Source organism: Lissotriton vulgaris, chromosome 3_1 (genome assembly GCF_964263255.1).
Source record: "Lissotriton vulgaris chromosome 3_1, aLisVul1.2, whole genome shotgun sequence".
Taxonomy (NCBI): Eukaryota; Metazoa; Chordata; class Amphibia; order Caudata; family Salamandridae; genus Lissotriton; species Lissotriton vulgaris.
Window position 1 is genome coordinate 126,675,283 of NC_141689.1, and position 72,089 is coordinate 126,747,371.

Consider the following 72,089-nt stretch of genomic DNA (forward strand, 5'->3'; position numbering starts at 1 on the left):
TAAAATGCAACAGGACTTGGTCTTACAACATGGTCAGTCACAATTGCGTTCAATAATGCAATTGGGCTGGAAGATGCACAACCTTTGTTCAGGCTATGTGCCTTGGCGTCTAATTCAATCAATCAATCAATCACAGCACTTATATAGCGCGCTACTCACCCGGGAGGGTCTCAAGGCGCTGGGGGAGAGGGGTATGTTATTGCTCGAACAGCCACGTCTTGCGTTGCTTCCTGAAGGAGAGTTGGTCTTGGGTTCGCCGAAGGTGAATGAGGAGGGAGTTCCAAGTCTTGGCTGCCAGGTAGGAGAAGGATCTTTCTCCGGCGGTGGCTCTGCGGATGCGTTGTACGGTGGCGAGTGCGTGGCTGGTCGATCGTAGCTGGCTGGTGGGCGTGTAGAAGGTCATGCGGTCATTGAGGTACTTGGGGCCCGTGGAGAGCCTTGTGTGCGTGGGTGAGGAGTCTGAACGTGATTCTCTTGCTGACGGGGAGCCAGTGCAGTACTCTCAGGTGTCCGGTGATGTGGCTGTGTCGGGGGATGTCCAGGATGAGTCGTGCGGAGGCGTTCTGGATGCGTTGGAGTCTTCTCTGGAGTTTGGCTGTGGTTCCGGCGTAGAGGGCGTTCCCGTAGTCCAGTCGGCTGGTAACGAGTGCCTGGGTGACGGTCTTCCTGGTTTCAGTGGGGATCCATCTGAAGATCTTGCGGAGCATGCGCAGGGTGTTGAAGCACGAGGAAGAAACGGCGTTGACTTGTTTGGTCATTGACAGGGAGGAGTCCAGGATGAAGCCCAGGTTGCGTGCGTGGTCCGTTGGTTTGGGTGCGGTGCCCAGGGCCGGGGGCCACCAGGAGTCGTTCCAGGCGGAGGGTGATGATCTCAGGATGAGGACTTCCGTCTTGTCTGAGTTCAGTTTAAGGCGGCTGTTCCTCATCCAGTCGGCGACGTCTTTCATCCCTTCGTGTAGGTTGGCTCTGGCGGTGGTGGGATCGTTGGTGAGGGAGAGGATCAGCTGGGTGTCGTCGGCGTAGGAGATGATGTTGAGGTTGTGTTGGCGTGCGATGGCTGCGAGGGGGCTCATGTAGACGTTGAAGAGGGTCGGGCTGAGAGAAGATCCTTGTGGTACGCCGAAGATGACTTTGGTGGCCTCGGATCTGAACGGAGGGAGGCGGACTCTTTGGGTTCTTCCGGTGAGGAACGAGATGATCCATTCCAGCGCTTTCTCTCGGATTCCGATGTCGCTGAGGCGCTTCACTAGGGTTCGGTGGCAGACCGTATCGAACGCTGCGGAGAGGTCCAGGAGGATGAGGGCCGCTGTTTCCCCGTTGTCGATCAGGGTTCTGATGTCGTCGGTGGCTGTGATCAGGGCGGTCTCGGTGCTGTGGTTGGCCCGAAATCCGGACTGCGAGTGGTCGAGGGATCCGTTTGTCTCGAGGAAGGCGGCAAGCTGTTTGTTGACTGTCTTCTCGATGACTTTGGCCGGAAAAGGAAGGAGCGAGATGGGACGGTAGTTCTTGAGGTCGGTGGGGTCCGCCGTTGGTTTCTTCAGGAGGGTGGCAAGCTTCCAGCTCTCCGGGAAGGTGGCGGTGTGGAAGGAGGAGTTGATGGTGTCTCGGAGATGGGGTGCGATGGCTTTGTTGAAGACATGGTGTGGGCACGGGTCAGTTTGTGATCCGGAGTGGATGGAGTTCATCGTGCGGGTGGTGTCTTCGGTGCTGATCGGGGTCCAGTTGCAGAGGGTGGTGGTGGTGGGCGTTAGTTCAGTGGTAGGGTACGTGGTCTGTGATTTGAAGCTGTTGTGTATGTCGGCGATCTTGCGGTGGAAGAACGAGGCGAGTGAGTCGCAGAGGTCTTGCGAGGGAGTGATGTTGTTGGTTCCGGCGCTGGGGTTGGAGAACTCTTTGACGATGCTGAAGAGTTCCTTGCTGTCGTGGGCGTTGTTGTCCAGTCGTTCTTTGAGTGCCGTCTTCTTGGTGGCACGGATCAGCTGATGGTGTTTGCGGGTGGCGTGCTTGAGGGCGGTCCAGTTGTCTGTGGTGTGGTCGAGCCGCCAGGCTTTCTCGAGGGTGTGGCAGTTCTTCTTGGATTCCTTGAGTTCGTCGGTGAACCAGGGGGTTTTCTTGCTGCCGGGTCTGCTGGGAGGGTTCTTTAGTGGTGCAAGGTCATTGGCGCAGGTGGTCAGTCACTTGGTGAGGTTGCTGGCTGCTTTTTTGGGCCCGTTGTGCTGGTGGGAGTGTTCTGACTGAGGGAGGCGGTGAGCTGCTCGGCGGTGATCTTGCTCCAGCTGCGGCGGGGGACCCGTTGCGGTTGGTGGTGGGTCGTAGTTCTACTGAAGCTGAAGTGGACGCAGCTGTGATCTGTCCAGTGGAGTCCGGTGGCGTGGCTGAAGGAGACATGCTTGCTGGATGAGAAGACGGGTTCAAGTGTGTGTCTGGCGTAGTGGGTGGGGGTGTTCACCAGTAGCTTGAGTCCGAGGTTGGCGAGGTTGTCCAGCAGGGTGGTGGTGTTTCTGTCATTGTTGTTCTCCAGGTGGAAGTTGAGGTCCCCTAGGAGGATGTATCCAGCGGAGGGAAGGGCGTGCAGGCTGATGAAGTCTGCAATGTCTTCGCTGAACTGTGTGCGTGGTCCTGGTGGTCTGTAGATGAGGTTGCCTCGGAGGGTGGTCTTGGGGTCGGTGTGTATCTGGAAGTGCAGGTGCTCGGCGGCGGAGAAGGTTCTGTTGGAGTTAGTCGAGATGCGGATGGTGTTCTTGTGTACGATGGCAATGCCTCCTCCCATCTGGTTGACGCGGTCCTTCCGCGTGATCTTGTATCCGTCCGGGATGGCTGTGGCGATGTTGGGTGCTGAGGAGGCGTTCATTCAGGTTTCAGTAAGGAAGGCGACGTCCGGTGCTGACGCGTCGAGCAGGTCCCAGAGTTCCACGGCGTGCCTGTGGACGGAGCGGGTGTTCAGCAGGATGCACTTCAGGTGGTTGCTGTTAGTGTTGGAGTCGGCGGGGGCGGTGCAGGTCCGGTAGCAGGTGAAGCGGCAGGCTTTGCAGGCGAAGGGTCCGTTGGTGCGTCTCGGGGTGGGTCCGTAGCAGGCAGGGTTCCGGCCGGCATTGAGTGCGTTGAGAGTGGCGGCGTTGTAGGTCTGTCGTGAAGTCTTGCATCGGCGGTGGGGACCAGGGGTCCTGGCGCTCGGCGCGGTCCAGGCGCAGACGGGCTTACCTTTGGCGCAAATTCGGCGCACAATCGGCGCGCCCGCTGCGCGCCCGCTGCGCATCAACGCTGCGCGTGGGAGTGGGTGTCATAAGTAGGGAGCCGGGAGGGCGGGTCGGCTGGGTCTCGGCGAATGGGTGGCAGGGGGCGGGCCACAGGGAGGTAGCGGCGGGAAAATCGGAGCGAGCGGCCGGCTCTGAGGTGGCTGGGGCGCTCTGGCGGCCGGTTCTCGGGTGGCTGGGGCGCTCTGGCGGCGGTTCTCGGGTGGCTGGGACGCAACATCATTGTTTTCTGAGTTCAATCTTACAGATAAACAACTCACACTGGCACAGAGTGAGCAGACTATATGATGCTGAGCATTGAAAAACTGGAAAGATTGCCATTAACTGTTTCTGAGAAACCAGCAACAGAATGGATAATATATGGTACAATCACTCTGCCTGTTACAATTTTCCATTTTCAGTATTACTTAATACATATACCAGCAGGCGTGTATGAAAGGTTGGGTAAATAATACATCAAGATATCCTGGGAATTACCTTACACACACAGATGTTGGAGTGGGGGAAAGAGGTATTTCTTAGTGGTACACATTGTGAAAATGCACTAAGCGGTTCTCTCCTATGTCAGGGTATTAATTTACATGGGGCCTACGATGGTTCCTCGAACAACTTATCCTGCCACCTGCAAGGTTCACCAGCTGTGGTGACTGATCCGATTTTTAGGCAACTTTCTAATGGAAGTTATATTATGTTCAATGATCACAGCTGCTGTGGCATGTTACCAGGAACCCCCTATCTTGTAACTGTGTCAGCCAGGGTCACTTGCTGTATGCAAGTATTGTTTCCAAAAACCAAGACAGACCAGGAGTCGCCGTTATGACCTTCACTGAACATCTCTTCTATACAAATTGATTCTTTAAACAGAATGAAACTCATTCTTTTACAATAAACTGTGACATTGACCTCGGCCAAAGAAATGTATGATCTGCAATTCGCAAGGACTTCAGCATAGATACATGCCCTTTTATCAACAAATTGTCCTATACATTTCTCAGAAATGTTAGGTCATATCTTAAACATGTCTGATACGAGTGGTATTGTACATGTAGTTAAGACTGTTAGCTCCCTTTGAAGCAGTCCTAGGCATATTTCCAAACTTTGTGCACTCTGTGTTTGGCGGACTGCCTCTCATTTTGGGACTCATAGCGGGGAAACTATTTTTGCTCCTTCTCCTCCTGTGTTAATTGTGCAATTACATTTGAAGTTGTGGGTTTTGTAGGGGTATAGGGCAGGAATTAAATTTTTTAAATTAATTTATCCTTTACATTTTAGTTGATAATAATTAGTAAATTGATAATTAATTTTTTTATGTGTGTAAATAATTTTTTGTTAAGTTAAATTTTAGGAGTGTGAGATATATTGTGGGAAATAAATTAGCTATAAGTAAGTAATAATTAATTTGGAATTAATGAGAATTTGTTAATTGATAAAAATGTATGTTAAAGGTATAAATAACTTTTTTTTTAAAGTTAAGTTTTAGGTGAGGGTTTTGAGCTTTTAAGGGTGTAGGGAGGAAAGTAACTACAATAAAATTATTTAATAAATATTTTTGGGTTGTTAAATGATGTTTAAATACAATTATATATTTTAATGAAAAATATTTTATTTTAATTATAATATCTTTAGCTAATTATGACATGTATTTAATACTGTAATATGTATTTATTTTATTACATTTTTAACATAAATGGATTAGTATTTTCTTACATATTTATATTATTACTTGTCTACAAAATGATTTGTATTTATTTCATTTTGTTGAAGAGTGTTTGCTTCTAATGTGGCACTGACTGGAGTGGGAATGGTACATTTTACCTCTCTGCTATCCAACACTTTCCCTACTGTTGCACTCATTGGAGTGGAAATAGAACATTTGACCCCTCTGCAATCCAACACTTTTCCCACTGTATGGGGCATTGACTTGAGTGCAAATAGTATATTTGATACATCCTCATTGTAACTCCTTCCATTCCCTTCCCTACTGTTGCCCTGTTAGGAGTGGGAATAGTAGGTTTTACCCCTCTGCAATCCAACATTTTCCCTACTGTTACATAGACTGGAGTGGGAATAGGACATTTCATCGCTCAGAAATCCAACATTTTCCCTAGTGTTGCACTAACTGGAGTGGGAATAGTAATCATTAAATAATGACAACTTGATACTTCGATGGGAGCTGCAATCCACAGGACACATGGAAGTAACACATTGTCATTATTGATTGTTTACGTGAAGGAAGTGAATTCTTCGTGCACATAAAAATTATTCCTCGGAATGCAGGCACCCTTACCCTATGGTGCAAGAGTCCCTGTGTTGGCACTAGGGAGCAATTGTTTTGTGCCAGCGCTAGGCAAAAACACAGGACTGTGCTGTATGGTTGCAAATCAGGTGCATCCCTGCATTTTGGAAATGGTGGAGTACACCTCTCTTAAGACGTATACAAATAGTGACAACACCAGCATCTTTATAACAGCAACTCTGGTCATTGAGGAGAGGGCAGTCTCAACAGTACTACATGGTTTTAGAGATTATTTTGTCTATGTTCAGTTTTATATATATCTCTGGATCGTGTGTCACCTTAATTAGAGATCTGGGGTCTGCCATTGCAGTCCCAAGAAAGAATAAACCATGTGGATGTGGATCAATTAGTATGCAATCCAGACCAATTTCCAAACTTATCAAGTATTCAGAGCATCCTTGGAACAGAGAGAATACCTTACTTCAGATCCATGAATGGATCAAAAGCATTCTTTGGTAAATTATGTAGTGCAGCTCACCTGCCTGGCACCACAATGCCTCACTTCGGTTCTGCATATTTAGGCTAAAGGCTTCAATATTAGAGCACAAATCAGATGAGATACTGTGGATTTGTTTTGCATATCACACTTCAGGGCCTCACAATCAGAGATGTATTTACTCATCCTGACTCATGCATGGTCCATGTCTTTCTGATTGTGTAATCAGGCCACTGCATACTCATCTTCTGTCAGTTCTATAAAGCATTATAGTTGTGCTGGCCTACAATGATTGTGTTTTGGAATATATCAGGACTAATACAAATGAACCAAGTTCACTATTTTACCTAAATATTTCGGAGTGTGGTGTTATGCCAAATTTGGCAAGGACGCGCTCTGAAATGTTGTAAACACAGGGATACCCCTTATTCACAAGGATACAGCACACCTCTGTGTTTCCCCTAGCACTTGCGCAAAAAGATCTGCCTAGCACCAGCGCAGTCACCTGCCACCATGTGGCAAGGGTGCCTGTACTGCAGGGGCGATTGTTCATGTGCCAGAATGTTGTGTATTTCCTACAAATCTATATAGGATCTGCGCGTTTAGACAACCTGAAACTAAGGGATTGTTGTCCAGACTGGTTCTAGACACCCCAAAGGATATTTGAGCCTTCAGTTCAGCTAGCTCACATTGCCATCATAAGCCCCCTAACCTCACCAAGGAGCGAATAGTTTCTGGCAACTATCGAGCATGACAATCATTAGACAGAAACAGATGTATAAGATTACAAGTACCAACAGAGTAAATAAGAGGTAGAATTATATCATGGTGCTAAAAAATTGAATATATGCAGGCATACAGATACATGGCAATATTCAAGCATACTCCTACTATGTGGACCCTGTCTAAATGTACCCAAGTGTACCTAGCATGTATGAGGGTGTAAAGCCAAGAATCTCCAGGAAAGAGCCAACCCCATTACCTGATGGGCGAGAACATAGGACCCTGTCTTGGTCTCGAGTTAGACACCTCGCAAGGTATGTCAGACCACTGTGTACTGGAGTTTCTGTGCATAGGGACCTCAGGGTCTTGTGTCAGCGTGGAAGCATCTCCTCTGGTTACCCAGTGAAGATGTGGTTCCTTTATATCCAAAAAGTTACCCTCAGGGGTTTTACCTAGATATGTAATGGTACTGAGGGCCTGTCATCCAAGGATAACAATAGCTGTGTTATTATACAGAATATATTAATCCTGCTGTGTATGTCCTGGGCAGGGGATAAAGATATGATAATAAAAATCCTCATGCACAATAAGTGAGGCTAGTTTTCGAAGAAAACCACACGACATTTATACGACACATAACTGGGTAAAAGGTCAGTGCTAGAACCTTTATGCAGAGAAAGGTAAGACACATGTAGGTAAAAGGTTGTGTAGGTACCTAGGCCTAGATTGGGGTACATTGGTGCTCATAACAGTAATAGACACCTTCCTGCACATAAAAAATCAATAATGGTAATTTTGCTCTTTCTATGAGTGCTGCAGAATGCAGCACACATATAAAGAGCAAAAAACAAGGAGAAATTCATAATTTCTCCTCGTATCGTCATGCTAAAACCAGGTATTCCCTGGCATTAGGTTTTAGTGCTACCTCAGCCTTGTAAATCTGGGGCAGAGTCAAAAACCAATGGGCGTTGCGTTGGTACGCTCACTGCAACACCCATTGTACGCCCCTTTTCCGCAGAGGACTGCGGTAGGAAGGGGCATATTTACCAGTTGGCATTAAGCCATGTTAAGTGGCAGAGCACCACCTTGTAAATACGGGAAACAGCACTACGCCAGTGACACTATGATGGCAAATGGGGCTTGTAAATATACCCCATAGTATCTGTATAGCTGTGACTCTACTTGGTATCATGGTATGAGCTGGAGTCATTGATAACAGCTTATATGACGTACAGTCCTCCAGGACCTTAATAGGACTGGGAACCTCTTTTTTTTTAATAGTTTCATGTTAGGGATTTTTTCTATTAAAATGGTTTCTTGATTGGGAACCTTTCTGATTGAGGTTTCCTTCATAGTGCCAGTGGGATAGCCTCTCATGAGGTATTCATTACAAACATCTAGGATTTTATTGAGCAATCCTCTGGCATATGCCTGGAAGCCCATCTTGGCCAGTGGTCATCCAATGCTTCATATTTTGTAGTCTGGATAGCGATTCCTCTCTGCATATGGAGCATCTAGACTCTATGCTCTGCTTTAAAGCACAACCATGCCATGTCATCTAAATAAGCTCTAATTAACTGTTGGCCAATAACTTTCAGATATGGCATAGAAAGTGATCATGTAAGATGCTATTTATTGTTTCTTGTGTACAATGTAATTGCCAACTGTGGTCCAATATTCATTGGATGGGTTGCCTAATGGCTCCCTGCTGACAAACTAGTACACATCCTTCCGGGCCTGCTTCCTTCTTTGTATAGTTTTTGGCTGCATGATGTATATTAAAAGTGTCTGGTTTTTCACTTGTCATTATACATATGTGCACATTTAAACAGTTTCCTATTTAGTTCCAGTTTACGTACCACTTCCTGCAGTATGGCAATCACCTACCTTTTAGTCTTGTAATATATTCTTGCAATTACCTGCACATTCTGTATATTTTCAGCAGCTGAGCTCCTATCATCACCACCTTCATTGCATCCTATTCTGCTATTTGTAGCAGTACCCTATTTATACTGAAATTAAGCCATAGGCACCTTGCATATATTGTGTCTCCGGACATGTATCTTGGGTCTAATGTGTTGCAAATATATAACATGCAGTGTGGCAAATGACCTGACATGGTAGTATGAATCTAGGTAGTGTTCTGCTAATGCTTGAGAGGCAAAAATATAGTCTGTCCTATTTAAGAGCCAAATGAAGGGGGAGAAAAGGTAGTATACCATATGTCGGAGGCGATGTTCTCTCTATTAAGATAAAGCAGAAATCTAATTTCACTGGAGTAATTTGCATAGTTTTTTTAATCCCAGAGGTAGGGCAAAGGTAGCCGTTAGGCCAGGGTGTTGTGTAAAAGGTAGGACATATACTTTTATGTCTTACATGTCCTGGTGTGGAAATCACTGGAATTACTGTTAGCATAAGCTTAAGCCATTTTGTTTGTGGCATCCATTTGCATTAGTCATCTGTTAGCCATGTGATTCTGCCATCTTCACTGTTGCTTGCCTTTCTATTTCGCTTGAGTCATCAACTGTAGTTAACTCCTTCAGTACTGAGTCAGAGGACTGCGCATGCTCAGAAAGGCCTGCAGCTGCTAGAATGCACCTGTTTTAGAATGTAACTGTCAGGCTACTTCAACTGAAGTAAGCAGTATTATTTCCCCTCCCACTTTAATGACCAAGCAATTTCTGTCTGCCCATGTTAGTAAATAACTATTCCAGTATATGGCTGTACCTCCTCTTTGAGTCCCCATGCATATTCAGCGGTCGGCTGTGAGTAGAGAGTGAATCGATAGGTAGTATTTACTCTCTTCTTTTTTAGTATATGTGTGTTCACTGTTTTGCAACAGAGAAGGGGAAAAAAGTAAAGTTTATGGTCCCAGTTGCCCAGTGACTTATATGTTAAATGTTGTTAGTTTTGTCACATATAAGTTGTGTCCACTGCACCATTCACTGTCTTTTTATTTTTGAGGTATGAGACACGTTTTTTGGTTTTAGCTTGATGGCACCGATGATGAGAACAGGGCCATCCTGGTGAGTACCAACCAGGGGTCCCATTGGTGGTGCGCCCGTGAGGTGCCATCTCGCTTTTCACACATTTTTTGTCTGTGCTGTCCTGTATGTATCAATCAGAGAGGTTGTTGTTTTAATGAGGCAATAGATTGAAACATCTTAGGATTCTCTTGAGATCAAAGAGATCCCTTGGATAACAAATTTTGACCATGGATGTTTACAGTGCAGCAAATGAAAATTGCCATGAGAACTAGGACCTTTGTTGTTTATTACCTGTATTAGGCATGCCTTATGATTTGGTAAAGACACAGAGTGTTTGCTAGCACTCGGCCAGACCAACGGGTAATTCAGCGTATTTTGGAAAAGGTCTGGGGCTAGACTCTGTCTTCTTTGGTAAGGTCACTGAAGTGGCACTCTTGAGTTTGGATTTGCTTGGCCAAGATTCTGGTTTTGTTTGTTTTGTTAATAACAATAAACAAAGACTGGCAATGAGGAGATTTTTGTCTCTATTTTTTACACTTGAAATAACTAACCCTGGGCGAAGAACTACGCTCCGTTCGCGGAGTTTGCGGAGTTTCGGCAACTCCGCGCTCCGCGGAGAACGCGAAGTTGTCGAATACTCCGCAAACTGCTGCGTAGCGTAGTTCTCGCGCGCTCAATAGCATTTTCGCGTGCACGAGGATGCTTGTCGGTAAGATCGAGTTGCCGAACACGCAGAAACTGCAATCTGGCACAGAATAACTCGCGAACACGTTAGTAGTGACCGGAAATAAGGGGACGCGAGCGGGCGGGACAAACCTCATGGGTAACTTCGCGCGCTACACATCCCGAGCATGCAGGCAATCAATCAATCAATCAATCAGGATATTTGTATAGCGCGCTACTCACCCAGAGGGTCTCAAGGCACTTGGGGGAGGGGGGTCCGCTACTGCTCGAACAGCCATGTCTTGAGTTGCTTCCTGAAGCAGAGGTGGTCTTGGGTAAGGCGGAGGTGGATGGGGAGGGAGTTCCAAGTCTTGGCTGCCAGGTAGGAGAAGGATCTTCCTCCCATGGTGGATCTTCGGATGCGTGGCACGGCGGCGAGGGCGTGGCTGGTCGATCGTAGCTGGCGGGTGGGAGTGTAGAAGGTCAGGCGATTGTTGAGGTACCTGGGGCCCAGGTCGTGGAGGGCCTTGTGTGCGTGGGTGAGTAGTTGGAACGTGATTCTCTTGCTGACGGGGAGCCAGTGAAGGTCTCTCAGGTGTCCGGAGATGTGGCTGTGTCGGGGGATGTCCAAGATGAGTCGTGCGGAGGCGTTCTGGATGTGTTAGAGTCTTTTCTGGAGTTTGGCTGTGGTTCCGGTATAGAGGGTGTTTCCGTAGTCCAGTCGGCTGGTGACGAGTGCCTGTGTGACCGTCTTCCTGGTTTCGTTGGCGAGCCATGGGAAGATCTTTCGGAGCATGCGTAGGATGTTGAAGCATGATGATGAGACGGCGTTGACTTGTCTGGTCATCGAGAGGGAGGAGTCCAGGATGAAGCCCAGGTTGCGTGCGTGGTCCGTTGGTTTGGGTGCGCTGCCCAGGGCAGGGGGCCACCAGGAGTCGTCCCAGGCGGAGGGTGATGATCCAAGGATGAGGACTTCCGTCTTGTCTGAGTTCAGTTTCAGGCGGCTGCGAGGGGGCTCATGTAGACGTTGAAGAGGGTGGGGCTGAGTGATGATCCTTGTGGTACGCCGCATATGACTTCGGTGGCCTTGGATCTGTACGGGGGGAGGCGGACTCTCTGGGTTCTTCTGGTGAGGAACGAGATGATCCACTCCAGTGCCTTCTCTTGGATTCCGATGTTGCTGAGGCGCTGCACTAGGGTGCGGTGACAGACTGTATCGAATGCTGCGGAGAGGTCCAGGAGGATGAGGGCCGCTGTTTCCCAGTTGTTGAGCAGGGCTCGGATGTCATCAGTGGCTGCGATGAGGGCGGTCTCGGTGCTGTGGTTGGCGCGGAAGCCAGACTGCGAGTGGTCGAGGCTGGTTGGGCGAGCGCAATTGGTGATCCACTGTGTGAGGTTGTTGGCTGCTTGGTTGGTGTCCGTTGAGCTGGCGGGCGGGTTCTGGCTCAGTGAAGTGGTGAGCTGGTCGGTGGTGATCTTGTTCCAGTTCCTGCAGGGTACCTGTTGCGGGTGGTGGTGAGTCGTGGTCTTTCTGAAGCTGAAGTGGACGCAGCTGTGGTCTGTCCAGTGGAGTCCGGTGGAGTGGCTGAAGGAGATGTACTTGCTGGAGGAGAAGACTGGGTCAAGCGGTGTCCGGCGTAGTGGGTGGGGGTGTTCACCAGTTGCATGAGTCTCAGGTTGGCGAGGTTGTCCAGCAGGGTGGTGGTGGTGTTGTCGTTGTTGTTCTCCAGGTGGAAGTTGAGGTCCCCTAGGAGGATGTAGTCAGCGGAGGCGAGGGCGTGCGGGCTGATGAAGTCTGCGATGTCTTCGCTGAATTGTGTGCGAGGTCCTGGGGGTCTGTAGATGAGGGTGCCTCTGATTGTGGTCTTGGAGTCGGTGTGTATCTGGAAGTGAAGATGTTAAGCGGCTGTGAGGGTGTTGTCTGAGTTGGTCGTGATGCAGATGGTGTTCTTGTGGACGATGGCGATGCCTCCTCCTGTCTCGTTGACGCGGTCTCTCCGGGTGATCTTGTATCCGTCCGGGATGGCGACGGCGATGTCGGGCGCTGAGGAGGCGTTCATCCATGTTTCCGTGAGGAAGGCGACGTCTGGAGATGTGGTGTCGAGCAGGTTCCAGAGTTCCACGGCGCTCCCGAAGACGAAAAATGGCTTCCGAACGGGTCAAGCAAGCTACTACGCATGCTCGCGGAGCTATGCGTAGTTCGCGGAGTGCAAGTGCATCTTCGCGTAGCTCGCGGAGTGCGGCTACGCGAACTACGCCCAGGCTTAGAAATAACTACTATTTGATTACAGTATTATATTTTGTTATAATATTTTGAGTAATTGTTTGCTGCTAAAATAAAAGTGTCCTTCTTTTACCACACTGCCAACAATAGATTTTGACTGGCTTGGAATGCCTGGTGTTTAAATAAGCCTCATTCCCAGCACCAGAAAGAGAGGTTTTAACAGCTGCTCAAGTTGTCTGTCCGAAGGAAGATGTCTCCCACAGTAGAGGGAGGTAATGACTGGTTTATCAACTTTTTCGGGTTTCTGTGAGAACATTAGAATACAGCACATTGCTGTCGTTTTGGAAACAGATGGCATTATAAAGGGTCCTGTACCATCAAATGCACATCTGTGGATCTGATGGTAAATAATTACTGCTTTTTCAAAGGTGAAAGACATTTTCTGTCTTTCAGTAAAGTTTCTGTGCTTAGTTTCAAAAGAAATTTTGTAAGTGTTATAAATAAATGCATTTAAAGACAAAAGGAAAGAAATGAGGCTTGCTTTTCATATGTAGAATCAACAAAAGGGTTAGTGATCATTATTAAAGAAATGACTACATGAATAAACAATTATTTAAATTCACTGCACTAAAATCGTTTTTGCATTATCATGATCTTTATAATGTCTAATAACATCACTGTAAAAAATCAATAATATTTAGCACTGTAGAAAATTACCCTGTGCAAATTGTGCATTAAGATTTCAATGTTTAAATTGTTAAATATATTGTGCATCCAAATTAAAAAGGGGAGTATTAGTTACTCTAACAATGACAATATTACTGTCTCTTAGTGTCACTTAAAATGTAGTACGGTCTAATGGCTGCAGTGTCAAATACAAAGGCCATTAAAAGTTATGCAAAGAGTAGCTGTACAGCTATGTGAATTACATTGCAAGCCTTTTTTGCACAAGAATTCTGGGCACATTATGGCATTATAAAACTAACATTTTAAGCAAGTTCTTTAGGTGCTAGAAAACACATTGCACGGGAATACAACAAAATAAGACAGCAATAGTTATCACCACCGGAGACAGCCCCTTAGTCATCCTTCTCAAGAGACACTGGAACTGTGATGGCCACATGGGGATAGCCATGCTCAGACAGGGGACAAAAATGTTAAGGGTCAGAGGCCAAGTTATGTATTTAGAACTAACCAGCACTACTGAAAGCAAAATGTCTACGCATGGAGTTTTTGAGCATTTTTCTTTTTTATCTGAGGTTAGGAACTGTGACAGTGTGTGATTTCCACTTTTAGGGGCCTACATTATGCTATGAAAGCATCACAGCATTTCTTGATGTGTATATGTACATATATAATTTTGTAAATGCAAGTTGTACATTTTGTGTATAGCCCTTTTAATAATAATACAAATAAATACATAAACAGGGCTGTATTTGATTGAACGGGGAACATAATCCTTTTCAGCAGATTTGCTTCTCTTTTGGTCTACAGCAAATAACACGTGTTAAGCAAATGCACACTCCAGTGACACTTGTTCTAAATAGGAAAAACATTGATATAATACCTGCTTGTGATGTTGAAGAGTAGTTTAACAAATTAATTCCTTTGCAATAATTACATTTCCTGATTCTAACATTGTAGGATAAAACACTACAGGTAATGTAAACCTTGCTCTAATGATGTCTGAGGCTATATTGTGCCTAGGAAAATTAGGGTCAAATTAATTCTCTATTCCCTTTAATAATATTTCGGATATCGTCATTAGTAATTTAACTACATTCAAGAAATGCAAGAATTTACTTAGTTGTTTCAATGAACATATGGCCTTGATTATGCCTTCCTGGAACAAGATTGGACACCACAGATCTATTTTAGATAAAATTAGCTAAATGAGATATTGCATTTTCTGGTAGGAGCAGATGGGGATATCACTGTTTTCTTGAGAAATAATGCAAGTGTAGGAGATAGGCAGGGTGAGATTTATCCTATTGAATAACATTATCAAGGGGCAGCAGCGTCTGTGGGCCAAGTGTGGAGAACAGCTCTGCCATGCATACAGAAATAATGGTTTTAACTTAAGATTAGTGCGCCAGGGCTAAGATAAGGAGGCAAGTAAATTAAACTTACTTTCATGCACCATCATGTTAAAACAGTACAATAGCTAAAGGAATTGGTAGTTGGTTATTGGATTAATGTTTTTTAGTTAGCTCAATGTGTTTGTACACTAAAATTTACAAAGTGGTACAGTCCAATAGTATTGGATATGGCCTCCTTGATATGGATTCCCCTATTTACCTCCAGCTGCAAAAGGGGGTAAATACTGTTGACAGGAGGTCACCTGCTTAGGTTACTTACTGTCGAAGGGGGGTAGTTCCTGGACAAATTAGGCTCCTATGCAAATTAAGAGTAAGTACAATTAAGAAACACACTGTATTTTTGTTGGTTTTTGTTTGTTTTTGTGTTCTCTCTCTCTCATTTTCGGGCCTGTCTATGGTGACTAGGAGCGGCTATGAGACAATTGGTTGGGCTAGCTTTATTCATTCATTTCACAGGATGCTGTGAATATGTTCTTAAATACATAGAGACAAAGCACCTCACCAGTGCACGTCTAATTGGACTTTAAGTAATAATGTTTGATCAAAGTGTTAGAATTAACAAAATGAATAAATAAATACGCCATGTTACAGCCCATCCTGTCTGTAAACTCATAAAATTGAAATTAGATATGGGTAGAATAGACTGATGTTCCCTTATATGACCTTTAAGGGGAACTATATGATTAGGGGGTTTTGTTCCAAATTCCAAGGTGGCAACACCATTATTGTTGATGTTATTACAACACTACATAAGTCGCAGAGGCATCACAAGTCTCTCATTAGTTAGTCCATATAATTCATGTACCCACTAGGTTATGTTAATTTATTAGTTATTCATGTAATATGGATCTCTGTTACATTCATCGTTTTAGAGTTTCCTGCTACACCTATAATATGAGAGCATGGTCATAAAGGGCAAAACATGGTTGTTCTTATGCAAGGAAAATAATTTTAGAAGTGTCTGCAGTTTTGCACAATAGGGAAAGTTAACAAAGTAGAAGATGTATCGTGAAAAAGAATAGTTGTTTGAAATTTCTTTGAGGTTCTGCAGAAAAATAATATAGGGGTGTTTTTGAAAAAGAATATCCTCTTTTGATTGATTATTTGTATGTCGTGTCTAAAGATTTCTTTTCTGTTTAATAACAAATACTTGCTGCCTTACACCCATTGCCAGAGGAGCCCGGACATCAGATCCAGCCTGGGGACTTAGCGCAAGTCCAGCTTGGAGCTGAAGTGAAGGGAACCATCACAGGCATTGCTGGCAACTATAACAGCTGTGAAAGTGGAAGACCGGTAGAAACTTGTATCCCTACTACTGTCGGAAAAATCGTGGGTGAAAGACAGGGTCAAAAAATCAGGACGCAAAGCTTTGCTTTATTCCAATTGTTTTATGCCTAGTCGAGAGAGGCACAGACTGATAGGAGAAAGGCGGGTTTGCCTGAGGTAACCCCCTCTGAAACAAGGGTTGCTTTGGATCTGTAAATCAGGCCTCTGAGTTCGGGTCCCCAAGTAAAAGCTAGTCTGCACCTTTGTTTGTTGATAAGGAGGTGCCTGGGCACGCTGGCTACAATCTGCGGCCTCGAAAAAAGAGAATCGCGCCAGAGGAGCAACTAAGGAGTTAGGGAAATGCTTGAGATCACGGTACAGGTGCTGTGCCTCTGGTGCCTGTTAGATTACAGTGAAGAATACTGGTGCACTGCCTGAGATACTGGACAGGATCGTTAAGGGTATTTGCCCTGGAGGGTGATTGCCCTATCCTGAAAGAAAAACGTTTTACTTAGCTTGGCCCGTGATTGTTTTTCTGGGTTCCAAGTTGTGCAGCTCCACTGTGGGTGAAATGAACACCTGACGAACAATAAGAGCCTGCCTGCGAGGCTCAGATGGACACAGGGAGAAGACTCCCCTCTGGCTGGTTGTACAGTGGCTTCAATTTCCCAAGTACTGTTTTTTTGTTAGCAATGTACCTCTTTGGTCATCCCATTTTTGAGGAGGAGCAGCCCTTTGTGGCTCCTAGTCCTAATTTCCATTGCCCAGTTTGGTCCTCCTTGTCCACAAAAACAAAGATTGTTTTTGTGACAATATGTGTATTTACTTTAATATTTGCATTTGGTATATTGTTTTGTCTGCAAGAAAAATATTTTGTGCACACTTTGATAAATACTACTCTGCCCCGAACATATCATTGGTACTATAGCCCTCATAGAGAAGAACACTAGAAAGCCTATCAAAATATTGTTATACGAAATGTTGAGAATATAAGTGCCCGACTAGTAACTGATCAAGAGATTAGTCAACCAATGTTAGTGGATATAAGTAATAACTTTCATGTTCCCTCTATTGCATAGCGTTGTCTTCAGCTAATGCTAAAAAAACTGTCTAAGGAAATTGCAGAAATTACCGTTAGCATAAGCTGAAGCCATTTTGTTTGTGGCATCCATTTGCATCAGCCATGTGATTCTGCCATCTTCACTGTTGCTTGCGTCAGCAACAGATGTTAACTCCTTCAGTATTCAGCCAGAGCACTGCGCATGTCCTGGTGTGGAAATCACTGTAATTACTATTAGCATGAGCTTAAGCCATTTTGTTTGTGGCATCCATTTGCATTAGTCATGTGTTAGCCATGTGATTCTGCCATCTTCACTGTTGCTTGCCTTTCTATTTCGCTTGAGTCATCAACTGTAGTTAACTCCTTCAGTACTGAGCCAGAGGACTGTGCATGCTCAGAAAGGCCTGCAGCTGCTAGAATGCACCTGTTTTAGAATGTAACTGTCAGGCTATTTCAACTGAAGTAAGCAGTATTATTTCCCCTCCCACTTTGATGAAAAAGCAATTTCTGTCTGCCCATGTTAGTCAATAACTATTCCTGTATATGCCTGTACCTCCTCTTTGAGTCCCCATGCATATTCAGCGGTAAATAGGGTATAAAAGGCCCTTGGTTTCTATATTCCTTGGACAACCTAATACAGTGCCCGAGGGTGTTGTATCGATGTAGTCCCACTCATAAGTGATTAGTAAACTTGCTATTTGATATTCCAGCTTCAGTGCCAATTTCTATATGTTGGTTTAAGTACCAGTAGACAGATATAGGTGAACCCCTGCACCAGTGAGCCCCTAAAACAGCTCACTTTTTACACACTGGTGCTGACAAACAGTAAAAATCTTTTGCTTTGAGGCCTACACCTCTCATAGACTAACATTGGGAATTCCTCAAAATACATTTAAGTTGTAATTCCTGATTAGAAAGGAGTAGCTGCATCATGTTCCATATCTTTGGAATGGTAATGATAAATTGTCTTTGCTGGTAAAGTTGGATTAAACACTAATGTTTTAGAAATGCCTCTGTAAGAAAGAGTTTTTAGAACACGGGGATTGATTCAAATATGGAATCTATAGGCTGGAATCTAATAAACATTAAATGTAGCAAAATGCCTTTAAGACCATAAATTCAGGGGAGAACCTCGTCCCTACTTTGCAGTTCAACTAATGCACTAGATTCCCTGTAACCATTCTATTAGGTGGGTCAACAAGCAATCGAAAAGTTGATCAAATTGTGAAGTAATCAATTTACAATTCAAACATTCATTAGAAATAGATTTTTACTTCATAGCTATTTCACTTTTCTTTTGTTTTTGATATATATGTCTCAATCAAGCTAGATGCATTAATATTTTACATCTTCATACATCAAAATAAGAGGGTGCAATAGCTATATACAGTGCCTGAATCAAAAACATTGATACAATAATAATACGTCTGAAAAATCAATGGGTCCTACAACATTATACACATGTATCAGGATATTGCCTACTTGTCCTCGATACTGTATCTATGCATGGTCCAAGAAAGTGGGGTATAGGTCAGAGAACACTTTTAAATGGCTTGTCTTTGTTTACACCACTGTTAATTGGTTAAACATTTCAGTTCCTAACATTGTCTTTGCTTTGGATAAAGCGATACTCTTGGCCTTGTGAGGTAGGGAGGTGAGTGAAGGGTGTGCCAACGCGTTTCGATCTTCGTGTTTGGACTGGGAGGATTAAAAGAAGGTCTTCCTCACGGCTGAACTATTTTCGTTTTGTAGGACGCTGCAGGTGAAGTACATTGAAAGGACAATTGGAATTGTGTGTATCCTTTTAAAACTTAGATTTTCAACAACAGCCTTGTGCTTTACCTGCTGCAGTTTATTAACTATAGGCAGTAAGGCTCTGCTGTAGCTCTCAATCTTGGTGCTGGTGTCTCTGCTGTGGACATAAAGAGGGGACAGATTCATGTGTCTGGTCTGCCTATTGGATTGGGCAATCGATGTGCTTGTTCATCATTTATACATTGTGGCCATACCTGCTCTCATTGGCAAGCTTTTTTCAACATAATTCTTTGATGACTCTTTTTCTGGATGCCATTACCGCTGCTATATGTATTTATTTGCTGTTGACATAAAAGAAAAGGGGAATCATTTGCCTGTCTTAAACCCAGTTGGTTCGATAAAAAGTGTGTTATGCGTGTCCTCTATCATGCATACCATAGTGTTTGATGGAATTTTAGCATATGGGCTCCTGCGAGTGTACGTAAATTGTGCTCTAAACGTGCACCTCAATCCAAGGTACTACTCAGGATTTTATGCACTCATCTGGGAGGCTGGGCCATCAGAAGAGGCGGAGCCAAGCTTCTAGCTGGATGAATGGAACACCTGGTAAATATGGTGAATTTGAGTGGCGCGAAGGTGAGAAAAACAGTCCCCATCCTTTGACACTTTTTTGATTATTCTGGTACTCTGGAGTAATACAAGGAAAATCAGAGAATACATTAGACTTAGTCGAGTTACGTATGGAGTAGAAGAATGTAAGGGAGTGATGCTGAAGGAACCCAGGGCTGTAGAAGATAGAGTGAGTGGGAGGGTGGAAGAGGGTAAACGTCAATAGAAGTGTGATCAAATTTAAGGATGACGCATTATTTAATATAGGGAAGTGCAGGAGTAGGTGGGCATTGCGGGATGCAGGTTGTCTTTTTCTGGCTAAGTAGGTGAGTGTTTCTGGAGATGTTATTAGTGTGAAGATACAGTACGCAAGTGTGTGTGTGGTTATCACTCTTAAGTGCCAAATACTTTGATGCTGTGTATGTGTATGTCAATTCCAGCCATACTGAAATTGCCCAAATAGTATTACCCAGCAGTGTATAGCATTCTGTGAATTCTCATTGTAGTTTTAACATTACAGCTATTGAGTGTTACTAAATGAAATAATGTTATACATGACACTGGCCTCTTAGAAGCATTGCTTAGGGTTCATGACGTGTGGTAAAGAGGATGTGTTAGTCGGTTTGTGTCAAGCTCTTTGAGGGTGTGCCAGACTATGGGAATGGTGAACACTGGACTGCTTGAAGGGTGCACTTGCAAACCTTCTTCATCCCAGCCTGACATGTAAATCCCAAAGCCCTTCCATGTGTTTATCCTGGTTTAGCAGGAGGCACTATGCCCAGCATGCCATTCCTGTCTTGAACGCTTAGAATGTCCTGAACACTAGAGAGTTTTGTGACAGAGCACTGCTAGCAGCTTCTAGTGAGCATCTTTCATCTGCATGGAACTATCCTTCAGCAAGGCTGCACCAACACAGCCATCCTGACTCATGCTACAGACATTGCAACTTTGTAAAAAAGAGAAAGGAACCCACACTTCATTTCATTTCACACAGTTTTGATTTGGGATGAAAACAGATAAACAAAGCTTAATATGTTTATCTTGGCGATAAATTGCGCCGTTTTATTTATCAATTTTATCAAAAGTAGATATCACTTCAGTCAAGAGAAGTATCAATGTCTTGAACGTACTCACCATGAGAGTACAACAAGAAACTTAAATCAAAAAGTGCATGATTACACAACAATTTGACGCAACATACAAAAGAAATTGTAAAAACATACAACTAATAAATAATATACAAAAAACATGTGCTATCATTTCACAAGACAAGGGGAATTGTCAACATATTTCTCCGTAACATTATTGTGAAATTATTGAATTTGACCATCAAGGAGCCTATCAATGGGTCTCCAATAAACAAAACAAAACGACCTCTCGGTAGAAATGTTTAAGCAGGCTTATAGTTCCTAGCAATTTTAACTATTTATCAGAACTGAGGACTTGATCCTGTCCGCCCAAGTCCTCAGTTCTGATAAATAGTTAAAATTGCTAGGAACTATAACCCTGCTTAAACATTTCTACCGAGAGGTCGTTTTGTTTTGTTTATTGGAGACCCATTGATAGGCTCCTTGATGGTCAAATTCAATAATTTCACAATAATGTTACGGAGAAATATGTTGACAATTCCCCTTGTCTTGTGAAATGATAGCACATGTTTTTTGTATATTATTTATTAGTTGTATGTTTTTACAATTTCTTTTGTATGTTGCGTCAAATTGTTGTGTAATCATGCACTTTTTGATTTAAGTTTCTTGTTGTACGCTCATGGTGAGTACGTTCAAGACATTGATACTTCTCTTGACTGAAGTGATATCTACTTTTGATAAAATTGATAAATAAAACGGCGCAATTTATCGCCAAGATAAACATATTAAGCTTTGTTTATCTGTTTTCATCCCAAATCAAAACGGTGTGAAATGAAATGAAGTGTGGGTTCCTTTCTCTTTTTTACAAAGTATTTGGGCCCTTACCCCACTTCTGTCTGCATGGGCCAAACTCCTTTTGTTGAAAAAAAACAGACATTGCAACAGCAGAACATCTGCTCTTAACAGGGGTGACTGTGGGACGTCCTTCAGAGTTACCTGGGAACATCTAAAATGCAGTTTGAACCACTTACATGGAGGTCTCTCACTCAGATATGGTTAATGATTTAGTAGAGACATTTCCAAAGAAGCTTATCATTTTCATTGAGCAACACACATTTATTACCATAATTTAAGTTGATTCAAGGCCTGGCTCAGGAGGAACTATGGAGCCTCTGTCTCCCACCCCCATGACAATATATTAATCTTTTTACAACAGCAAACTTTTATTAGAAAGCTGCCTAGTTTTAGCTGTTACATGTTCCAGTCCAGAATCCCTGCCGCCTTACAAGTAAAAAATGTGCATCAACCCCTAAAACAACTACATTCCTATAAGGAAACTGAAGAATCAGTAGACGGTATTGTAGCTACAATAAAGAACCACAGCTGCATCTCATTTCAAAGGTGTCCAGATCGGGTGGAGGATGGAGGGAGCCACAGTAACAGCGGCTGTGAGAAATTTGGGCTGTTCAAGCCTTAACCAGAAAAGTGCAGTGGAAAAGAGACAGAAAACTCAGCAGGGCAAGATAAAAAAAATGAATTAATTTTCATCAGCGCTCTGCATTTAACTTTTCTTTATCATGGATAATGTACTTCATTACACGCATAACTAAATACTACATACAGAATTACCAAATTGTAAAAAATAGCAGGTGAGAAAACTATTAGCACCACCCCAAAATGTCCTTGCAAGCATCATGGGTTTCACGGTTCCATGATTAAATATCAATGTGAAAAATATAGATGAAAAAAATATCGCTATAAAAATAGCATTTACAAAAATATCGACTCCCTATACTTAAACAGGTAAGTACAATAATATCGACTCAAAAATATCGATGTAAAAAATACAGATGTACAAAACATCGACTTTAAAAAATAACATAACTTAATTAAATTAATTAAATAATATTAATAATATTAATAACATTAATTAAAAGTAATATATATTTTAACTAATTATATCAAATTTAATAAATATAAACACAAACATTTGTACATATACATATATTTACTTAAATACATTTTATTAACTATTATCTTTATTGAATTTATGCACTTTTTTAATTATATTAAAATGAAATAAACACATATATAGATTATTTCAAATAAAAAAATATATATTTAATTAACACATTAAACTATATTAAATAATAATACATACATTTAATAACAAAATAATAACAATAGTAGTTAAAACTTTGGATAGCGAAGGGGTAAAAACTACTATTCCCACTCCAGTGAGTGAAAAAGTAGGGAAACCACTGGATAGCGGAGGGGTAATAATTACTATTCCTACTCCAGTGAGTGCAACAGTAGGGAAGGCACTGGATAGAGTAGGGGTAAAAATACTATTCCCTCTCAAATGAGTGCAACAGTAGGGAAATCGCTGGATAGCGGAGGGGTAAAATTTACTATTCCCACTCCAGTGAGTGTTACAGTAGGGAAAGCGCTGGATAGCAGAGGGGTAAAAATTACTATTCCGACTCTAGTGAGTGCAACAGTAGGGAAAGAATTGGATAGCGTAGGGGTAAAAATTACTATTCTCATTCTAGTGAGTGCAACAGTAGGGAAAGCGCTGGCTAGCTTAGGGGTAAAAACTACTATTGCTTCTCCAGTGAGTGCAACAGTATGAAAAGCGCTGGATAGCGGAGGGGTAACAATTACTATTTCCACTCCAGTGAGTGTAACAGCAGGGAAAGCGCTGGATAGCGTAGGGGTAAAAATCACGATTCCCACTCCAGTAAGTGCAACAGGAGGGAAAGTGCTGGATAGCGGAGGGGTAAAAATTCCTATTCCCACTCATTGAATGCAACAGTAGAGAAAGACCTGAATCCCAAAACAATAAAAAACAAAACCAGCAACATTTGCTTTATATTTAATTTCCAATATTAACATAATTAATATATAAAATTAAATATATGATTTTTAACCAAGATAATAAAAAAAATGAATTACAAATTATTTAACACTATAATATCCACAACACACACCTACAATTATTTACACAATTACATTTTATAATTACTCATTAATTATGGGAAATTATTTTATTATTATGTATTAATTAATAACAAAATATTTACTTACCACCTTTCAAAACATTTACACATATAAACACCACAACACACACCAAAAAATAACTAAACATTTAATATAATTAATTATCAAATTACTAATTGAAATTAATTGACAACTAATTATTAAACTATTATTAATTAATCAAGTAACACATGAATAGTTCAATAAATGTTATATAATTAAATTACTTCCCACGCTTTTCCCCTATAAACCCACAACCCTCAACAGAACTAAAAATGCAAAATTCTAATTTTAAAAAACAAAATTAACTACTGTAAATTATTATTTAAATTTATATAATTAAATTACTTCCCACCCTATTCCCCTATAAGCTCACAACCCGCTACGGAACTAAAAACGCAGAAATAATCTTAAAATAAATTATTAACTAGTAAAATTCTAAAACATATAAAATGACAACCAATTCTTATTAAAAACACTAAAATACATAACATTATTAATAAATCGATATTTTTGTCAACTATATTTTTGTAAACGATATTTATTACATCAATATTTTTGTAATCGATATTACTTACCTGTCAGTCGATATTCTTGTCAACTATATTTTTGTTGTCGATATATCTTCCCCACAATATTTTTGTGGTGATATTTATGTCCCACGATATTTCTCCATCGATATTCCTGCTCTGCACCGGGCTTCACATTAGGGAAGGGTAACAGATATCAAGTAACCCTCTAGATGCAGCTAAACCCCCTATATATGTGTGACTTCTTAACAGTTAATGCATCAGTCAAACCTAGGACCTAAAACCAGAATGTCCTCTCATAATCCTATAGCCAATCATGGGCACACAGTTATACCTTTTGCGAGAGAGTTTGATCTATTGGCATTAGAAGTGAGAATGCCTTTTATGTATGTGTTTTGAAAACCTGCAAGCAGTGCGTAAACACCCACTTTGTACTTACAGTCGGTGCATTGTCTGACCTCATCTTGCAGCCTATTCTTATATGTGATATGTTATCAATGTTTTGTGCATGTATAACCATTAAACTAGTAAACCCAGAATGCCTCATAATGGCATGTACCTTACCCAGTCACCGCCATACTAGGTGGAGCACCACAATGAAGTAGTTGAGTATCCTGGAAAGGCATAAAAGCATGTTTACCTTTCAGCAGTAATAATAAATAGAAGCAAACCGGGATCAAAGTTAGTTAGGTATACTGAAATCGTTTGAACTAAAAGGAGATGGCACATGTGCACTGTGAAGGCAGGCTATATAAATGAATGTGTCCTTGTGGAATGTACAGGGTGCGCGTGTCAAGCGCTATGATACCTCCAGGTCGAGTTGGCGCTATATATAACTGCTAAAACAAATGATAATAAGGCTGGCGGAGGGGGCAGGGACGTATTCCAATGAAGTTAGGGCAAGGCAATTTTCGGGGTGATGTGAGTTTGTTGGGTAGGTAATTCATTAACCCATTTGAGTATAATTGTATTTTGAGTGTTGTAACGTTATGGCAGGAGAATGCTAAATTATACCACCATAGGTACTGAGCCTGTTGGAATGGCGAACATGCCAGAAAGAGGTCACAGTTCGGGTGACTTAGTACGTGTGCCAAAGAACAGGTCCTGACAGATTGTTAACTAGCATAGGTCACTGCTTAAAGACCATTGCTGTCTGGAATTGTTACATGAAGCCTTGCAGTCATCGTTTCGCAGACATTTAAATGCATGGCTGATAAATGTCTTGGCGTTCCTCCTTCGGAGCACAAAAACATCCGAGCTTTTGGAAAGGGGCGACCACTCGGTCCCCCCGAACGTATGGCGGAGTACCCCGATCCCCCCGGGAAGCCATTTTGGGCGGGAGGCGAGTCTCGGCTGGTATGCCCGAAGCGGCGTAGCCGGGGCGCGCCTTTTCCCGCCCAAGAGAGGGTTGTCCTAGACACTGACGCCGTTAGCCATGCCCCGGAGGCGGATTGGAGGTGGGTCCACGCCCGCCCGAAGAAGGATAAAAGGAGCGACAAGTCAAGGAAGCATCCTCTTGTTCCTGTGCTCTGAAGCTGCACCTCCCCGTTGCACGTGAGCTCGAGACGGAACGAAGAGCCAATTTTGAGGATTTAATTTTGTGTTTATTCTTTCAGTGAGTCGGAGTTTCTTGGCCTAGGACCTCGAGGATCATACGTGGGCGATGCCTGGCAAGAAGGTCGGAAAGAGGGTCGGGACTGATCAGATGCTTCGTATGCTGGTGAAGGACATGGCGGAGATGAAGAAGAAGATGGCGTCAATGAATGGTGCGGGGGGACCTAAGAGAGTCGTCGGACCAGCATTGCCGGGAGTGGTCCCTAACGGGAGAGGTAGAAGGGCCAAGAAGGAAGCGTCGGGTGGGGAGGCCCCTGTTCCCGAAGCACCCCCAGCGCACCCGGTCACACCGATCGAGGCCCCGACTCCGGTCCCGAACGGGGGGCAACCAATCCCTGTGGTAGTCACTCCTGTGAACGGGGAGGATATGCCTCCTGAGCTGGCTGCCCAGTTGGCGGCATGGTTGGGCAAAGAGAACAAGGGGGCAACGGCTGATGATGCCAGGGCGATAATGAAGCAGTTGCGGCAATCGAAAGATGCTGCGAAGGCACCGTGTCCTCTTGTTTCCCCGCAGGCTCCCGTGGAACAACCAGTATCGGGCGTTGGTTCGGCAGGGACTACGGTCACGGTTACCGGTTCAGGTAAGCAGCCATTGCCGATGGCGGGGGAGGGATCGGTACCTTCAAGGAGGGAGAAAGTTGTTCAGCATATCCCGATTGAGGTAAAAGAAAGGATATGGGCTGATAAATATGTAAACATGTTTTCCTTACTGACCGATCACTATGAGATTGAGCATGTAAAAGGTCAAAAGGAGTTTCTGCACCCTAGTGTTTGGCGCGCCAAGATGGCTGCTTTCAGAGTTGATGAATCGATAGGCAATTGGGGCAGAGCGTTTGGAATGTTCACTGCAATTATGGGGGAACGTAGGCCCGAATTGTTGGTGGAATTAGCCGTGTATCAGACACGTATCATGGAATTTGCTGAGACATATGGTGGCAATCAATGGTTTTGTTACGATAGTATATTTCGTAAGTCCAAGGAGTACGACACATCTCTGACGTGGGATTGTTTCGACTCCATTTCCTGGCAGAAAATGGAGAAGTCAGGCATGGCGAAGTCGCCATCGTTGGGGGGAAACGGGGTCGAGTTTTCCCGCCACTCGTCTGGGGCGCCCTTTCGGGCGGGATCAAGCAATGATCAGCACACAAGGAATAATGGCAACTCAGGTAAAAAAGGGGCATGCTGGAGCTTTAACAGAGGCAAATGTACTAGGCCCCATGGGTCATGCAAGTTTAGGCATGAATGTACAGGGTGCGGGCAGTCCTCGCATCCCGAGACCATGTGCAGAGCCAAAACGGGTGACACGGGAAGTAGAGGGGGCGCCAAACAGGTCTGAAATAGTCCGAGGGGCGTCTCTCCCTACTCCTGTTGATACCATGGCAATGATTCCTTGGCTGAACGAATACCTGGATCATAGCTCCGCTGGGGTGTTGCAAGATGGTTTTTCGTATGGTTTCCGCATCCCGGCGGGGGATTTTCAGGGTAAACCACAATGTAGGAACCAACTGTCGGTTCTGCAGAATACGGCAGTGGTACAAGCAAAGATTGGGAAAGAGGTGACCCGAGGTCGGGTTGCCGGACCATATGACATGCCGCCAGTTGCTAATTTTGTTTGCTCGCCTCTGGGAGTAGTCCCCAAAAAGGACCCAGGGGAATTCAGGTTGATACATAATTTGTCAGCTCCGAGGGGTCTTTCGGTGAACGATGCGATTGACCCGGGAGTTTGTTCGGTGCGGTACGCATCTTTTGATGAGGCCGTTGCCATGTTGAATCGCCTGGGGCCCGGAGCGCTGATGGCCAAATCAGACATCGAGTCAGCGTTCCGGTCGCTCCCGGTACACCCAGATGATCAGCGTCTCCTTGGTTTCATGTTTCAGGGACGCTATTACATGGATAAATCTATGCCAATGGGTTGCTCCATCGCTTGTGCGTATTTTGAGAAATTCTGTAGTTTTCTGCAATGGGCGTTCACAAGAACAACGGGGTTTACGCATGTTATGCACTATCTTGACGATTTTCTGTTCCTGGGGGCAGCCGGGGACACGGAATGTGCACAGGCTTTGAATGAATTTTGTGATCTCATGAGATGCTTTGGCGTGCCATTGGCACCAGGTAAGACAATGGGGCCGTCTACTTCGCTCGAGTTTCTTGGAATAGAGCTCGATTCCGAAGAGGGGTGCTTCCGGTTGCCCAAGGAAAAGGTAATGAAATTTAAGGCCTCGCTGGAAACATGTATTAGCGAGACGAAGGTAAATTTGCATCAGTTGCAGCAGACTGTGGGTCAGCTGAATTTTGCCCTTAGAGTGATACCAATGGCTCGCCCTTTTTCCCGCTCTATTGCTCAAGCCATGGTTGGCCTTAAAGAAGGGCACCACCGCACAAGGCTCTCGGCAGAGGTTCGCCAGGACATGCGCATATGGTTGGCATTCCTGGCGGATTTCAACGGTCGTGTCGTGTGGAACAAACCAGCGGTTTCCTCCAAGGAGCTGGGGTTGTGGACAGACTCGGCAGGGAGTGTGGGCTTTGGCGCCATATTTGGTAATCACTGGTCAGCACGACCATTGCCGTCATGGTGGCACGTGAGTGGGCTCACAGGTAATATTGGTTTTCTCGAACTGTTCCCTATTCTGGTGGCCTTAAAAACATGGCCTGAGGGGTTTCGTGATCGCTCTGTGGTGTTCTGGTCTGATAATATGACCGTGGTTGAGTGTATCAATAGTCAGGCAGCACGCTGCAAATGGATTTTGAGATTGCTGAAGGAAATTGTTCTGCTGTGTATGAGACTAAACGTCCACTTTAGGGCAAGACATGTGCCAGGGGTGTTAAATCAGGCAGCTGATGCGCTTTCTCGTTCCCGTATGCAGGCCTTCTGGGGTTTTCAGCCCACAGCGGACCCGGTGGCGGCACCATTTCCCGAAGCTCTCTGGTCTCTCGGTGCCCCGGACTACAAGACCTCGTGGGAGAGAGTCTAGCACCCAGGACAAGGAAGGCATATGAAGGGGCGTTCCGTTCCTATTGGTCCTTTTTGGGTTCTGCTAGGGGGGAGCTTTGGGGCCAAGAGGAGTATGTCCTGAAATTTCTGTTATCATTACATCAGGCAGGCAAATCAGTGGCTACGGCCAATAGGCACCGGGCCGCCATTTCTTTCATGGCACGGGCTCATGGTATCCAGGACCCCACAGCGTCTTTTCTGGTACAAAAAGCGCTGCGTGGGTGGCAAAGCCTTGAGGGTCGCAGAGTGGATGAGAGGCACCCGGTAGGTCTGGAAAGGTTGGCCCTGTTACTGTCCGTACTCCCTGCAACATGTTCATCTCAATCAGAGACAGTGCTATTCCGGGCCGCTTTTGCATTAGCATTCCATGGGGATATGCGGGTAAGCGAACTGGTAGCAAGGAACAAGCAGGATACGGGGGGAGGTCTGTGCCGAGAGCACATCCAAGTTAAGGGGGAGACAATGGTAGTCTCATTTGCCAGGTCCAAGACCGATCAGGGAGCGATCGGGGACAGTGTAGTAGTCCAGCGGATTCCCGGATCTCCCATGTGCCCGGTTGCATGCGTTGAGGAGTATTTGGCGCAGAGGGCGGCAACCTTGCTGAGGCACGCCGACGCCACCCCACTGACTAGGTTTCAGTTCCAGCGGGTGCTTGCAATGGCAATCGCAGCTGCGGGCTTGAACACGTGCGAGTTTAGGACCCATTCCTTCCGGATAGGGGCTGCTACAGAGGCTACAGCCAGGGGTCTGAGTGTTGAAAAAGTGAAACAGTTGGGGCGTTGGTCCTCGAATTGTTCTAAAAGGTATGTGCGGTTGCACATGTTGTGAAGCTAATGTCATGCACTCACGCTTCTTGTTTTTGTTTGGTTTACAGTTTCGCGAGCTTACGAGGCAGGGCGGACTGTGCAGTCGACCCGACACCTGGGAACCAGCGGTCAAAGATCACCGGCTGAGGAGAGTGTGGTGTGGGTCGTGGGCCACTCATACGTGAGGCGTGCCGCTGATGTATTCAAAGCAGGTGACATGATTCACATGGCTGGGGAATACGGGTACAGGGTGACCTTCTACGGAAGGGGCGGGCTCTGTATTGACGAGTTCCAAACTTTTATGGAGGGTTTGTTAGGGCGGACAAGGTCACCGCCATCTATAATCATAGTGCATCTTGGGGGCAATGATTTGGTGACCACTGGTCGACGAGTACTTCTCGAGTTGATACTATCCACAGTAAGTTGGTTGGCGAGAAGGGTACCGGGGTGTACGATTGCATGGTCCCATATGATTCCACGGAAGGTGTGGCGGGGGGCTAATTCTGTGTCTGCTGTAAATCATTCAGTGAAGAAAGTGAATAACAAACTTGGTAGACTGTTCCGTACAAGTACATTGCATTCTATTCCTCATGGATGTATCAGGGGGGACCATATGTATCTAGAAGATGGGGTCCATTTGTCCCGGGTGGGGAATTCTTTACTCATAGGAGACCTCGTAGCCTGGTTAAAGAGTTTGCAGCCATGACCTTTAAGTAGGAGTTTTTGTGGGGGGTCCGGATAGCCGGTCAACTATCCGGCCTGTGGCGGTAAGGTCATGATCGGTGAGCAGTAATTGGAAGATCCCTAGAGGTGGGGCGTCACCCATTATGGATGGGAGCGCCCGGGGGGAGGCGGCCATTGGCCCCTCAAACGGGGAGGCGGTCCCCTCTAAGGATGGGGACGCCGAAAGGGAAGGCGGCCATAGGCCCCTCCCTGGGGAGGAGGGGCTGCGGGCCCCTCCTGGGAATTTCCCGGGGTTAGGACATCTGCGACGGCAGATGTGGTAAGTTGTGTGGGGTGGGAGGGGGGTCTACGCTACCTTCTAGACACCTCACACGAGTCCTCGGACGACCACTAAGATGGCGTCGAGTTAACAGGGGGCCCCCGCTAAGACAAGGGAAATTGGAAGTAGGCACAAAGGTACAGTCCTCTGTGCGACCGCCCCTCACAAGTGAGGGGGGAGTTCTGGTATTAGGGATCTGACACCGGTTACGACCTTGCCGTTGGCCCGTAATGTTAGGATGTACAATTTCAATTTTGAGAAATGCATTAGCAGGATGTTTAGTATCGGCTAGGAGAACCTTTGTATTAGAGATGTGTTACGGTCAGCCAATGAACATCGTAATGTGGATATGAAATTGTACATGATATGAAACTGTTATTTTAATGTTTTAATTTTGTTTCATATTTTAATAAATACGGCCGGGAGGGTAACTCCCTCCCGCCTTCCAAAAGTTCAGAACCGTTTCCGTATTCCCATTCTTGGGGATTGTGTTGAGAGGGGGTGGCGGGTATCTCAGCCATATGGAAAGGGGCGACCACTCGGTCCCCCCGAACGTATGGCGGAGTACCCCGATCCCCCCGGGAAGCCATTTTGGGCAGGAGGCGAGTCTCGGCTGGTATGCCCGAAGCGGCGTAGCCGGGGCGCGCCTTTTCCCGCCCAAGAGAGGGTTGTCCTAGACACTGACGCCGTTAGCCACGCCCCGGAGGCGGATTGGAGGTGGGTCCACGCCCGCCCGAAGAAGGATAAAAGGAGCGACAAGTCAAGGAAGCATCCTCTTGTTCCTGTGCTCTGAAGCTGCACCTCCCCGTTGCACGTGAGCTCGAGACGGAACAAAGAGCCAATTTTGAACCCACCCACCAGCCCCTGAGGACAGCGATTTGTTTGAATAAAGTCTTGTGACATGGTATTGTTTTTCTTACAGGTTGTTCTGAATAAAGTTTGTGATTTGGTATGAAATAAAGTTGATAATTTTCTTTTTCAGCATGTTTATTCAGCAAAGTAGTTGCACCAGAGTTGAACAGTGTTGTTCTGTAGAGTTTATACTTTGAATTGCTTAAGTATAATTGTCTTTTCTCCTCTTTAGTCTTAGATCGTCGTATTTATTTTGGTCAGGCGGTAAGGTCATGATCGGTGAGCAGTAATTGGAAGATCCCTAGAGGTGGGGCGTCACCCATTATGGATGGGAGCGCCTGGGGGGAGGCGGCCATTGGCCCCTCAAATGGGGAGGCGGTCCCCTCTAAGGATGGGGATGCCGATAGGGAAGGCGGCCATAGGCCCCTCCCTGGGGAGGAGGGGCTGCGGGCCCCTCCTGGGAATTTCCCGGGGCCAGGACATCTGCGACGGCAGATGTGGTAAGTTGTGTGGGGTGGGAGGGGGGTCTATGCTACCTTCTAGACACCTCACACGAGTCCTCGGACGACCACTAAGATGGCGTCGAGTTAACAGGGGGCCCCCGCTAAGACAAGGGAAATTGGAAGTAGGCACAAAGGTACAGTCCTCTGTGCGACCGCCCCTCACAAGTGAGGGGGGAGTTCTGGTATTAGGGATCTGACACCGGTTACGACCTTGCCGTTGGCCCGTAATGTTAGGATGTACAATTTCAATTTTGAGAAATGCATTTGCAGGATGTTTAGTATCGGCTAGGAGAACCTTTGTATTAGAGATGTGTTAAGGTCAGCCAATGAACATCGTAATGTGGATATGAAATTGTACATGATATGAAACTGTTATTTTAATGTTTTAATTTTGTTTCATATTTTAATAAATACGGCCGGGAGGGTAACTCCCTCCCGCCTTCCAAAAGTTCAGAACCATTTCCGTATTCCCATTCTTGGGGATTGTGTTGAGAGGGGGTGGCGGGTATCTCAGCCATATGACAACATGCAGCCCGGAAGGTCAGGCGCTCACCAGTTAGGCCCCTCAGAGGCCGCGGAGCACCATGGGCGCAGGTGCAAGGCTTCTGCCCTCATTTGCAGCTCGGGAGCATGAGCGTAGGAAGTGTGGGGACCCAGGGCATATACCCCCTCAGATTTTGTAGTGGGGGCACACAGGGGACAAGGGTAGGGTGAGGAGGGAACAAAATAATTTCTCCTCTCTCTTCTGTCAGTCACAGGGCCATTGGCACGTCAAAGCACTAGTGCTTTGACGTGCCAATGGGCCTGCACTTAACTTGCAGGGTCGTCTAAGGCGGTGATTAAGAGACTTCAGATTGTCCAGAGCGCGGCTGCAAAATTGCTTACTGGCACTAGCCATCGCTGTTCTTCAAAGCCTGCAATTCGCTTCCTGCACTGGCTCCCAGTGCAGGAAAGAGTCTACTTTAAGGCCCCTATGCATTGCCCATAAGTCCCTGGAAGGGAATTGTCCCCCCATCATCAAAGCTCTGATTCGTCCATATAAAGCCTCCAGAAACCTTCGCTCAGATTCACTTTCCTAGCTGAAGTCCCCAGAATCAAGACAGTTGATTCTCGTACAGTGCCTCCAAGCTTTGGAACACTCTCCCACTTCACCTCCGTAGAGAACCCAACCATCTCACTTTTCGTAGGTATCTGAAGACCTGGCACTTCCCTTAATCTCTGGTTCCTTTCACTCTGGATTATCAGCACTGGGACACTCCCGGGTAGCCATGTGCTTTACAAGAACCCTTTTCATTTCATTGCGACCTTTCCTTTTGTTGTGCTGCAAAAGCTTCAGAAATTGTTTCACACCTCGTCCTCGCCACTACTGCTGCCTGAAGTTTACACTTCCAGGACAAAGGAAGAAAGGTAGGGACATATTATCAAGAACAGCGTCAAAGTTATTGCTGCTTTAGCGGCAGGAATCTGCAGCTAATGTGGCGTTAATGGGCTTGATAATATGCCCTTGTGAATTCCCATAGAAGCCCAGGTTCTGGTGTGAACATGGGTTTCTCTGGGAATTCACAAGGGCATATTATTAAGCCCATTATCGCCGCTTTAGCTGCAGTTTCCTGCCGCTAAAGTGGCGATAATTTTAACGCCGTTCTTGATAATATGCCCTGTAGTTTGTTGATTGCTGTCTGCATCCTGCCCCTCATCACCCGGACCCTACCATATTTGACTGTTTCACAGGAGCAATTCAGCTCATGTTTTGTTGAAATTTTTATTGCACTGGAACATGAGAACAGTTAGCATGATTCATACTCTAAGCACACATCTTGTGTAACATTGTGTCAGATATGTTAGTCTGACCTAATATTTACACAAATAACAATTTAAATACCATTATTTTGTCTTATTTCTTTGATAGCACTGCTCAACGCGGTCCAGGGTGTCGGAGCGCTTTACATCACACATACACATTATACATTGACAATAAACCATATGTGTGTAATTTAATTTACAGGATGTGGTATATAAGATAGTAAGGGTTGCAAGGTGCAGGAGCCCATTTTCCTTTATATTTCTCTGTGCTATATTGGAAGGATTACAATTTATGAGCTCCAAGTAACTAAAGGATCACTGCATTAAAAGCAGTAACTCACTCACTTATTTACATAAAATAAAAATCCATCATCTGTGTGTGACATTATGTGCTTTGCAGGAGACATATTATCCTCAATGCTACTTTAATTAAAAGTTGGGACTAGACAAACACCTGTCTTCCAGCAAGTGCATTAACCTCCAGAGTTATCTTACCATTATTATTATATCCTGAGATTTATTGGGTACATAAAGATCTATGCAGCAGGTGCTTTAACCCCAAAAGATATTTTAAAATGCAGACTTTGGAACCAATTAAGCAGAACACATATACTGACACATTTCTCCTTGTTGCCAATTTCTTTCTGGCAGAGTTTTAATAAGAAAATGTATATTTAGAGGCCTAGATCTTGCTCGGAGTTGATGCTCTTTTTGGCACAACTGCAACACAAAATCGAATTTGGTAAATATTGTGATGTGCTCAAATGTACTCATGATAAACCTGCTTGACATATCTGAGGTCTTTTTTTAAGAGTTCTATATAGCGCAAACACAACCCAAAGGAATCAGAGTGCGTGACAAGAGCACCAGTTACATTACAGGCAGACAGAAGTTATTTGGCCTAAATCACAGGATGTTGGGGTCCATGCCGAGATTCAAACTCGGTTCCCCAGCATCGAGGTCAACTGCTCTAGCCGTTGGGCCACACCCTCTCCCCTTAGAATCTGATGTAATTGTTTTGTGATATAACTTTCTGTCAGGTCATAGGTTGTGATGTCACACATTGCGATGGCACTTACATAGCCCAGAAGACTCAGAGGATCTGGGGACACAAACAACCACCCATGATAAGCACCCATGAACACCAAGGAGAATGTGTGAAGAGTAGAAACACACCCATATACCTAATGGCAGCCAATGGAGAAGTCATGTTGCAGTTTTAAAGAAGAAGGACCCTTCCCAGAGGATCCCACAGAAACCCTTTGGCAGACAGGAAGTTGATGAGCAACCCCTACCATGGATACCTGCATTAGGGAAGCCGGGTGCATGGGAGCGAAGTGACGTCAGAACCTGCCGTAGACAACAATGGAAGACTTCAAAGAAGATGACTCTGGAGAAGCCCGTGAAGTAGTTCAGTGCAATCCAAGACTGGATTCTTGAAGAGGAGAACCTGCAAGCAGAGTGGACAGAGTCTATGCCACTCAGAAGTGCCCAGGAGGCACAGAAGCACAATGCCCAATGTCGGGAGGTTTAATAGTGAAGATAGTGATTTTGTCACTGCAGCTATGAGGAACAGGTGATGCTGACGAATACCAGGAACCATGCACAAGCTTTCCCACATAGGGTGTTGGTGTCTAGGTGGTCGGTGTCCAGCGTGTGCACCAATAAGCCTTGGTTGCCACAACTGGCATCGAAAGCAGAGGAGTCATCACAGGCCCAGAGCAAGCAGGGGAGCCCACTGAAGCAAAGGAAGACCCCCGAATGCACAGGAGTTGCAAGAGGACATCAGGCAGCTCACCAAAGATGGAGGTGCAGAGGATGCAATGCTGGCGCTTCTTGTAGCCCAAAGTTCTCTGGAGAGCATAGCTAACAAACCTTGACTACTGCAAGTTTACGCTGTGCACAGTGATTTGGTCTCAGCAGCTCCAACGAGGGATACTATCCTCAAAATTGCAGAGAAGACAGGTCAGGCCTCTAGGGAGCTGCAGAACCATCACTTGTGTTGCTGGGCCTTGGAAAGTCCATAGGACAACAGGAGCAGCAGACCAGTCTGCTTTATTTCAGTGCCTGCAGTTGCATGGGAGTGACTCCTTCACTCCAAAGGAGATTACTTCAGATGACTTTGATTCCCACAGGCCATCTGGAGAACCTGGATGAAGCACAGACACAGATGATGCATACGACTTGAAGAACCGTGAGACCAGGAGCAGCAGGAGTCTTAATTAATGCACTCTCCGTTCCAGTCAAAGTCCAGCGAAGCCCTAGTATTTGGACAGTCAAAGAGTGTCTTGGTTTCAGAGGTGAGTCTTGTTCCACAATGAATTTGAGGACCCACCCATAGGGGTGCCCTTAAGTACCATAGGGAAAGGGTTGGAATGACTTGGGGGTCATTCAAAGAGGACGGGCTGGACAGAGTGGAGAATACTCCCCTGTCCTTTGTTCAGTTTTGGAGCAGAGTGGAAGTCAACGGTTCCTGAAGAGGCTCAACACAGAGTACGCTAAGAGGGCAACAAAAGTGCCCTTCAAAGCAGTCTGGTGTCGTTGGAAAGTGTCCCATCCCGGCCCAATAAACTATGCCCAGTCTAAGACGTGGTAACACCTAGGAAACATATTGATCTACTTTCCCCTGCTTGAGCTCAGCTCAGCAGCAGGAAGGCACACTCGAGTCTGTGGTCGGCAGCCGCACTAGCTTGCTGGGAGATCCTGAAAGTCTGTTACTGGGAGTACAGAGGGTCCTCTAAAGAGCCTCCCAGTACATGGGATCATAAAATTAGTGTTGGGGTATGATTCCAACATGTTTGATACCAAACATGACCCGGTTCGGTGCAGCCATTATATTTTTAGACATCTCGTAATGACTGATGTCCGCTTTGTACCTCAAAATGGCTGACCGCACTTACAAAGCCTGGAAAATCGACTCTAGTGTTTGTAAGTGAACCCTCACACAGGGGCGTCCTGCTCATGGAGTGGAACCCTTACACTTGTAACTATGCACCCTGCCTAATACAGGGGCAACATATAGGTTTTAAGTGCAGTGAGCTCAGATATATAGTAGCCTATATTTATTGTGAGAGGTTCAAGCACCATCACACACAGGCTGCAATGGCAAGCCTGTAGTCAGAGATTAATTAGATGGCACAATATATGCTGCAGCCCATAGGAGACCCCTGATGTACCTGTGCCCTGGCTACCTTAGTACCATACACTAGGAACTTATAAGGGTACACCAGTAGCAAATTATGAATGTACCAAAGTACTTACCAGAGCCAATTGAGAGGAGAGAGCACAGTTGCTGGGGTCCTGATTAGTAAGATCCCAGTAAACCACAGCCAAAACACACTGACACCAGGCAAAAAGTCGAGGTAACGACAAAAGTAGATCCTACTTCCCTACACACCCCTACCACCCCCAAATATAAGGACATGACACCAACATTGCCCAGTTGAGGCTTCATTTTCTAAGTGGAAATATCTGAAGAGTCCATCTGCGTTGGCATGGTTACTCCGACGTCTATGTTCCACTGAAAAGTCCTTTCCCCTGTAGGAAAATGGACCACCTCAATAGTTTTTTCCTCCTTCAGCTGTTTATGCCAAAAGAGGGGCTTATGGTCTGTCTAACCAATGAAGTGAGTACCAAACAGGTATGGCCTCAACTTCTTGAAGGTCCAGACCACATCAAGAATTTCCCACTCAACTTCTTCCTGGGTGTCAACTGTCTACTAATATAAGCTACTAATTGATCCTGGACCTCTGCATTAAGCTGTGATAACACTGCACCTATCCATATCTCACAAGCATCTGTCTGGACAATGACTGGTTTGGAGTAGTCCGTAATTTGCAGAGTTGGAGCAGAGCACAGGGTTTGCTTCAGGGCATGAAATGCGTTCTGACAGCTAACTGTACACTGAACTTTCTTAGGCATCATTTTGAAGGTGAGATCATTAAGGGGTGTCAGTATGGATCCATATCCCTGAACAAACCTCCTTTAGTACCCACTCAGCCCCAAGAATGCTCTGACCTGAGCCTGGGTAGTGGGAGCAATCCAGTCCATGATGGTCTGAATTTTGTTCTCCAATGGTTGAACTTGGCCTCCACCTACTAGGTGGTCCAAGTGCACAACCTTACTCTGCCCTATCTGGCAATTTGTGGTCTTGATAGTGAGGCCTGCCTACCGCAGGGCCTCAAGTACATTTCTGAGGTAGACCAGCTGATCATCTCAGGTAGTGCTAAAGACAGTTATATCATCTAGATATGCTGCTCTATAGGCTTCCAGACCAGTTAAGGATTTATTCATCAGAATCTGAAATGTGGCAGGTATATTTCTCAACCCAAAAGCCATTGCAATAAGTTTAAAATGTCCATGGGGGGTTTAGCATCCTTATAGAGTCTGATTTTCCAAAAACCAGCAATCAGGTCAAATGTATGGAAATATTTGGCAAAAGCCAACGTATCAATCAATTCATATGCCCTCTGAATTGGATGGAAATCAGTCCTAGTGACTGCTGTGAGGCCTCTACAGTCAGCACAAAACCTCATCTCTCTCTTACCAACCCGGGTGTGAGGGTTTGATAAAAGGACTACCGGACTAGTCCAAGAGCTATCTGAAGGCTCAATGACCCCCTAACTCCAGAACATTTGGGACCTCTGTCCTGATGCAATCTCTGACATGGTCTGGCTGTCTGTAAATTTTGTTCATCACAGGCCGCCTGTCACTTCACTTATTGGGTATTCCAGGTGGTTTGACTGCATGTCAGAGAAAAGAGACCAGGAAACTGATTGAAAATCTGTCTTCAATCAGCTTGCTGTTGCACAGTGAGGTTGTCTACCAAGACTACTCCTTCAACTGATCCACCAACTGGGTTCTGAGAGAGCAGAGCAGGGAGAGGGTTACTCTCTTCCTTCTGTCCCTCATCAGTGGCCATGAGCAAGCTCATATCAGCCCAGTCAACAAACATTTTCAGTTAATCCACATGAAGTACCCTGTGAGGACCTCTTGGAGTACCTAGACCAACTAAGTAGGTGACCTCACCTTTCTTTTTCTATATAGTGTGGGGGCCATTGCACTTGTCTTGGAGAGCTGCTGTAGCTTCAGGCTTCAGCAACCACAGTTTCTGTCGTGGCTGCTAAACTGCCAGTACAGACTTTTGGTCATGCCAAGCTTTCCCAAGCTCCTGGAGAGCCTCAAGGGTTTTGCTGGCCTTCTTCATGTACTTGGCCATGCAATAACGCATGCCCAGTACTTAGTCTCCAATGTCCTATTTAGGAGGCTTGAGAGGCTGTTCCCATCCTTCTTTGACTAGACATAAAGGAACCCTAACTGGATGTCCAAACAAAAGTTCAAATGGGATATAGCCCATTCCCTTCTGAGGAACCTCTCTGGAGTCAAAGAGAATGCAAGTTAGTAAGACATCCCATTTTAGACTCAGTTTATCTGGGATTTCAATAATCATACATTTTAGGGTCTTTTTTTAACCTTTCAACAAGCCCATTGCCATGTAGGTGGTAGAGTGTGGTAAACTTATAGTTAATACCACAACCTTTCCACATAGCAGTGATGTAGCCAGAGATTAAGTTAGTACCGGTGTCTGACAAGACCTCCTTTGGGAACCCAACTCCCGAAAAGATTCCCAGGAGGGTCCTGGCCATTACAGGAGCTGTAGTGGTCCTAGAGTGAAAAGCCTCAGAATACTTAGTGGCATGGTCAACCACCATTAAGATAAAACTATGTCCAGATGCTGTTGGAAGGTTTAAGGGGCCTGCAATATCTATCCCTACCCACTCAAAGGGAACCCCAACCACTGATAGTGGGATTAAGGGGGCCTTTGTAGTGCCACCGGACTTACCACTGGCTTGGCAGGTGACAAAGGAGGGACAAAACACCTTGGTGTCTTCAGATATTCAGAACCAGTGAAAGTGAGAGACAAGCATGTCCCAAGTCTTGTTTTGCCCAAGATGTTCTGCAAGGGAATGTCATGTGCCAAGGTCAATAGGAAATCCCTGAACTTCTGAGGTATGATCAACCTCCTGGTGGCATCAGTCTTAGGGTGTCTGTTTTCCGAAAACAGGACCCCATCTTCCCAATAGGTCCTGTGGGACTCACTGACATTCCCAGCTTCCTCAGCAACAGCTTGCTGACTGAGTTGTTCAATAGAGGGGCATGCATTCTGCTCAAGACTCAATCTTCCCTGAAAGGTTCCTCCTGATCCCAGCAGCTCTGCCTTGTCGGGTCCAAGCTCATATGGGACAGTTCCTTCACAGGTGCTGAGATTATCTTCCTCAGGAGGCTAATTCTCACTGGCAGTCTGAGAGGAGGATATATCTATACCTTTCCTGTCCCTTCTTTTCGGAGCTGGCTGGTCCATTTTTTCAGGACTCAGAGCTCCCCCAGGGCCTAACTTCTTGGCCTGTGCCCTAGTGACAACAAAGGCACTGGCTGGAATTCCCATACTTTCTGCACAAGTTCGAAACTCTACTACAGACCAGGCTGAAGGTTGCTAATAATTGGCCAGTAGACAGTCCACATGTAGGATTAAGGATACCACAACTTTTTTGGGCAGGTTCTCCTTCCCCAGATGAGCTTGACAACTACCATAGAATGGTCTGTCCTGACATTGCTAGGATTGGTCACTTGGTAAATCTGACCAAGTAGAATCTGCTCAGGACACACATGTTTCTCTGTCACCATAGTATCACTGGCACATGTGTCCCTATAACCTAAAGCTGCCTGATCATTGATGAAAGGCTGTTGTCTGTTTTTGCCCAAGTTAGTGGGACATAAAATAAGGGTGGCAAGCTCAGTGCTACAATCACAGACTAATATTGCCTGAGTGGGTGTCCTAACTAGGCCAGAACACAGTTGTATTGGTGTAGACTTAGAGAACTTGGCATCCATTGCCCTATCAACATTTTCCTTACACAAATAGCACAAAGGTTTCTTGTTGGCGGAGGCAAAGGATCGGGACCTAGCTCCAGAGGAAGATTTGTTGGGACCTTCAGAAGACTCTTATCTTTCACCTTTCTCTTGGGCCTTAGCAGAATCTTGCTTCGTCTGTTCACCACCACCATGAGACTTTTGGTTCACCCTGGTGAAGACCAACTTGTCTGCCAGCTTTACCAATTATTGAGAAGAGGTCAGATCCGAGTTCACCAGGTACAGGAGCAGTTGCTGGTTTTAACAGTTATTAAGGATGTGGTCCCTTACAAGTAAAACTGTACAGTCCTTCATAATCAAGCTCTTTACTTCCTTGAACCCAGCCTTCCAAAGCCTTAATAGCACTATCTAGAAAATCTGCCCAGTCTTAAGTGTGTGCCTTCTAAGTGTCCTAAACTTGACCTTGTAATGCTCAGTGGTTAACCCAAACCCATCTATCAGGGCACTCTTCAAGAGTTTGTAATTGTCTGCATCTTCTTCCTCTATAGGCAAGAGTTTCTCTACCTTTGTTAGCAAAGGAGAGCCACGGGGATAGCTGCTTCCTGCTCCTGAGGGATCTCCCAAACTTTGCAGCCCCTCTCTAAAGCAGTGATCCATTTATGGGTGGCATCCCCCTCCTAGTAAGGAAGAACTATCCTGCTCAAGTTCCTAGTGTCATAGGAGTGTTCCCTGACCATAGGTGCACGAGTGCTGCAACCATAGGATTCTAATCTGAAATTCTTCCTGGACCTATGGACTTCTAGGATTTTCTTATCTAGCGCCAACTGGTCCTTCTTGATACTGAGCGTGGCTCCCTCAAGTTTTGGCAGGTGTTATTCCCTTTCCAAAGAATCCCCCCACTTGCTAAAGATGGAGGTGCCTGTTGAAGTGGCAGAAGAGGCTGAATTTACTGAGGAGGACCTGGAGCTACCCTGAATCCTTTGTACCTTCCAAGGAGGAATAAAGGCGGTCCTACCTCTATGGCCTCCCACTGAGTCACTAGAACTATTACCTGGGGAACTTGAGTTTTCTAATAAGGGGTCTTCTGGCTCCTCATCGACATGTTCAGAAGCAGAGTCATGGGTGTTGGACACACCTGGCTCATCTTCTGGAGCATCACTATCAATATCCAAGTTATCCTGGCCATCTGACCTTTTTTCTTGGTAGCAATAACTATTCCCTAGAAATTACTCCAATGTTAATACACAACTCTCCAAATGTCACTTGTAAATAAATAATCATAGTCTTGAGCAAGGCCTCCATGCCTTCAATCATTGTTTCAATTAAATGTTCAATATTTTAGCTCAAATATTCCTAGCACTAGGCATATTTGCTAGCTTTGAATTTGTTTTTAATAGTTTTTGTGAGCCTCACATATAACAATTTTTTTTTGCTTAAATGCATCCCATGTACTTCTTACTTTTGACTTTCCATCCACTGTATTCATTTGTAGGCTTCAAACTCAAACCATATGTCTATGGTGATCATCACTAATACTTCATATCTGAGCTTTAACACACTTCTCATTCTGCATATCTCCGTATACCTATCTTCTGTGAGCACAGCAGGCTTTTTTACGCTGGTAAGTATCTCTATTCCACACAGACACTGTATATCTCATTTTTATTAGCATTCCTTTCAAGGCTAATTCTTATTGCAAATTTATCTTATAGGGCTTCCTGTATTTTTTAGAAAGATATTGAATTTGTGGTGGACTCTGGGAGAAGATGGCGGCCGGCTAAGGAGTTCGGCCTTGAGCTCCACGCCTGAGACACTTTTAACAACCGGAAAATGACACTCAAGCTGTGAGTTGAACCCCATTAGGAGAGAAGCCCAATCTGAACAGTGTCTATGCGTTACCAAGGCTGTATGGAGACATAAATAATGAGGAAGCGCTATAGGGAAAGCAAGGTGTATTTTCTCTTACCCACCGACTGATTTTCAGCTAACATTGCGCAGTCGCTCCGCTTTCTGCTGCCCATGTGGTATTGACCGTCTCTGCCGTCTCCACCACTCGAGCGGCATCCGTGGGCCCCCAGTGCAACCCCAGAGTCTGGATCCTGGTGCAAGAAAGCAGGGAGGGGAGAGCGAAGAAAGACAGAATCCGAAGCAGCAGAATCACACCGTTCAGCAGGAGTGTGGGCGGAAGCAATCAAGGCACGTCGCGACAGCAGGAGAGCTGCGTCCAGAGTCTCCTTCCGGGAGAGAGGAGTGGTGACAGGCGGGGGAATCTCTGAGAGCGAGAGAGGGTGGAACGGTCCGCCGCGCAACAAAGCCAACAAGTCTGGAGGGAAGGAAGTAGTTAAACCACAGCAAACAAATTCAGAACAGAAGGCGAATATAGCGCACCATAAGCTGGTAAGTGAAGGGGGCTTTGACTCTAGGTTTGCCTCTGGTGCTGGTTTTGGCATGATTGTAAATCCAATGGTATCATGCTCAAAAAAGGGGAAAAATCATGCAGTGACATCATTAAAAGCACTTTCAGGGCTCCCTAAGAGTAAAAAGACAGTCAAAACAGAGAATCTGGAAGGCATTAGGAATCCTCCCACTACCAGAAGAGATCTGGAGGAGGATTCGAATGAGGGAAAAGGTTACAGCCTGAGGAGTAGGTACTTGCTGGCCAAAGGGAGCGTTGGAACTTTGACACACATTGTTACTAAGGAGAAACCCCCGTCAATTGCTAATACTTCACCAAAAGGGACAAAAGTGCAGAGAAAAAAGCATATATCAGGACAGCCAAGAGCAAGTCGTGCAAATTTAAAAATACCAAGTCTGGGCAACCACAGAAAATTACCCCCTCTCTAAGATCCTACTTCAGGGTACAGGAAAGGGAACATAGACCAGAGAAGCGGAGGGCCCTCCGCTCCCGAGATTAGCGAAAGAATGGAATCCCTAGAAAATCACGCCAGGAGAAACAATCTCAAAATGTTAAATGTGCCGGAAGGCATTGAAGGGGAGAATATAAAGGGATTATTGATTTAGTTTCTGGAAGAGAAAATACCCTGGACCAAATCGGCGACCCTCGTAGGAAACATCCAGAGGATACATTGAGATCCTTTCAGAAAGGGGAAATCGAGGAAAACCCAAGAAAGATTTTGATCAACTTTATGTCATACTCTCTGAAGAAGAAAATCCTGAGTGAAAGCCTAAAAGCTGGTTCATTCTCCAGAGACGATTGGACCTGCAGAATTATGTCAGACTTATCAAGAACAAGCCAAGACAGGCAATGGGCACCGGGCCAGCACATGCCACAGTTAAGATCACTTGGGGCTACAGTTCAAGTGTGTTTCCCAGCCTCTTTGAAAATCAACTGGGACAACAAGATGCATAACATGAGAGACCCGAGGGAGGCCGAAGACCTCATTGAACAAATTAAACTATAATGGAAGGATTTCTCCTAACACTTTAGGCTTGACCTACAGGGCTTAAGAGGGGGTTCACAGCGGTAATGGATGGAAATGCTTTAAATAATGTTGAAGGCAAGGAGCTCAAAGGGCAGAAAATCTGCCCAGAAGAAAGAAGAGAAAGATGGCTTCTCCAGGGAGGGGGGAGGTACAATGTAAAGATCGCACACTAGAAAACTTTGAAAAATAAAAAAAAATGTACAGCACGGGGTGGGGAGCAAAATGGGGAAAAAAGAAGTCCTAAAAAGCAGAATCAGGAGGAGGAAGAGGGCCCTCAGACTGATCATAGTGGATCAAAGCGAAAAAAAGGAGGAAAAAAAATAGATGCTAGTGGTTGGTAAGGAAGCCAAGGAAAAGAGTCTTAATGTCTTAACTTGGAACACAAATGGGCTAAGGATAAAAAAACAAAGATTGAAGATTCTGGAATATTTAAAAAACATTGACTGTGAAATAATAATATTACAGGAGACACATCTATTAAAAGAAAAATGGGCATTGATCTGTAAAAACCAAAGATGGGTGGATCATTGTGTATGTACTAGTCAAGAGTGCAACGTAAAAGGAGTGGCAATTTTATTCAAAAAATCTCTAAAAGTAGTTATTGAAAAAACAGAAATAAATAAAAAAGGGAGATGGCTAATCATAAAAGCAAGTATTTATAACAGTCCTTACACATTAGTGGGGTATTACGGCCCCAACATAGACAATTCTGAACACTCCAAAAAATATACTAAACCCCAAAGAAGAACATTACACAGCAATAAACTTCCCCAACCTACCAAAGATGAGGGAGTGGATTGGGATGTGCGTCAAGGATTTAGGCTTTGCAGATGTATGGAAAGATAAAGGAACTAAAAATCACAAATTTACCCTCAAGAATAAAAGTCTAGGTCATGCCTCCAGAATAGATTTTTGTCTTATCGACAGAAGCCTGGTGGAGTGTACAAAGAAGGTAGAGCATATACCAGAACATTTCTCGGACCACTCAGCTGTACAACTAGGCCTCAAGTTAAAAACCTCCCCTGGTAATCGAAGATGGGCAGTGGATAGAAGCATCTTCATAGATGCATCGAGCCTGGATAGGTTGTCAGACGGGACAGAAATGTTCTTCCAAACGAATAAAGAAGGCACAACAAAACAAATAGCCTGGGACACCTATAAGGCTTTTATCAGAGGAAAAATCATCAGCATTGCAGGGCATAAGAACAAGGAGAAAAAGAGCTTCATTAACCAAATTGAGAAAGAACTTGACATCTTGGATGAAGAGCCTAAAACAGTAAAAGCCAAACAAGACAAAGCAATAATAGAGGGAACAAAGAAAGGAAAAAAGGTTGACCTAGCAGATTTCCTTCAAACAATAGTGAAAGATAGATGGGAGGCCAGTAAACTATCACATTATGAATACGGAGAAGGATGTGGGAGAATCTTGGCGTGGAAAACGAAAACTGAATCAACCCAAAATGGGGTCACAAGGTTACAGAAGGAAAGCCAACCTGGGCATTGCTTGGAAGAATCTGAAATCAGGTAAGAATTTACAAGCTTCTTTGAAAAATTGTATACAAAAGAAACATTTTGCCCTGAAACCCATTTACAAGATTTCCTAGATAAAATAACCACCCCAAAGCATCACCTGAGCAGAGAAAATATCTTAACCAAGAGATCTCCAAAGAGGAAGTTTTAGATGGCATAGAAAGTCTAAGGAAAGGGAAAGCAGCAGGCCCAGATGCGCTGCCAAACGCACTGTACCTAAATCTGTGGGAAGCTTTAGTACTCCCCCTGACAGAGCTCTTCTTCTTCTTAGGGAAAGAAGATCTTCCAGAGTTATGGAGTGATGCAATCGTGAGTATTCTACTAAAGCCAGGAAAGGACCCGGCTAAATGCGAGTCATACAGACCCATCTCTCTTTTAAACTCGGATGACAAGATCTACACACAGATGTTAGCCAAAAGATTAGGGGGTGTGGCTGGGTCCCTGATCCACCTAAACCAAAAAGGGTTCATCAAGGGCAGACAAATATATGAACTATCGCATGAACTCATCAGCGCCATAGATATTGCAACTCACAATTCCAAACCACTGGCAGTTATAACCTTCGACGCTGCAAAAGCGTTCAACAGGGTTAGCTGGCCATTTTTGAATGCCACCTTAGTTAAATTCAATCTGGGCGATAGCTTTGAGAGTGCAATAATAAATATATATAAACACCCCACAGCTAAAGTGTTGGTTAATGATGCTCTCACTGAAAATATCAAGATAGAGAGAGGCACGAGACAAGGATGCCCCCTTTCTCCACTCCTTTTTAATTTCTACATAGAACCTTTAGCATGCCTCTAGAGTAGAGAAGAGGGAATTACACCTTTCAAACATCAAGACTGGGAAAAAAAGTTGCACTGTATGTGGACGACTTAATGATATTCACTGGTGACTTGAATAGTTCACTCCCCAAGATAGGAGAGATCATAGAACAGTTTGGGGCACTCTCAGGTTATCTTGTGAACCAAGCAAAATCAGAACTTTTAGAGTGGAATATAAACTCCTGGAATCCATTATTAGAGGAAAAAAATGAAATACTTAGGGATAGAGTATACGAAAGAGTTAGATGGAATACCAAGTATGAACTTTTCCAGAGTATACCGAGATATCAGGAAACTTCTTAAAGCCTGGTCAGGTCTACAATTGTCCTTCTTAGGGAAATCCAACTTAATCAAAATGAATATACTGCCAAAGTTCACCTATCTATTCAGTTCTATCCCGTTGGAGTTTAAGACAGAACAGATAAAAAAAACTGCAAGGGGAGATATCCAGTTTTATTTGGTCAGCCAAAGGTGTAAGAATAGGTTGAAAAAACTAAGAAGGAATAAGGCACAGGGAGGAATTGCCAGTCCAGACATCCTTCGGTACTGTAGAGCTTTTCAGTTCAAGAGCATAAGAAGACTCTTGGGTAAACGGGAGGCTTGGCCTATGTATCTTAAGGCCCTAATAAGTCAGGATAGAGACCATTTCCTTTATAAATTTGGGCATACCAAGTATTTCAAAAAGATTAGATTAAAGACATTGAAATCAGCCGCAAAAACTTGGTATGTATTAAGAAGGACTTTTTAAATCCCCTACTACAGCAAATACGCAACAATCTGGTACTCCCCAGGAACCCCTGAGTGTCTGAAAGACAGACTAGTGATCCCCTTAACAGAAGGAGATCTAAACTACTGGGGACAGTTAATAAAGAACAACAGAATAATAGAATGGGAGATCCTCAACGAAAAAACGCAGGGGTCATTAACAAAGTTTAAATACTACCAGCTTTTCTGCTTGATAAAGGACATAAAGAACAACTTACACGGGGATGATATAATCGAACACAAGTTACTGAACACGGAACCTTTCAAGAAGGAGATATAATTTTGGTACTGGGCCGTTATAAGAGCTGGAGAAACAGAATATAATGCTCCAAAAGAAATTTGGGGAAAAGCCTTGCTACGGATAGACATCTCCCAGTACTGGCAAACCTCAATGGCAATCCTTGGGCGCGTGGTAAAATCTGCCCCTTTGAAGAGAAATCGCCTATTTACAATGCACAGAGCGTACTGGACACCAAAAAGATAGACAAAGATCAACAGCAATAAGATAAAAAAATGTCCCAAATGCGGCGAAGAGAAAGCAGATGACCTGCATATGTTCCGGGACTGCATAGAATTGAAGGATTTCTGGGAACAAACGGGTAAGACTATCGCAGACATGCTGGAAAAGCCGATAGAGGTAAGCATGGAAGCAGTTATTTTTGGTATCAACCATAATACAAGCTATTCCATAGTGAATAAAGATCATGAGAGCATCTTCTTCCTACAGCTTACTGCAGAGTACAAAGTTCCCCGGGGAGGGTGCTACAGAGTGGAGAAGAAAGTTGATGTCACACGTCAAGGGACTAGAAGGGTTCCCTTATCGGAACTTAGAGAGCCTCACACACCCAGAGCATTAGGTGGGAAACACACCCTAACTGAAGGGTGTCAAGTATCATCATCGACTCACTGCCCCTTGACAGACCGGCACTGCAATGTCTGACGGAGTCCCAAAGGGCACTCTTTTGGCGGGGTTCTTTTGTTCCTTGCCGATGGTGGGTGTGAGTGAGGATGGAGGAAAGTGTAGTCGGTGCAAAAGTGAGTGAGTGTTAAAAACGGTAATCAGTCCACAATGACTTTTATTGACGTGGCTGATTCCCTGATTAAAAGGGGTGAGGGGGGAGCGAGAGTCCGTATGGTTATACAGAACACTAACTCAGCCCCCTGGTGTGGTCAATATGTTTCTCGCCAACCGGCGATTCGTCAGGACCTCAACAAAGTACTACACTAGAAGAAAAAAGGGAAATTGGTGCTCATTCATGTAGTAAAAAGCAAATACAACCTCTCTGGGTCGGAGTAAAAGAGGGCAACGGGGTCCTGCTCTAGTTAGGCGACCCTAAGGGAAATCGACATGGGCCTCGCAGCATGCTCCCGTGAGGCCAACGCTGTCTGATGGATGAACCTTAGTACAGCTGCTGGATTGGCGGAACACCTACCCCTCACGCTCACGGCAACTGGTCAGGGTCTCTTCTTCCTACTAATACTGTTAGCCAGAAGGGAGATATGTATTAACTGGGTAAGAGCTACAACACCTGCATACAATGAGTGGTTAAACTCCGTACTAAGGGTTTACAAACTAGATAATCAAAGGAAAATGAGCAAGAAGTGTAGTTTTTGGAGTATTTGGGAACGGTACATCCAGTCAAAACAACAGTGTGTCCAATGATTAAGGCAACTGCAACAAAGATTTCGAGCTTGGTCTTGAACTGAGTACCCATCATGGCTAGCTCCCCCCTCCTCCCAATAGTCTTGTGCCTGGAGCTGGACAAAAAGGGGCCCCAGATGGCAGGGCTAGTTGCATACCTCTTTAAAGCATCGTACGGCTACAGCATTTTGGTACAGACACTTTCAGGGCCCCCCGAGAAAGATACTGAATTTGTATGCTCTCTACACTCATATCATCATCTGAAATAACAGTTCTCATAAATTAGACACCAAAAGTTTGAGGTTCCGTGACGATTTGAACCCGTGTTTTCAACATTGTCGTAAATACATAATTTTGGTATCAGTGAACCGCAAATGATCCATTTAGCATATCCTGGTGTTTTCGCTATGCTACGAGCAAGAGTACTCCTGTAACAAACACATTTCTGATCTACCCATGGCATCCATCTTAGATCATGGCAGCCATTTTGTGTTTCTTGCCCTCACATAGACAATGGACACGCAATGACCTCTGATTACTTCATTTCGATTAAGGACACGTAGGCTTAGCCGGAGATTCACCTCTCTAGTGACACGTGCACCTTAGAACAGAACACGCTGTGGCTGCATGACTCGACAAAGGCTGCCTCCTCTGCCTGAGGCCAGTCCTGCTATACTGGTTCTCGTGTTCGTTGGCCGGATCATGATTAGGCGGCCGAAGCTGGTAGCCTTGCCCATTTACGACCCACAAACATCTCTTATCCTGCTTTTCTATCATCTGCACCTGGCTCTGCTCCTCTCCTTCTGGGCCTTTATTAGGGGGAGGTAACGAAATTTACGATGAGGCGGTCCGGCTCTTGAATGAAATGTTGACATGGGATTGTGATGGAATAGTGGGAACCCCTCTTCGTAATGTTTGACATCAGATATTATCGACGATTCCTGTGCAACGCCAAATATTTATTGTTTAGGACACAAAGGTTTTGGGAATGTACTAACATGTGAAGAATTTGCCGCAAGGCCAATATTTAGTATATAAGGAGCAACCCTTCTTGTACCAATCGAACAGGCTCCTAGACACTGCCCGTGTGTAGTTTCTGTGACTTCTGTGTCCCTGCAGTAATAAACCTTTGGTCTTTGACGCCACCATCGAGAAGCCTGTGTTTCTGTTTATTTGTGCACCAAGACAGGTAGAACTCCGGGGTCTTCGTGTGTTATCCCTGACACCTCTGGACGGAACCAAAAAGTCCAGAACTCCAATTGGCGCCCACCGTGGGGCGACGTCATTCGGTACCGGTCCAAAAGCCTGAAGAGTTCGAGAAGCTTCGTGTGAAGATTCCTGAGGGAGGCGCCCCACTTCATCGATCCCGGCATATCGCAAAAGTGGCCCGAAGTTCTCTTCCACGAGGGTTCCCGTTCAAGACGGCTGCAGTGGTCCGTTGCCTTGACCGTCGCTCTGTCTTGGACCCGAGGTGCAGTCCTTAGTACGGCGAGACGAGACGGGTTTCTCCTTGGTGACGTCTTCAGTGCCTCAGTTAAGTATTTAGTGGTTGTTAGTTGGTTACTTCGTAAGGGTTGTTAAAATCCTTTTAGTTCTTGGTTTGGTTTGGTTTCGTAAGATTATCGCTGGTTGTTCTGGTTACGATAATCTTTTGGTTTAGTTTGGGTATCGATACATTGGTTCGCTTTGGTAGGCCTAAGTTCTCGGTTCGAGTGCACATTTCTGTTTGTGTTTTTGTTCGTTCTGTGTTCCGGATTACAAAATGGTAAGTCGGAAAAATTGTATGTTGTCGTGTTTTGGTTGCAACAGTGATTCCCAGTTGGAGGACTCATGTCTGGTTCCTCCGATTGGAACTCCTCTTTATGATCTGTACTGTAAGTTTGGAGTGGGTCCTATATCTTATAATGAGGTGTGGGTCCGCTATACGGAAAAAGACGGTGTCCTTAGTTGGCCACTGCATGGTAGTTTTGAACCCGAAATCCTTGACAATTTAGAAGCGAAATTGTTTAAGAAGAAAGCCCGGCCGGCAATGTTTGATTCTTTCCGTTATTGGCGAAAAGAATCTAAACAGAGAGAAATTAAAAGGTTAAAGAAAGAACAGAAAGAGCAAGAGTTGACTTTAGAGCAAGCTGCTAAACAGCTGCAAGTCAACGAGTCTGAGAAGGCAATAGAAGTGGCTACTAGAGAGCGTAATTTAGCGATCGACAAGTGCTATCCTGCTTTGCCATCAAGTACGGCTAAGATAGTAGAGGACCCCGAAAGCGATCCTCTGTTGTCTTACTTGTTACAGTCACCTCCACCGTATGCACAGGGTGCTACGGCTCCGCCCTTACCGAATGTTCAATTGCCGGTTGCTGGTCAACCTGGTATTCCTGCTCCTGCTCCCCTGAATCAAGCTCCTGTACCTCCTGTGGTCAATGTGAATGTTCCTTCGGCACCCCCTCTTCCTGGGTTGCCGGCTTCTTTGCCTATACCTGTATCACTTATACCTACTGTTTCACAAGCTACCTTACCTGATACTCCTACTGTTCCTGGTCTATCTGTTCCTACTGCTACTGTGTTTTCTACATCTGCTAGTATTATGACTCCGCTTTCTGTTCGTCGAAGAATCACTGATTCTGTCTCTAATATTCTGTCTCCCTTCTATAAAACTTTGATTAAGACTCCTGCCTCTGAGTCTGTACAGAGACGTAGTCAGCTTCCAAGTACTGAGGAACGGGGAATCTTAGATTCCACGGCTCTCAGATGGATTTCGAAGAGTAGGAGATATAGTACGAGAGATGTACTAGATACATTTATGCAGTGGAATGAACCAACGCAACGATATGCGTTCGACGAGATGTGCTCTCTTTTACGTGAGGAACTAGAAGAAGATGACTCTGAATCAAATTTAGAAGACTTAATTAAGGTTCAGAAAGAGTTTGCTGCAGGTATGATAGTAGGTCAAAATATAAAAGAAGCGATAGAACTGATTTTAAGTTATAGGAATGATCCATCTCTTCGTTCACCGAGAGATTTAGAAAGACAGAGTACGAAGCAGAATCGCCAATATCCAATGAGGGAGGTTCCACCAATTTGGCGTGAAGCTGTGCCAGCTGATGTGAACCGTGGTATTGCAGCCGCTCCGGCGCAATTCCAGAGAGTGTGGATACACATTCCGTGGAAGCGAGCCGAAGTGTTAGCAGTGAAGCAGGCCTTACCAGATCCGCGTAAGAATCCTGCTGGATACTATAAGGAGTTAGCGCAGACAGTTGAGGCTTGTGTGATGAATCTAGCGGACATTGACATGTTATTTGGGAATGTAGTTCCGCAACCAATTTGGGCTAAGATACGTAAAGAGAATCATCCAGTTGCCCTAGGTGGTGATTGGGCAGCTATCATAGCGGCGGATGGTCAGCAAATAGGTGGTTCCAAACCCGAACCTCTAATTGCTAATCATCCAGGTAGGATAGTTGAATTAATGAAGACTCTGATGCCAGCATTGCGTGTTAACTGGGACAAGTTGTCTGCATGCAGGCAGAAGAAAGACGAAAGTGTCTCCGACTTTTTCACAAGGTTCGAAGAGACTTTTGTAGATCACAGTGGTCAGGATATGAGCACAGAAGGAGGACAGAGATTGTTTGTCGATAAGTTTGTACACAATTTGCTACCAGAGCTCTGCAATAAATTGAAAGATTCCGAGAGTGCGTGGGCTGTCTCTACAACTGCGCAAATACTTGCAACTGCACAGTATTATGAAAATAGGGATAAAGAGGAGAAAGAGAAATCAGATAAGAAAACGAAAGATTTAAAAACTAAAGTTCTTTTGCAACAGGCATATCCGCCTCGCATGAATCAAACTAATACACAGCAAGGGTCATATCAAAGGACAGATTATAGTTCACCGAGGCCTCAATATCAGTGGAACCAGTGTGCCTACTGTAAGAAAGAGGGTCATTATAAAAATGACTGTCCGATCTTAGCGCAAAATAATGCTGCAGCAGCTCAAAGAGGTCGTGGTGGTTCTATGCAAAATTCTAGAGGTCGAGGACGAGGTGCTATGCCTCCACAAACGAATGATCGCCCTTCTAATCACTTTGATCAACGAAATGGTCAGTCTGCCCAACAAAATAGATCTCAACAGTATCATGTTGAGAATTATTGTGAAGTAGATGAGGGACTTCAACAGAGTGGGTACTAGGACATCCATGGACAGAGAGAGGGAGTAGTATCAGTTCCAGTGGATCAGAGTGGGCCTTATGTCGCAGTAGCAACATCAGGTGTAGTCGAACCGTTTCTGTTGGATACTGGTGCCGCAAAAAGTTCTATCATTCATGCGAAACTCCCTGGCGCACCTTTGTCCGGCTTAACAAATGTTTCTGTAGGTTTTTCAGGCGCCCCTGTTTACAACCCCGTATCTGGTCCTTTGTCTATTTCTGTTGGACCGTGTCAATTGAAGGCACCCCTGATTTTGACGACAGGTTGTAATGAAAATCTGCTTGGTTTAGACTTGTTAAAACGCCTATATGCGACATTGTACTGTTCTCCGTCAGGAGTGCGACTTACGTTGGGTAAACGAATCACCTCTCCGATGTACTTGTCAATGGATGCACTCCCGCCAGAGCTGCGTTCACTCCCTAATACTCTTTGGGCGACTGGTCCTAATGATGTAGGCCTTTTGGAAATTCCACCATATGTAGTCACTTTGAAAGCAAATGTCAAATTTCCACGAATTCCTCAATACAAGATTTCTAGTGAAGGTGAACATGCACTTTTATTGATTGTGCAAGATTTGATTAAGAAAGGTGTGGTTGAAGAAACTAGAGGAAATGTCTGTAACAGTCCTGTATTACCGATTTTGAAACGTACTGATCCTTCAAAGCCTCCAGTTTATAGGTTTGTTATCGATCCCTGAGAGGTTAATAAAATTGTGGTTCCGCAGTTTCCTGTGGTTCCAGACATCACTGCATTGTTAACGCTGATTCCTGCTACAGCCACATGGTTTTCAGTTATCGACCTGAAGAATGCCTTTTTCAGCATTCCGATAGCCGAAGAAAGCAGAGATATTTTCGGCTTCTCTCTAGGAGGTCGAAGCTTCAGGTTTAAACGTGCTCCACAAGGCTATTGTGAGAGTCCGTCCATTTACAGTCAGGCATTAAAAAGTCAGTTAGATTCCTTTGTACTTCCTCCTGGTTCTGCCTTAGTGCAATATGTAGATGATCTTCTGGTGGCTGCCGATGACAAGGAAACTTGCAAAGCAGCTACAATTTCGTTATTGCATCATTTGTCTAATTTGAATCATAAGGTGTCACCTTCAAAAATGCAATACTGCTGCCAAGAAGTGACCTACCTAGGTCATCTCTTGTCAAAGGAGGGAAGAAAGTTGACCCCAGAGAGAATAAAAGCAATTACGCAGATGAGTGTTCCCCGCACACAGAGAGAAGTACGTGCCTTTTTAGGTATTACCTCGTACTGTAGGCAGTGGATCCCAAATTTTTCTCTTTTGGCAAAACCATTGGTAGCTTTGACTGGGAAAGGTGTTCCGAGTCCGGTGCCATGGTCTGCTGAATGTCAGAAGAGTTTTTCTGAACTATGAAATGCACTATGTTCAGCTCCTGTATTGGGTACACCCGATTACACTAAGCCATTCACGCTCTATGTTCACGAGAGAGAAGGCTGCGCGTTGAGTGTTCTGACACAGAGATTTGGTGATAAACAACGCCCTTGCGCGTATTTTTCATCAACATTAGACCCGGTAGCTAGAGCATTACCTAGTTGTTTGAGAGCTACAGCGGCAGCTGCGGCTTCCATTCGACAATCTGCTGGTTTGGTGATGAACAACATGCTAGTGGTTATGGTTCCTCATGCAGTGGATACACTCATGAATCGAACCAAGACGCAACACCTTACTAGTGCTAGATTATCAGGCTATGAGCTGACATTGTTAGCTAGTCATATTCAAATCAAAAGATGCAATGTATTGAATCCAGCAACATTGTTGCCGACTAATCAAGAGTCGAGTGATTCCGAACCCCATGATTGCTGTTTCAGAACCGAGGAGGAGACAAAAGGACGAATTGATTTAAAAGACACTCCGTTGTCAGAACCAGATGGCACGTTGTATGTTGATGGGTCATGTTTTAAATTGGAGAATGGTGATGTGACTGCTGCTTACGCAGTAACGACTTTGAGGACGATTGTGGAGACTGCAAGTGTGAGTCAGAATTCTGCCCAAGCTGCAGAATTAATCGCTCTAACAAGAGTGTGTGTTTTAGCAAAGGGAAAGAGAGTGAATGTGTTCACAGATAGTCAGTACGCGTTTGGCGTGGCCCATAGTTTTGGCCGTTTGTGGAAAGAAAGAGGTTTCATTACGTCCCATGGGACTAAGATTCAACATGGTCAGCTAGTTAACGACTTGTTGGAATCTCTAACCTTGCCGACTGAAGTTGTGATTGTGAAATGCAGTGCTCGTAAAGCAATCACGGATGATGTTGGTCGGGGGAATGCTTTTGCTGATGAGACCGCTAAACAGACAGCTAGAAATATGATGAGTGGAATGTATGTTGCAACGTCTGCAAGATGGATTTCTGAGTCTGGAATGTGTGACGACACAGTGGAAAGTGTGAAAGAAATTCAGAAAGAAGCGACTGAGGAGGAAAAGCTTGCATGGAAAGAGAGTACGGGTAAATTGGACTTGAGTGGATGTTGGATTGATTTGTCAGAACAGCAGCGTTGGATGTTGCCTGATGCGTACGTGCTTGCAGTGGTGACGATGGCATATGGAGCAGCACACATTAGTTCTAAAGGGATTTGTAAGATGTTAGCTCCAGTCTGGAAGAATGATGGGATTAGTAAGTGTGCAGAGAGAGTGGTGAAAAATTGTATGGTATGCCTGATGCATAATCCTGGCAAGGGAGTCCCAACCCCTGCTGGCCACTTCGCTCCTCCTTCCTGCCCCTTTGAAGTGATTCAGCTAGATTTTATTCACATGGATCGTTGCAATAACCTAAAATACGTCCTGGTGGTAGTTTGTGCTTTCTCCAGATGGATCGAAGCATATCCACTGAAGGACAATACTGCCTTATCTACTGCCAAAATACTTCTCAAGGAATATTTCCCTAGGTATGGAATGCCACGGATTGTATGGTCAGATAACGGAAGTGAGTTTGTAGGGAAAGTTATGCAGAGTGTGTGTGCCGGTTTAGGAATTAAGCAAAAATTTCACAGTGCAAACCATCCCCAGTCTGCTGGTTTAGTTGAGGGTTACAATGGCACCCTCAAACTAAAACTCGCTAAAATACAGGCATCCACGGGCTTATCCTGGCCAGATGCACTACCCTTGGCTTTGTTATCTACTAGAGCGACTGTACATTCTCGAGTGGGGCTTAGCCCTTATGAGATTGTATTTGGTCGTCCTGCCAATATTTGGGGGGTACCTAGGCCAAAAGAGTTCAGACAGCTGGAATATCCAATGTTGATTGACTACCTTTACGACTTGACTGCTAAATTGAGTCTTATTCATCAACAGGTTTTCGATGCATTGCCAAAGCCACCGGAGAGTCCAGGTCATCAGCTGAAACCAGGAGACCACGTTGTGGTGCGCAACTTTGCCAGGACGAAAAACCTTCAGCCCAGATTTGTCGGCCCCTATCAAGTGCTGCTAGCGACGAGAACTGCTATTCGTGTGGTCGGCCGCAAGAACTGGATTCACACGACGCACGTCAAACGTGTGCCCCTGCCGCTTCCTTATGATAACTGGGTGAAGAAGGGAATTGGTGCCTCTGAGTTTGAACGGACACCCAAGTTTATCCCTTTCAGCGATGCCGAATTGGTAACTGACACATCGAACTCTGGCTCTCCTCCTGAAACTACTTCTTTGACTCCTGAACACTTACCCTCTGCATCAGAAGAAACTTTGCCATCTGCGAACTTGAACATTGCAACCTCTGCTGAAAATACATTGTTTCCAGATCAAACAGCTCCTGCAAAACTGAGATACAATTTACGGTCTCGTAATATGGACAAATAAAGCAGGAAACTGCCTATTGTGATATTTGAATTTTTGACACTTTTGCCCTCAGCCAGGAAGTTTGCTATTGTTTTATGGTTTTAAATTGCCTTGCCGTCTGGGTAGCCGTAGGGTCGTGGCTGTGTGCCTAGTTGAATCTGCGGGGGTCAGACACAAGGTCGATCTTTCTGTTAGTTCTGGGAACTCCCAGGGCTGATAGAGGCATTTTCATCTACGCACACATCATCAGTGGTCGCGAGCGAATTGTAGAAGATGGAGCTTCCTGCGCTGCAACGAGAAAATGTGATTTATGTTCGCAGAAACAGACTTTACAGAATTCTTCACAGCAAATGTTTTCTGATGCAATGTGCTATTACATTTTTAATTGTTTTGATAATGTTGGTGGGTGGAATCGTCTTTGGTGTGAATTTGATTTTTATGCCAGTAACTACAGTACCTCCCCTTGATCCTGCTACTTCTACTGCTTCTTCTATGCACTCTTTTCAATCGTTTCCTGAACATGAGCAAGCTCGACGCTCAGAATTCATCAATAACACTTTCGTACAGCTCTTGCACCAACACCAACTGGTAGTTAACACTACAGACTGCTGGGTGTGTGGCTTGATACCCCACACTATGGATAAAGGCATTCCCTATCTGGTGTTGCCTTTTAGCTATAATGGATCATTTCAGGCGCTTCAGACCATTTTTGCTTATGCCCTTGGAACCTATCCTCCGCGTCCACCACGTTCCACTAAATATAACTCTGCCAACAAAGCTTTAGTCCAGGGAATTATTGACATGATCAAGGATGTCAATAATACTCCATCTTACCCTAGAGATGAATTACGAGTATATTTGAGTTGGAATTCTTCAGAGTATCGCCTTAGTTTGGGAGAAAGCAAGCGTAAAAGCTCAACTCCAATCTGGGTCGTGCCTCACCGAGGTCAGGTCTGTTTGCAAGGAAATGGGAGAAATCCGAGAGCTCAGCTAGGGGGGAGTGAGTGCGTTGAGACTTACGTGTTTCCGTCTAACTCCTCCCCTGCCTTTCTTACTGCTAGGGGTACCTATTTCATCTGTCAAGACAGAGCGTATACATGGTGGCCTGCTGACTTTTCAGGTTCATGTTATATTGCTCGATTGTTGCCTCCAAAATACACTGCTTCATCTGATTATCACAAGACCAGAGTAGCAAGAGGTGTCTTCAGCAAGGAAGATACCGCTGGTCAGGAAGCTGGAGACTTCTTCAAAGGTTTCCTTCCGTTCTGGGGGCCTATGGCCAATAGTAGAAACATACGTCAGCTAACACGGGTAGTTGAATCTACTATTACCGAAACTGCTGGTGCCCTTAGCAACTTGACGGCTGAGCTGCAGGCGGATAGACTCATGACGTTGCAGAACCGTATGGTTCTAGACGTGATGCAGATCGAGGTGGGGTATGCAGAATGATCCAATCGAGCTGCTGTGTTTTTATTCCCAATAATGCTCCAACTGTCTATGAGGCGATCTCTAAGCTACACAAAATTTCCGACTCTATACACGTAGACAAGGGAAACTGGTCCTTCATGGAGTGGTTTTGGACTCTGATATCAGCGTGGGGATGGAAGGTTCTGATGGTCATTGGTGTCATCTTAGTATTCCTGTTCTCGTGCTGCCTGATTATCCAGTGTGGTCCAGCTCTGTGTAGTCTCTGTGCTGCAACCTGTTTTAGAAAACCACCTGCGTTTGGAGAAAAGGCGCGAGAAAGGATGATGATACAACAACATGTCACTGACCTGATGAGCATAGAGTTAGACTCTGACATAGACTGAGTGATTGCCTATGTAAGGGCAAAAGGAGGGTCTCAGGTTCCGTGACGATTTGAACCCGTGTTTTCAACATTGTCGTAAATACATAATTTTGGTATCAGTGAACCGCAAATGATCCATTTAGCATATCCTGGTGTTTTCGCTATGCTACGAGCAAGAGTACTCCTGTAACAAACACATTTCTGATCTACCCATGGCATCCATCTTAGATCATGGCAGCCATTTTGTGTTTCTTGCCCTCACATAGACAATGGACACGCAATGACCTCTGATTACTTCATTTCGATTAAGGACACGTAGGCTTAGCCGGAGATTCACCTCTCTAGTGACACGTGCACCTTAGAACAGAACACGCTGTGGCTGCATGACTCGACAAAGGCTGCCTCCTCTGCCTGAGGCCAGTCCTGCTATACTGGTTCTCGTGTTCGTTGGCCTGATCATGATTAGGCGGCCGAAGCTGGTAGCCTTGCCCATTTATGACCCACAAACATCTCTTATCCTGCTTTTCTATCATCTGCACCTGGCTCTGCTCCTCTCCTTCTGGGCCTTTATTAGGGGGAGGTAACGAAATGTACGATGAGGCGGTCCGGCTCTTGAATGAAATGTTGACATGGGATTGTGATGGAATAGTGGGAACCCCTCTTCGTAATGTTTGACATCAGATATTATCGACGATTCCTGTGCAAATCCAAATATTTATTGTTTAGGACACAAAGGTTTTGGGAATGTACTAACATGTGAAGAATTTGCCGCAAGGCCAATATTTAGTATATAAGGAGCAACCCTTCTTGTACAAATCGAACAGGCTCCTAGACACTGCCCGTGTGTAGTTTCTGTGACTTCTGTGTCCCTGCAGTAATAAACCTTTGGTCTTTGACGCCACCATCGAGAAGCCCGTGTTTCTGTTTATTTGTGCACCAAGACAGGTAGAACTCCGGGGTCTTAGGGTGTTATCCCTGACACCTCTGGACGGAACCAAAAAGTCCAGAACTCCAAGTTTCTGTATTGTGTTGTCTACTTTGTGATGCATCAAGTGTTTCTCCACCTTCCAGCCTCATGAATGCAGGCAATAAACTTCCAGTGTTTGCAAAACCATTCTCTCTCTCCTTCCTATGCCCCAAAAGGGATCTGACTGACTTCCGTACTCAAACAGACACACAGAATCCTACACCATAGTATTAAACCTGCCAGCCTTAGGATGGTCTTCCACCAAACGTTTTGCCTGTTTACCTCCTCTTTATGCTGATTCATTTTGTTGGCTTAGGAATCTGAGTACTTTATCTCTGCTGACCAGTGCTAAAGTGCAAGTGCTACTCCCCTAAACAATGTAACATTGATGTACACACAACTAGCATATTTAATTTACTTGTCAGTACCTGGGACCATGGTATACCATATACCCAGGGCCTGAAAATTAAATGCTACTAGCGGGTCTGCAGCACTGATTGCGCCACCCACAAAAGTAGCCCTTTAAACATGTCTCAGGCCTGCCACTGCAGAGCCTGTGTGTGCAATTTTACTACCATGTCAGCTTGGTATTAAAAACCACTTGCCAAGCTGCAAATGTTCCTTTTATTGCATATACATCAACCCTAAGATATGCCCTTGGTAGCCCATAGGGCTGGGTGCTATGTTACTAAAAGGTAAGGCATGTACTCTTAAGTTTTGCATGTCCTTTTAGTGAAAAACACCTACATTCATTTTTCTCTACAGTGAGGCCTATTCCTCTCACAGATTAACATTGGGACTTTCTTAATAAACTCTTTTAAACTGTAATTCCTGGTTGGAAAGGAGTAGATGTGTCATGTTTTATATCTTTGAATGCAGTACAAAAGGGGGTGGTGATGGACGGAGCATTTGAATCAATCAAACACTCACACCCAGTCAAAAGATCTGGGTTTAATCCATCACCATTCTTTAGCCCACTCTGCCACCCCAGTTCAGACATGGCTATATGCAAATCAGTCTGACCCTGTGCCTCATGGGACCAGTCCAGCCCGAACTGCCAAGCCATGTCTTCCCTGGACCGGAAACAAGCTTCCGAGGACCGGTTACTGGCATTCCAGCCGTCTTCAGCCCGGCTTGCTTGAATCCAGAGGCAAAGTGAGCAAGGGACTCACGTCTGAGCATACCCTGCCACACTTATGGCGGCCAAAAGCTGTACAAAAGGGGGTGGTGATGGACGGAGCAATCGAATCAATCAAACACTCACACCCAGTAAAAAGATCTGGGTTTAATCCATCACCGTTCTTTAGCCCACTCTGCCACCCCAGTTCAGACATGGCTATATGCAAATCAGTCTGACCCTGTGCCTCATGGGAACATTCCAGCCCGAACTGCCAAGCCATGTCTTCCCTGGACCGGAAACAAGCTTCCGAGGACCGGTTTCTGGCATTCCAGCCGTCTTCAGCCCGGCTTGCTTGAATCTAGTGGCAAAGTGAGCAAGGGACTCACGTCTGAGCATACCCTGCCACACTTATGGCGGCCAAAAGCGGTACAAAAGGGGGTGGTGATGGACGGAGCATCTGAATCAATCAAACACTCACACCCAGTCAAAAGATCTGGGTTTAATTCATCACCGTTCTTTAGCCACTCTGCCAGCCCAGTTCAGACATGGCTATATGCAAATCAGTCTGACCCTGTACCTCATGGGAACAGTCCAGCCCGAACTGCCAAGCCATGTCTTCCCGGGACCGGAAACAAGCTTCCGAGGACCGGTTTCTGGCATTCCAGCCGTCTTCAGCCCGGCTTGCTTGAATCCAGTGGCAAAGTACCTTTTGTACCGTTATATCTTTGAATGGCAATAATAAATCCTCTTTAATGGTAAGGTTGGATTTCACATTACTATTTTAGATATGCGCCTGTTAGTAAGTGGACATTTCTCTGCTCCTACCGTTCTGTGCGCCTGCAGCCTGTCTCCAATACACTCCAATATTAGTCAAATTTCAATTTAAGGTTTGGGAATGTCGTGAAGAGCATTCAGTTTTTTTCTGCTTTCTTTTCGTGCCACCTTTGCTTGACATATGAAGATGCAAGATTCAAAAACATGTTTTTTCACATTTGGTCTAATTGCTTTTTGAATGTAAATAGCAATTTAAGCATACTTGCAAACTGTGACTACATATCTTCCTTTATCAATGTTTCACTCCAAATCTATGCAATTGAATTTGGTTAACAGACCATACGGCTCTCATACAATGGGCAAATTGATATGGCCACTGGAAAGTTCAAGAGGTTGTGCTTTTCCTCCCCAAAATTGTAGTGTCTCCTACGCCCCTGCCCCTTATCCCTGATTAAGGTCCCTGCCAGAGGGGGCAGCCGTAGAGCACAGACCAGGCCCGCAGCACTCAAATGCCACCATGCAGCGGGGAATGAAGAAGTACTCTGGGCAGAAGTCCCTCAAAAAAATGACCATGGACGAATTCCTTGGCTCTCTGGACTGTACCACAAGCTGACAGCTAAGGATGCCTCGTGCTTCTACCGAACAAGTGAGTGCCCGTATGTAGGGGCGTGCAGCGCTGAGAAGTGGGTGCATGCATGCGGAACAAGTGCCAGTGCATTTAATAACACATTGTTAGGGAAAGGTACCTGTTATCATTCTAGTGTTAAATTAAGTCGCCCCACTCTTGAAAAAAAACTATTTTGTTTCCCAAAATGTGTTTTCGATTCCGTTCTTTAGTTTTTTTGTATAGAAGGTATAACATTTTTGAGTTCTGAGGTTCTGGGGAGAGGGCCAAATTTAAATATATAAATATTAGTTTTAGTTTGTTCCTGATGAACTTTCTGGGGGACAAATCAATATTTCTTGTTTAGCATGCAGTCATTTGAAAGTTGGTGGGAAAAGGTGCATTCATTCAAAAAGAAAATCTTCAAGTGTGATAGTGGGCCTTAAAAGGGAAGTAGATAAAAAATTGTTTTTTCCAATCTGGTTTGTGGAAAAAAACCAATCTTTTCTACGGGGGGAAGAGATCAATCCGGCCTTCCACCACTACCACTGTTAAAAATGACTGTAAAGTTTCAGAGTATGCTATGAGGGCACAGGTTCTACTGCAGTGATCAGGCACCCCAGAAAGTAACAATTTCAAAAAAATGTGTTCTCCCACACAACAGCTGAAGAACAAAAGCATAAAGAAAATGTACTTTACTGGTACACCTCAGTCTTAAATGGAAGTGACGTATCGGCAAAACCAACAAGTTAGGAGGCTGCAAAGAAGTTAGAAATGGGGGTCTCTAGTTGGTAGAGGTAGGTACCTTCGTCCAAATAGGGACCCCCTTGCTTCTTGTCAGGGTAAGGGGGACACACTCCTAGAGTAACCCCCTGGGTAGCTTTGCACGAGCAGACAGGCTTATCTCTGAGGCAGTGTGTAAAGCATTTGTGAACACATACAGTAATATAGTGAAAACACTACAAATGGACACCACACCAGTTTAGATAAATAAACAATCTTTATCTAAACCAAAACAAGATCAAGCGACATAATTCCACAATACAGTATTAAAAATAAGGCTTTCAGATGCTAGAAATAGTTCAGTTCAATGCAAGTTATAAATGCAACACTTTTCCCAAAAGTACCTTAGATATGTCACGCAGAGCAAACAAAATAGCCGCAGGGAAGATGATGTGTCGGTTCCTCACACTCGGGGAAGGTGATGCGCCGATTCCTTTCTCCGGGGGAGGAGATGCGTCGGTTCCTTACTGCAGTGCAGGGGAGTTGATGTGCCGGTTCCTTACCAGAGAGGAGGTGATATGTCGTTTTCATACTGCGTTGGGAGTTTATGCGTCTGTTTCTTACTGCGGCCCCCAACGATGTGACAGTCTTGGCATTGATCCGGTACGATGCGTGGTTTTGTGCAGCTGCACAGCAGGCTTGCATTGGGATCGGTGCGGTGATCTCGGACTTTGGAGATCATTGCACCTGATGCATCGTGCAGCGATTTCTCAAGCCGCGGCAGGTGCTGTGGCGGTTTCTTTAGCGATGCGTCGGAAAACAGGTCCGGATGCGACACGCTTCTTCGATGTTGCATCGATTTTCCAGCTCCCTCCGACAAACAGTCTCTACAGGCCCTAAACAGCAGCAGGCACCTCTGCAGGTTGGAATAACCAGCAATGAAATTCAGGGGAGCTGGTGGTGAAGTCTTTGTGTCCCTGAGACTTCAGAGAAGGAGGCAAGCTCAGTTTCAAGCCCTTGGAGATCTGTTCTGAAAGCAGGTGAAAAAGCAAACAGCAAATTCCTTTTCCACCTTTCCTTGGCAGCAAGCAGCCACTGCAGGCAAACCCCAGACAGCAAACAGCGCAGGGGCAGTATTCCTCCTCAGCTTATCCGGTTCGTCTCCTTGGCAAAGGTTCCTATTTATTTCCCAGAAGAGATCTAAAAGTCTGGGTTTGGGCCCCTCTTTTTCTACCCAAAAATGGTTTGTTCTCTGAAGGCAGAGAGTGTCTGTTCCCAGCCAAAACCAGTTCTGTGGGGCACTTTGCAAGTGCACAACAATCTCCATCGTCAGTGTAAGCCCTGGCTCCAGACACACCACATTGGGGCGGAGCCGTCATTGTGGGCAGCCCTATACAGGTGAAGATGCCACTGCTCCCACCACTCTAAAGCAGATCAGGCCTATTCAGCCCAGCTCTGATTCATCAGCCTGATGAAGCCGCTGCCCTCTCCAGCCCCAGTCATCCAAAAGCCAGACATGCAATACACAAACCTAGCAGAGGCACACTGGATGATTAGGCAAGAACATACTTACTTTCTAAAAGTGGTATTTCCAAACACAGAATGTAAAAATCAACCTGGCTAAAAGATGCACTTTAACATTCTGAGTTCAGGCATACTAAACTTTACTTTTCTATCTCGTTCCTATGGTCACTTATGATTATAAGATGTTATAAACAAACTCCCCATTCTGTAATATGGGAAAAGATAGCCTTGCAATAGTGACAAACAAAATGGGCAATGTTTCACTATCAGAACATGCCACACACATCAGGGCATGTCCTACCTTTCACATACAATGCACCCTGCCCACAGGGGTATTTTGGGCCTACCTTAGGAGTGTTTAATATGTAGAAAAAGGAAGGTTTAGGGACTGGCAAGTGTGTGTACTTGCCAAGTCGCCATGGCAGTCCCAGACTGCAAACATGCTCTACAATGGGAGGCCTGAGTCACATTTTACAAGCTGCTTCTGTGGGTGGCAAAATCAGTGCTGCAAGCCCACCGACAGCATTTGATTTACAGGCCCTGGGCACACATAGTGCACTGTAGTAGGGTCTGACAAGTAAACCAAATAGCCAATCATGGAAACTCTAATCCATAACACAATGTTCAAAAGAGAGCATATGCACTTTATCACTGATCAGCAGTGGTAAACTGCCCAGAGTCATAAAACCACCAACAACAGGTCACAAAAAATACAGGAGGAAGGCAAAGCGTTCTGGGATGACACTGTAAAAAGGACCAAGACCAACACAACCCTCTTCCAGCCTAAATCCAGTGTAGACTAATTAATATCTTGATAGGCTTCCCTGCTTGGGGCAATAGAACATGGACCCTGGCCCGCAACTGCAGGGGCATACTCCAGTTCTACACTAATCTAAACCCATTTTGATCCCTCTGTCCATACTCTTAGGATCCACTAAGCTACCCCATGGGGAACCCTTCTCCTCACCTGTGGACACCATCTGTGCAGCACCCAACCGTAGCTTGCTCGCAGGTGAGTCCAAACAGACAGACAGTAACCACATGACCAACATAGAGGTGTGGCCCAGACCACCCCTGGGGTGTGACTCCTACCTCCCTCTCAGGGGGAACTCTGTCCACCAGGACAGCAAGTCACAGTGTCCACTGACAGCTGTCAGTGATGAGAACCAGGGTCCAGGCCTTTCATGGTTCTCCAACCTCTGTGGCGTCAGAGAGCGGAGGGCAGTAGCCCCAGGTGGCTTGCACCCTTGGTCCACTCTCCCTCCTGTCAGGTCAGGTATGACATCCTGACACTGATCCACCATCCCCGGGCATGTACCAGGAGGCTGACCTGGAGAGTGGGGTGGGCTTTACCATACCCAGTCCTCTTCCCAGGGGCCCTTTTGGAAGGGGGTACCAATCCATGGGGTACCCACCTGGAGTGGTGCCCCCTTTCAGAATTATCAGGGCACCTGTGGCAGGTGTCCTGCATAATTCACCCACCAGTTCAGGGGTTCTATCCTGCGACTGGGATCTCAGCATAGGGTCTGTACCCTTAGACTGGGCAGAGGTCAGGGGTGAATCTGTCCTCTCCCTGCCCCCCTTACTGGGGCCCTGCACCCTCCCACCTGGAGCGGTGCCCCCAGAAGACAAACTGGCAGGGACACTGTTCGCAGTTGCGCCCTCCTCCAGGTCAGGGGGGACACAATGAACCTGGCCCTCTGACCCATGGTCTGAACCCTTAGGCTAGACCTGTGTCTGGCAACCCAGGACTTCTGGGGGAGTATACCAACCCCCCTACAGGGAAACACACCACTATGGTGTTGTGTCAGAGTCTGCCTGGTGCAGGTCTCCAGCCTCCTGTCCACCTGACAGAGCATGAAGATCTCCCCGGTCAGAAGTGGCCTCACCAGGGTCATTCGTGGGGTGCTCTGACCTTGAGCTGGCAACCCCTGACCCACTGGTCCTTCCACTGGGGACTGTGTCCCCCTCTAACCCCTCTCCCTGGACTCATGCACCTTCCCCATTGGAGCGGTCTGGCCAGACACCAGAGCTGATGGAATGCTGGTTACAGCAGTCTTCCCAGCTCAACTGACACCTTAAGATCCCCCCTGGGGGATAACCTCCTGGTAAAGAATAGGCCCCCCCTCCTAGTTTTCACTCATGAAACCAACCAGGACTTGGGACTGGGTTTCGGATACCTCCTTCTCCTTTGAGACAGGACATGGGACCCTACACCTCTCCCACTACTCTGGGACCTATTGTGGGCTACCACCACCCTCCCCTACGTCACTTGGTTAGGGAAAACCTGAGCCACCTCCTTTATGATCACCCCCAGATGCCTCTTCAGACCCTCTTGAATCCACCAAAAGGTCTGCCTCCAATGTGAGCTCCCTGGGGGCAGAGAACTCACACTCCACTGTAGTGAAGGAAGGCCCTTGTTTGTGCACATTGCTATGTTAGCATAGGCTTATTAGAAGTTTAAACGCCAACTTTTTGATGCTAATGCACAAGACACTGCATACAACTGTTGTTGTAAGTTAGGCTGTGTGAATTACTTCAACATACCTAGACTTACATCACGACCTTAGTCTGCACAGTGAGTGCTAAAGCCTCCAAGGTTATCATAACAATGTAACCTGTTGTTCGGGCTGATCGGCTCACGTTTTAGACACAACATGCATGCAGCTGCAGCTAACTGAGATTCTGGCGCCTTTAATATTACACTGAAGGCATGATTTTAGGCTCTTGGAGAAAATCTGTTTCCAGAGAGAAAAAGAGCTTTTGCAGATCCTGATGTGATTCACCTCTGCTGATCTTGGAGGTATGGGGTCCCCTACACATGCCTAAGAGACCTTCTATATTTTCTAAAACATAGGGCCTCATTTATGAAAAGTGACGCATCGCTGCGTGAAAACAGCAATGCGTCACTTTTCACTGGGCACTCCTTGCGAGACCAATGATGCGTCATACTTACAGTATGACGCATCATGGCGCAAGGAGTTACAGATATGTCAGTATTTCTGATCTATCTGTATAGCGCAAAAGTGACGCATTGCTGGAGTGTGTCACAAAAGTGACGCAACTCCAGCAATGTGTCCTTTCACATGGGGCAAGCCCCATGTGAAAGGGCCTGCATCAGTCTTACGCTTGCTGTGAGGCAGGCGTAAGAATTGACGCATTTGTGTCCTAGAAATGGCACAGTGAAATCTTATAGATTTCACTGCGTCACTTCTATGACCCTGTCTTGCGTCAGAACGCCCCTGCATACATTATACCTGGCGTAGGTATAATGTAGCGCAGGGGTTTACAAAGTGACGCATCCACCTAGATGCGTCACTTTGTAAATATGGTGCAACAAGGCACATTTTAATGCTGCTGGTGCGTCACAAAAAGTGACGCACCGGCGGCGTAAAAGTGATGCACGGCCTCATAAATGAGGCCTATAGTTCCTAGCAAGGGAGGGTGGCATACTAAGCACCATAGGACCTGTTTCCACTATCATTAAAATATGATTTCTCCCTTTGTGTTTTATAGAATTGTAACAAATGCTGATCGTTTTATTCATAATCATATGCCTACTTGTGTTAGCAAAAATACTGCATCTTAGAGCACGTCGTTAAAATAAATATTTTAAACTTTTCCGTGTCTCTATTTACTACTGTTGTGGACTGGTATGAGAATAACAAATGAAAGAGTGTTCTTGATTCTCACCGTTTCTGAGAGTAACCTAAGTTCCGGGTGGTCTAATCATTGGTTCCTTTGCTATAGGATGAAGAGCTAATTTGACACTGATGCTAGTCGGTTAGGGGTTCTAGGTACCTAGGTGAGTTATTTGGTCCACCACAATTGACTGAGGTCCTGGGTCTCTGTGCAAAGTTCTGTGTGTGAGCAGAATCCCTGCAACACCACCAGGCATTGGCTTAGCTCTGGAAGACAGGGACTTAAAATATGCTCTCCACAAATTTAATCAAATAACCCCACACAGGTGTTCACCACCTATCCTTTGCCTTACCATCCAGTGCCCCACACACATACCCCAAACCACTCTCCTGAGATTGGCAAGACAGGGTCTGACTGTCTCTGTCACTCAACCCATACTCTTCCTTGCGGTCTCCATATGCACCACCATGGGCTAACCCCTCTCCCTACACCTCTCATCTAGAGTGAGTAGAGTGTCCGGCCCCCACTAGGACTACGAACCACTGTGCCAGTTTCCCAATCCACCTCAGGGACACTGCGCTCTACTGGAGTTACCTCATATCCTTGAACCCCCTGGTGTATGCTAACCCGCTCCTTCAAGTCAGGCGCCACATCTCTGGATGTGTGCACTGCTCTCTCAGCACTAGATAACTCAATTGTGCTGCCACCATCTGAGCTGGACTCCACCTCCAACCCAGCCAAGCTCCCTTCCTGAGTTACACACATTTCTCTTTCAGCGAAGGCTCACTCTGTCTCCTCGCACTCCCGGTCTAGCTGCCTCAACCTCCAGTCACAAGCACAAATCCAATTCCTCTCTTCACAAGCCAATCTTTACCAAAATGCTTTTATCTTGTAGATGTGCAGGTGCCAAACGTTGACTTCCATTTTGACAAGGCCCAACAGGTGCAACAACTAACCAAAGTTCCAACAACCAAATTCCAGGGGAAACAGGTTAAAACAATATGTGGTTATGTAATGGTCTGCACTGTACTATTAGTGTACACCAATCACTGTATGTAACTCACAAATGCAAGTCCAGTATCACAGCTGACCATCAATGTTAGAAATGGGATTTCTTTGCTGGCTAGAGCTCAAGCCAGGCAGAAACCACCACTCTAGACAGGGCAAGGGAGTTGCACACCGAACATAACCCCTGCTCACCCTCTTGGTAGCTTGGCATGAGCAGGCAGGCTTATTCCGGAGGCAATGTGTAAAGCATTTGTGCAACACACACAGCAGCAACACACTAGGCACACAACAAAGGAAGCTCCACACAAGGATATATCAAAATAGCCTTTGTATTATCATAAACACATTAAAAAATAATCACAAATATACACCGTGCCACCTGGCACTAGGCAATATTTTACATGGAACTTATACACCTGACTGGGCCAATTGGGCCGCTGTCAGAACGATTGGAATCACAAGTAGTGAACATAAAATAATCAGTAACTACTAGTAGTAGAACTTGGCATAAACCACTTTATGCATCAGTCACATTCCAATAAAACAACCAGTCAAGACTGGTAACATTGCATCTTACATGAACCAGTTAGGCAAACGTATTAGGCCTAAATACTGGGCACTCGGCATAAACACATTTTGTATGGATAAGTAGTAACCGACCAGTAACTGCTGGTAGAGGTACTCTCAGCACCACACATTGGGTATCCACATCCTCTCACCACTTAGACCCACATATTATGAACAACATAAGAATCACGCCTCTTAGCTCTCTACCTGGACTGTCGGGTAATTCTGTGGAGAATCCTTGCTCCACCCAACCTCGGGGTAACACCAAAAAGTGTTCCAGGACAGCATACAGGGCTCTCCTCATTGCTACGGGAACCCCGCCTCCAACCAGGCGCTGACCTTGCCTGTCTTCCGGCCACGCAACAGTATGACTGGCTCCTCATCTCAGGGCAGCCTTGCCCCGGTCAGGCGACTGACTTCTAGTTTCGCGCTGCAACCAGAGCCCACTTCCTGGGCTATTGAACACAGCACTTCCCATGCCTGTCTCGGCCAAGAGCTCCTTTTTACTGGAAAGATCAAGTACTCACCTGGCACCAAGCTTACAACGTCAGGAGTGCTTCTAATGCTCCAAACAGGTTAGCAAGGGCGGTCTCCAGAACCGGTACAGCTCTTTCCATAGGCTTCTGGATATCAGGGTAGTAAGCCACAACGCTCACCATGCACTGCTTGAACGCACTCAGGTTTGTCAAATTGCAAGGCCATGGGACACCACAGGGGTACACCAACAAAGTGTCCCCAGGGAGACCAGCACAAAGATCCCTTTAGATAAATGGTCGTCACCCCAGTCCCAAAAGGCAGCAGGTCAGCACTTCCTGCAGCCCAGGTCCTTGGCAGTTCCTCCTGGTCCCCAGGCAGCTCTAGCAGCCTGCCGGCCGCAGTCTTCAGGTAGGCACCCAGTAGCACACTGACATTAGGCTTTGTCTTTGTTCTGCCCTTGCACAGGTCTTGGTGATCAAGTCCCAACTGGATCTGGGGCGTACTGGATCATTTTCTATACAGTGCTCACACCCTCCTTTGTCAGGTTGAGCATTGACCCCAAACACACCACAGGGGGGCGGAGCCAGTATTGAACAAGGCAGGAACAGCCCTATTCAGGGTCAGGGGTTACTCCTCCCACAACTCCAAATGCAGATCTGCCTATTCAGCCCAGTGCTCACTTGCCCTGCCCCTCTGGAGCCACACACCTCACCAGGTCCTGTCACTCCAGAGCCAGACTTGAAATACACATCAGGCAGGCACAAAGAACACATAGCACACAGGAATGGCCACTTCTAAAAGTGGCATTTCTAAAATAGTGATCATAAATCTGTGCACACAATTATGCAGCATTTATTTTTACTATTCCACAGATACCAAACTTGACCACGCTGCTCCTCTCATATCAGGAATTACCACTGACACACATATCAGGGAGTTCCTAATACATTCCTATGAGAGGGCAGCCTCACAGCAGTGAGAAACCAAATTGGCTGGTTCTCACTACAGGACAGTTACGTGTCCTATCTTTTACCTACAATGCACCCTGCCCATAGAGCTAGCTAGCGCATACCTTAGGGGTGGCTGACATGTCGTAAAAGGGGGGTCAAAGACGTGTCACCCATTTTATGTGCCATGTCGCAGTGGCAGTGAACAGTGAACTGCGTGCATAGGCCCTGCAATGGCAGAGGCCTGAGATAGGTTTGAAAGGCTACTTTGGTGGGTGGCGCAAGCAGTGCTGCAAGCCCACCAGTAGCATTTAATTTACTGCCCCTGGGTATCTGACAGGTAAATTCCATATGCCAAACAGGTATAGACCAATCTTACCATGTTACCATGTTTACCACGGAGAGCACACACACTTTTCACTGGACGGCAGTGATAAATTGTCCAGAGTCCTTAAACTACCAACACCAGGTCAGAACAAAGATTTGGTTGAAGGCAAAAAGTTCAGGGATGACCCTGCAAAAAGGGCCAGGTCAAACAAAGAGCGACAGTGGAGTGAACCAGTTGTGCAAGTAGCTGGTGGGAAAAAAGTTGTTGCGCATGCACACTGTAGCACAACCAAAATTAATAGGCCTAATGTTATTTTCACACTGTGTTGACTATGCACTTAACAACAAGAAAATAAATGTTTCATTACAAAATAAACATTCCAAGATATCAAAAGTGTATGCATATTTTGTCCTCTCATTGCAACGGATAATAATGTTCACCCAAATTGGGGTCAATTAGAGTGTAACACTAAATACATGCAAATCTTCACAGCTAATTTACACTTTTCAATAAATATAAATCTTTTGTTTGTAACAATCTTATCACTATTTGTTACTTCTCAGCAAAACGTCAATGAGTCTTAAATACCGCACATGAATGAAAACACTGCCAGATTCAATATTTTCAGTTTGTGGCTGCACTTGACTGCAAGATGGGTGCAAATCTTATTCACATCACTTATATACATCAAAGCTCAGCACTGGGACTGTTTAAATTAAGTCTAAACCTCAATTAAGGACTAAAAGGAAACAGGCTGTCCTCATCTTGCTTGACCTTACCGCGGCCTTCGACACCATCTCTCATGCTATTCTTATCAGCAGGATGCGTGGGATTGGTGTCTCGGGCTCCGCGCTTGCCTGGATAATTTCATTTCTGTCCAACCGCTCTCAAACGGTTTCCTTAGGCCCTTACCTCTCTGGTGAACGCCCCATTATCTCAGGTGTGCCTCAGGGCTC